This window comes from Hemicordylus capensis, chromosome 4 (genome assembly GCF_027244095.1).
Source record: "Hemicordylus capensis ecotype Gifberg chromosome 4, rHemCap1.1.pri, whole genome shotgun sequence".
NCBI classification, from domain to species: Eukaryota; Metazoa; Chordata; class Lepidosauria; order Squamata; family Cordylidae; genus Hemicordylus; species Hemicordylus capensis.
Window position 1 is genome coordinate 168,724,054 of NC_069660.1, and position 72,089 is coordinate 168,796,142.

Consider the following 72,089-nt stretch of genomic DNA (forward strand, 5'->3'; position numbering starts at 1 on the left):
CCCCCGTCGCCTTCCTTCTTTATTACATTTTGAATTAACTGTTGGATGAGGGCTGCGCTCCTTCCTAAGCCGTGTGTGTGTTGGTCCCCCCCCCCACCCCTTCCTCCACGCTGCTTCCCGTCGCCTTCCTCCTTTATTTCATTTTAAATTAGCTGAAGGATGAGGGCTGCGCTCCTTCCTAAGCCCTGTGTGTGTGTGTGTGTGTGTTTGTGTGTCCCCCACTTCCCCCACGTCGCTTTCCCCAGGCGCTTTCCTTAGGGTTGCGCTCCTTCCTTAGCCCTGTATGTGTTTTTGTTCGGCCCCCCCCCCCGCCCTGCCACTTCCCCCACATTGCTTCAAGTCTGATGTTTGAAAAAAATTGCTTAGTTGGTTTTAAGTGCTTATAGAGAATTCTAGGAGACTGGTATCAGTGTTCAAAGGCAGCAGGCAGCATGAGTGCAACACACATGCACAGTTCTTGGACCTTCCCAGCTTTTGGTGAGCTAAAGTCTCTTTCTCCCTTTTTAAAAGGATTGTATACTTCAGTAGTCCCTCTGATATGCAGCAACCGGAAGGGCATCCACAGTTCCTAACTTGTAAAACAAGGACTGTAGGGGTTCAAATGAGCTTAGAAGCTTATTTCTTTGCCCTTCATTTGGGAAGCCCTTCAACTAGAGCAGGGGTTCCCAACCTGTGGCACTCCAGATGTTGCTGAACTACAACTCCCATCATCCCCAGCTACAGTTTTTGTAGCTGGGATGATGGGAGTTGTCATTCAGCAACGTCTGGAGTGCCACAGGTTGGGAACCCCTGAACTTTGTTAAAGTTATCTGAAAGATGGGTGTCAGATTGGATGGGGGTGTGTGTGCAATTTCAGTACTTGCCCTAGGTGCCATTTTCCCTAGTTACGCCTCTGGTGATGCCCTAACATGGGTTTCTTTTTCTTTTTCAAAGCTACTATACCTTCAGTTTTACATTATCATTTATTTCTCCAGCTATCCACTACAGCCCCAGGACCTTGTTCCTGGTTAGTCATCATCTGTTTAGGAAGTAATGTATATGTAAAGTTTGTACGTTTTGCCTCAAAATGCATTCCTTTACACTGATTTATGTTGAACGTGATTTGTCCTCCTCCCCTTTCTTCCTTGTTTTTGCCCATTCACCCAGTTCGGAAAGATCCTTCTAGATGTATATGCAGTCTGCCTGGGATTTTTTCACCATCCAGCGCTCTCTCTCTCTCTCATTCAATCCTGCAAAAGTAATGGGAACCCGCAGCCTAATGGAATATGGAGGACTAAATGTGGGTGAACAAACAAACTTTCACCAGCTGAGATGGGACTACTGATGATTGGTGGATGTGCTGATTCTGGGGTAAGGATACAGTCTGTTTTAGATTGTGTTGCACTCCGCCTGAAGACTCAGGTTTACTGCTTCGGGACACTCCTTCATCTGGCACTGTTTCTAGATGCAGAGATAGTGGCAATGACTAGAAGTGCATTTTCGCAGCTTTGGCTTAAATGGCAGCTACACACTTTCTTGGAGAAGGCAGATCTGACCACAGTCATTCCTGCTTTAGATTATGAAGATCTAAACATTTACTGTTTTAGATGTCCACGCCATCCACAATAATGTATATGCTGTGTACATTAGCAGTGGTAATATTAGAATACTACTACTAATAAACAACAAGAAATAAGGACTCTGAGCCAGAGTGGTACAGTTGTTAGTGTGCTGGACTAGATTGGGAAAATCCAAGTTCAAATCCCCATTGGGATTTGAAACTCATTGGGTGTGTCTGTGACAGTCACTTATCTCTCTGCATAACCTTCCTCATAAGGCTGTTGGGAGGATAAATGTAACCATGTGCACCACACTGGGCTTCTTGGAGGAAGCACAAGCTATACATGCAAAAGTAAATAAATCTATATAAACCACAGGTAAAGCGGATACTACCTACAAAAATGGAGCACAAATGCATTTTGAAGTTACAAGAGCAGCTCTGCCTGCCTATTTAAAAAATGCATACATAAATAATAGAAAAACCACAGGGGTTTTCAATGATTTGCTGCTGCTATGAACCATTTCTTGGTTCTCTTGGACACCACGGAAAGCAAAGATGCATGGGCACACCCTCTCCCTACTCCATGCCTGCTGAACAGCTGGGTGCCACTCTCTGCCCTCCTTGGGTGCCCACCATGTAGCCTGAGTGATCCATCCTTGCAAGCAACATTTTTTAAAAATAGAGATCACTTCCTTAATCCTTGCCCAATGAACCATAACCACCAGTGGACATATTAATGTTACAGATACTGGCCACAATCCAGAGAAAAACCTGGCTAGCTCTCTACATAGCAAATGGATTTTAAACATTATTTTCCTTCCAACATCCATTCCTTCTCTAAATACACCACACCCATATGGAAAGCCATTTCTGCAATTATTTGAAAAGTACTTTCACATGGACTCAAATCCATGTGTATGCATTAAAATAACTTTTTGGTTTCTTATGCCAGTTTCTAATCTAATTAGTTCAGTCTTGCAACTTGCTGTTCCTTCCAATGTTTTATAGCATGTCTTGGCCATAATGCTTTGCATACAGATCAGATCAGAGAGCAAGGGAGGGAAAGCAGAGGTTGCATTCCTCCCCCGCAAACAAACACAAAGTAGCCAACAAAATATCAGACTTAATGGCAGGCAGGCAGACAGAAAGACAGACAGCCTACCTGCTCTCAAACCAAAATGGTGATTGGATTCTTCCAAGTAGTGTTTTATAGCTTCTTCCCTCATTCACACAAGGAAATCTTAAGTAGATTTAACTAAAGGTTTATCCAGCAACAACTCCCTTTTCTCTTTCCCTTTTCCTCTTGACACCTCCCCCACATGCTCTGCAAGATCCCCCTTTGGAAAAATGTCCAAAGAAACAAACTGCACAGGATTACTGAACAGAATACAAGTAGCTAAAGGAAAAATACTTCCCCATCCTCTGGACACTCTGGCTGCCTGAGGAGTCAATCAACATGATGCCTTCTGATTGGTCCTTTCTTATTGGTTTCATGATGCCTTTTGATTGGTGCTTGAGGCATGTTAAGCTCCACCCACCTTGTGATTGAATCCTGCTTCATTAATATCCAAGCCTTGCAATTGAATCCTGCCTCATTAATATTCAAATTTGAACAACTCTGTGTGTTTCTATTGGTTTTTAGGAAATTCTGATACTGTCACCCACCCTACGTAAACATAGTACCTGTTTGCCAGGCTGCAAGCAGGGAAGAGGAACAGGCAGGGAGTCAAACAGAGAAATGGCTAAAGAAGACAGACAGGAGGTAAAATAGCTGACAAATATTTTCAGGTAAGGGCCACCCACTCTGCCCTCAGGTAAGAGCCACCACTGCTAGATTTTGCCTGTCTCAGCTTAAGAGGACCTGCCCTCTTAGCCGATGACTAATTTTACTCAGGAGTTTTTGGTGAGAAAAGCTTTTTGCTTCTGTAACTGTTGTCAGCTTCATTTGTTTTTGTTGTTCATTTGCCAGTACCTTTGGAGAAATTTCTACAGGCACTTATTCCTAGGCAGATGTAATAAGTATAGCCAATGTGGAAGTGCTCTCAGAGCATTCAACCCAAACATTCCTTTCCAGAATTAAAGTTTGAAAACCTCATTTTTTTGCTGCTAAAGTTGGCTGTGCACAGTACTAGTTGTGGAGGCAGGCAACCAAGTTCTTTGTCAATCTGAGATTCAGCAAAACCAGGTACTGTAGTTATAGCAGCAATAGCACAGCAAATTAGAAGCTCAGAAGGGTGGCTGGAAGACAGCTGTGGAGGTAAGGAGTTCTTATCTGGTTTCTACGCTCCGCTCTCCTCTGGGTGGGGAAGGGTCTGGCCAAGGCTTTTTCTTTGCTCTTGTCCTCCTTGATGTAGCCTGTTTGCTATCAGGGGCTGAACTCACTCTAATTGTGTAGAATATACTCTGCACCTGGCCAAACTGCCTGATTGGTGTGGGTGTGAGACACACCCATTGGGCTTCTGAGATCTTGGCCTTTATTAGAGTGGGCTGCAGCCAGAGGTGCAGCTGCTGGTGCAGGCCACCTACAGGTGGCCAGCCTTTGGAGGTGGGACTGAGGGCTGGGGCCAACATACTAACTTGAACAGCTAGAGAAGATTCTTGCTCACTTCACTGTTGGTGAGATTGGATCAAAGTAGTTATGTGTTTGGGTTCATCTAGAGATTGGGAGAAAGGGGGCACCTTGGTTGAATGTGGGCAGCTATTCTGGTGGTGGTGGGGAATAGAAGAAGTAACATTAGCAGGTCAGCAGGCCATCCCAGAGGAAGGGTAGTCAGAAATTTAATAGCTGTCTCCCCTTCCGGCTGTCCTGCCAACTCCATGACCTCGGGAAGCACTACCAACAACCCACATAACCTTACCTTGCTCCTCTGCAATGCCAGGTCGGTGCAAAATAAACCCGAGCTCATCCATGATTGATTATGGATGAAGGGGCTGACCTGGTGTATATCACCGAGACGTGGTTGGTGGCCCAGTCTGGTCCCAGCTTCTTCCTCCAGGGTATTCTGTAGAGGAGCAGGTGAGGGGACGTGGGCAGGGAGGTGGGGTGGCTGTTGTCTATAAGGATAACATCTCCCTTACCAGGGTCCCTGTTGAGGTATCTGACCATATTGAATGTGTTTGGGGACCAGGGATAGATTGGGACTTCTATTGGCCCTGCTGCCCGACGGAATCCCTTACTGAGCTCATGGACTTGGTCGCAGAACTTGCGTTGGAGTCTCACAGACTTTTGGTGCTGGGGGACTTCAATGTTCACTTCAGGACCAATTTGTCCAGGGCAGCTCAGGAGTTCATAGTGGCCATGACAACTATGGGCCTATCCCAAGTGGTTTCCGGATCAACGCACATTGCAGGTCACACGCTTGATTTGGTCTTTTACTCTGATCAGGGTGGTGTTCCATGGGTGGGGACTCCTGTTATTCCCCCATTGTCATGGACGGACCACCATCTGGTTAAGGTTAGGCTTAAAACCACTTTCCATCTCTGCAGAGGTGAGGGGCCTATTAGAATGGTCCGCCCAAAGAGGTTATTGGATCCAATAGGATTCCAAGAAGCCTTGGAGGGATTTAATGTTGGCTCTGCCAGTGATCCTGCTGATGCCCTGGTGCAAAACTGGAATAACATGCTCACCAGGGCAGTAGACACGATTGCTCCTAAGCGTCCCCTCTGACCCACTTCAAAACAGGGCCCTTGGTATACGGAAGATCTACGGGGGCAGAAGCGGCACGGTAGGCTACTGGAGCGCAAATGGAGAAAGACTCGACTTGAATCTGACAAGATTACGACATAGAGCACATTTAAAGATCTATGCTCAGGCAATACATGCGGCAAAGAAGCGGTTCTTTTCTGCCCATATTGCATCTGCGAGTTCACATCCAGCAGAGTTGTTCAGGGTTGTGAGGGGGCTAGTAAGTGCCCCCCCTTCCTTGAATCAGAATTTGGAGCCATCGGTTACCCACTGTGATGTGTTTAAAGAGTTTTTTTGCAGATAAAAACGCTCTGATTCTGGCCGACTTAGACGAAGACTCCACAATTAATTCGATGTCTGAATTGGAGGTGTCCGACAACTCTTATGTAGTTCGACTGGATCGGTTTCAGTTTGTGACTCCTGAGAATGTGGACAACTGCTCGGAGTGGTGAGGCCTATCACTTTTTCTCTTGACCTTTGTCCAACATGGCTTGTTCTATCTAGCAGGGAGGCTGTTGTAGGAGGCCTGGTAGAAATCATAAATGCTTCTCTGAGGGAGGGCAGGATGCCTCCTTGTCTTAAGGAGGCAATTATTAGACCTCTTCTTAAGAAGCCTGCATTAGATTCCTCAGAGTTGAGCAACTATAGGCCTGTTTCCAACCTCCCATGGTTGGGCAAGGTAATTGAGAAGGTGGTGGCCTCTCAGCTCCAGGTGGTCTTGGAGGAAACTGATTATCTAGAACCATTTCAAACTGGTTTTCGGGTGGGCTATGGGGTGGAGACTGCCTTGGTCAGCCTGATGGATGATCTCCAATTGGGAATGGACAGAGGAAGTGTGACTCTGTTGGTCCTTTTGGATCTCTCGGCAGCTTTCGATACTATAGACCATAGTATCCTTCTGGAACGTCTGAGGGTGCTGGGGGTGGGGGACACTGTTTTACAGTGGTTCCGCTCCTACCTCTCGGACAGATTCCAGATGGTGTCGCTTGGAGACTGTTGCTCTTCAAAATCTGAGCTTTTATATGGGGTCCCTCAAAGCTCCATACTTTCTCCAATGGTTTTTAACATCTACATGAAACCACTGGGAGAGATCATCAAGGGATTTGGAGTGGGGTGTTATCAGTATACTGATGACACCCAAATCTACTTCTCCATGTCAACTTCTTCAGGAGATGGCATAACTTCCCTAAATGCTTGCTTGGAAGCAGTAATGGGCTGGATGAGGGAGAATAAACTGAAGCTGAATCCACATAAGACTCAGGTACTTATTGTGTGAGGTCAGAACTCTAGAGACGATTTTGATCTCCCTGTTCTGGATGGGGATCACACTTCCCCAAAAGGAACAGGTTCGCAGTCTGGGAGTACTTTTGGATCCACACCTCTCTCTGGTCTCTCAGGTTGAGGCAGTGGCCAGGGTTGCTTTCTATCAACTTCGGCTGATACGCCAGCTGTGTCCGTTTCTTGAGATGAATGACCTCAAAACAGTGGTACATATGTTGGTAACCTCCAGACTTGACTTCTGCAGTGCACTCTATGTGGGGCTGCCTTTGAACATAGTCTGGAAGTTTCAGTTGGTACAGAACGCGGTGGCCAGGTTGGTCTCTGGGTCATCTCGGAGAGACCACATCACTCATTTGTTGATAGAGTTACACTGGCTGCCAATAGGTTTCCGGGCAAAATACAAAGTGCTTGTCATAACTTATAAAGCCCTAAATGGCTTAGGCCCTGGGTATCTAAGAGAATGTCGTCTTCATTATGATCCCCACCGCCCATTGAGGTCGTCCAGAGAGGTCTGTCTCCAGTTGCTGGGTATCTAAGAGAACGTCTTCTTCATTATGAGCCCCACCGCCCATTGAGGTCGTCCAGAGAGGTCCGTCTCCAGTTACTGCCAGCTCGGTTGGTGGCCACACGGGGACGGACTTTCTCGGTTGCTGCCCCGAGACTATGGAATGCGCTCCCTGCTGAGATACGATCCTCCCCATCTCTGACTATTTTTAGAAAGCATTTGAAAACCCACCTCTTCACCCAAGCTTTTTCTGTTCTTTAAATTTTAAGCTTTTAATTCATGGTTGATTTTTAAATTGTTTTTTTTTAAAGTTTTTGTATATATTTTAACTTGTTTTATACTATTGTTAACTACCCAGAGACAAAAGTTTGGGGCGGCGTACAAATGTAATAAATAAATAAAAATAAATATTAGTGCCAAGTAAACCACAAAACCAAACCTTCCTTCCTTCTATCCTGCTTGCCACAGAGAGACAGGAGCACAAGAGCAGTCATGGCCTGGTCAGCTCAGGTCTGAGCTCAGCTGTCTGAAGAGGATGGAAGGAGCAGGAAGAAATGTGAGCACTAGCAGCACTTTGAGCCACCTGATGGCGCAGCGGGGAAGTAACCTGCCTCGGGAGAAAGAGGCTGCTGGTTCAAATCCTCACTGGTGTGTTTCCCAGACCATGGGAAACACCTATATCGGGCAGCAGCAATTTAAGAAGATGCTGAAAGGCATCATCTCATACTGCGTGGGAGATGGCAATGGTAACCCCCTCCTGTATTCTACCAAAGACAATCACATGGCTCTGTGGTCGCCAGGAGTCAACACCGACTCGATGGCACAACTTTACCTTTAGCAGCACTCTAAAATATCCCCCCTGGGGGATGGGGCTGCTCTGGGAAGAGCATCTGAATGCCTGCGTGCATGCAGAAGGTTCCAGGTTCCCTCATTTACATCTCCAGATATAGGGGTGAGGGAGAGACTCCTGCCTGTAACGTAAGAGAGTCTGACTCTTTGTAGTGAGCTAGATGGTCTGACAAGAAACAACGCTTATAGACCAGGCCTGTTCAACCTAGGCCCCCCAGCTGTATCTGAATTACAACTCTCATAATCCCCAGCCACAGTAGCCAACGGCCAGGGATCATGGGATTTGTAGGCCAACATCTGCAGAAGGGCCATAGTTGAGCAGTCCTGTTCTAAACTCTTTTCATGAGAAGAACTATAAGGGCTCTTTCTGCCTCCCAATCCCTTTAAATACATTTTGAAACTCCCTCCTTTTGGGTCCCCCTCCCTCCTCCCTGCCAGTGGGGGCACAGTTGTCCATGACAATACTTGATTTGTATGATAACAAGCCAGCCAAGAAGCAAGGAGATTGTAAGCTGATTGGGAGCCAGTGCTGGAAAACCAATCAGCAAGGGAGAAACAGGCCTTCAACATGGCGCTTGAAACATCAGAATGTTTCAACTTGAAAAATGGGTGTTTTGTTTAGAGCCCATTTTGATTAGAAACGTTTCAACATTTCAACAGGATGTTATGCACATCCTTAGTTCTGATTAAACTGATTGCAAACAATGTTTTGTTAATTGGTATGGTTGTTAAACCATGGTTTGTTAACCTCACACCAATGCATACTTAAGCTTTGTTATGATGTATTCATTTAACAGGAGTTTAAAGCGCTCCTATTTTTGTTTTATGGTATGGAAGTAATTTGTTCATCATCATCAATTTTATAAAGTAATTTGTTTTAATTAATCAATTTGATATTTCGTTAATTTGGTTAATCTGAGCATGGGATTGGCACAATGTCTCCTGGTTAGCTTAGTGGTTGAGAAGGAGGATTAGATACGGACTCTTTCCCCACTGTTCTGAAGATGGTGGTGTGGCCATGCTCAGATTTATACAAACAGTTTGGCAACTTACAACTCAATTCTATTATTTCCCTATGTGTCCCCAGCTGTGGCTGGACTCCACTGCCCATCACCCTATTGTCCATTGCAGCAGGGCATGATGGAACCACAGCTGGGAACCCAAGCTTTTGTGGACTCAATCCTTGTCTTCTGGAATTTAAATCCTGTCCTTTCTCTCTGCAGCTCCCTGGAGTATCTATCAGTATCACACTTCCCCTTGCCCCACCCCCGCACAGGATTTTAAAAGCAATGCCTTCAGCCTCACCTCAAGTCTCCAGCCTCCTACCTCACATCTCCCACCCCACTTAGCCTTTTGCCTCACCTCCAGCCTCTCTGTAGTGAATTGTGAGTAGTGGATAATCTTTCTTTTACTGACTCGGGCCAGGTTAAGGGATAATTTCTCTGACTGGTTTGAACCAGTTCTGCAGCACAAGGGAGACTTGACTGTTGAGTCATCCCTTTCATGTGTTCTGAGAAGCAGAATGGCTAGGTTTAAAAATCTTTAACTTTCCAAAACTGAGAAATGGGGGAGGGGGATATTCTGGTAGGGTAACCAAGCCACCTCTATAGAAAGTCTTTCCCAACAGGGTTTGAGGCAACTACAAATCCCCATTTTACTTTGCTTCTCCTTGCCAGTAGGCAAGAATAAAACCTCTTTCCTATGTGTCTGCCTGCACGTGGAGTTAATGCTCAATTGTTAATTTGGCCAAGCTATCTTTGAGACATGTTCTCCTCCAGACAAATCCCCCTTATTGTTCCCTCCAGCAGGGTTAATGACCAACCCACTGAGGATTGTAAAAAGAATAGAGAGAGAAAACTTTTATTCAGTTACTACAGACTGGTTCTGTCTGAGCTTTTAGCTTTTTTGATACACTTGAAAATACTTAGTTGGTTACAAGAATACCTCAAAAGCACACCGAATGATGCTGGGGTGGCATACAGTAAAATCGTAGTTACTTAGTTGCAAAGAATAGATATTTAGGAAAATGCAAAGCACACACACAAAAGTAGAATACATTCCTGACGCAGTCTGACTAAACAAACTGTTCCTTATGCTGGGTCCCCGAAGCCAACAAAGTCCTGGCTTAACCTTTCCTTGACTTGACAAGCTCCTGTTGAGAATCAAGCCTCCTGTAGGTCTGTCACCTGAGAGATTATCCTGCAGCTCTGCCATGAGGCATCTGACCTCCTGCTACTCCGCATTCTCTGCACAGATTTCCTTTCTTGTTCTCAGAATTCCTCCCTGCAGCTCTCATGTCCCACCCACCTGTTGGACTGATTGGTTGAACCCCGGTGGTCACACCAGCCTGAAGGTCAAAACAGGGGTTTACTTCCTGTTAACTCTTTAGAGGGAGGGGAGACTGGTCACTATGCTCCCACTGCACCTCCAGTTTCACACTCACCTCCAGCCTATCTTTGGAACTTATAACCTTCTACCAAATCAGACCATTGGTCCATCTAGCTCAATATTGTCCACATAGACTGGCAGGGGCTTCTCCAAAATTATAGGCAGGAGTATCTCTCAGCCCTATCTTGGAGATGCCAGGAAGGGAACTTGGAACTTTTTGCATGCAAGCATGCAGGTGCTCTTCCCAGAGCGGGCCCACCCCTTAGGGCAGGCTTCCCCAAACTGCAGCCCTCCAGATGTTGCTAAACTACAACTCCCAGCTTATGCTGGCCTTGGGCTGAAATAAACAAATAAACAATAATAATAAACTCCCAGCATCCCGAGCCACAATTTATTGTGGCTGGGTATGCTGGGGGTTGTAGTTCAGCAACAGCTGGAGGGCCGCAGTTTTGGGACGCCTGCCCTAGGGGGAATATCTTACAGGAATATTTTTTTTATTTATTTAACTTGTATACCACCCAAACTTTTGTCTCTAGGGTATCTTACTCCTGCCTCCCACTTAACCTCCAGTCTCCTGCCTTGCCTCTCCTCCCATCTCTCGCCTTGAGCCTCCCACCTCACCTTTCCTGCAACTTAGCCTCACCTCACCTCCTGCTTTCCCTCACCTTGAGCTTCCCACCTCAACTTGCCTCCAGTCTCCCATCTCAGCTCCAGCCCCCTGCCTCGCCTCCAGCCACCCACCTCTGCTTTCACCTTGCCTCACTTCTCCTTGAGCCTCCCACCTCACCTCCAGCCTTGCCCTGCACCTCCTTCTGCATCTTGGCTCCAGCCTTGCCTTGAATCCCCTACCTCACTGTGCTTCTCTTGCCTCATCTCCAGCCTTCCAGCTTGCCTAGCCTCACCTCCCGCCTCTTGCCTCGCCTCACCTCCTGCCTCCCACCTTGCCTTGTGCCTCTTGCCCCAACCCCACCCTTGCTTTGTGCCTCCTGCTTTCCCTCACCTCAAGCTTCCCACCTCAAGCCACTTGCCTTGCCTCAAGCCTCCTACCTTATCTCCAGCCTTGCCTCCAGCCTCCATGGTGGGAGGCTTGAGGTGAGGCTTTGCTATAGTTTCCTTTATAATTTAAAGTTTTAATTGTGTTTTTAATAGTTTTAACATTTTAAATTTTAATTGTTGCAATGTTTTAATCTTTTTATTTGTTGTTTTATTGTATTGTTGTAACCTGCCCAGAAACTTGCATTTTGGGCAGTATCTTCTTCTTCTTCTTCTTCTTCTTATTATTACATTTATATCCCGCTCTTCTGAAGCTGAGAGGGCAAAAAGTGAAAAGAGAAAAGTAATAGATGGTTCACTAATAAGATGAAATGAAGCAGCTGCTTTCAGTGGTGAATTGGCAGAAGGGGGTAAATTAGCCCCTCTACCAGCTTAGCTCCCTGCCTCATCAGTAGCAGGCAACAACCCCTAATTGCCACCAGCAGCAGTGATAGTACCCCAGCTGCTCCAGTGCTCATCTTTCTCTCTTCTTCGTCTACTTATCTGCCCCACTTCCTGCTCTCTGAAAAGGGAGGGGTTGGACATATTGCTGAAGAAAACCTAGGGTTTTCTACATGCTTCCTTCTGTTTCCTTCTGTGTCTGTGCCCTGCCTTGTCATTTGGCAGGGAGTGGGAGCATGAATGACAATGGTGGTGGGAGCCAACACTTCCATGTCTGGGGAGATCAGCATATTGTGTGCTGCAGGTGGAAAGATCAGGGGTGGGGGTAGAGAGATGGGTGAATTGGATTGGGGTGGTGGCTCACCCTGCCACCTTGGGTGCAAATGGGTCTGGTTCTGAGAGAAGTAGCTCTAAACCATGAGTTTATTTATTTATTTATTTATTTTTACATTTATATCCCGCTCTTCCTCCAAGGAGCCCAGAGTGGTGTACTACATACTTGAGTTTCTCTTCACAACAACCCTGTGAAGTACATTAGGCTGAGAGAGAAGTGACTGGCCCAAAGTCACCCAGCTAGTATCAAGGCTGAATGGGGATTTGAACTCGGGTCTCCCTGGTCCTAGTCCAGCACTCTAACCACTACACCACGCGTGCTCTCCCACCAAACGTTTTCAGTCCTCATGAAGTGCAACCTACTATGCAACCTGCTTGGTGTCCTTCATGTACGTATTGTGGTCCAAGAATCTGAACCTTTTTTGATGACACCACTTTCATAGCCAGCTGTTTATTTCTAGGATTATGCTTCCTGTGCTTTGACTTTCCACTGGAAGGATTGATTAAAATACCACTTCTGCCCCCAGCTCCTTCACGTCCCTACTACTGCCTCTTGGGCTCTTGAGATTCATTCCAGATTTCTTGTGGTGGTATCACTTCTTCCAACATGGATCAGCAGGAAAGGGTAGTCAGTGGGTTTGATAAGTCTTGGCAACTTCATGGCCTTCCCAGTGTGTGCATCATAGATGCACACCTCCCTCAACAGTATGAGTTTGTATATACAACCTGTGTGAGCAGTGGATGTCACATGCCCATGCACTGTCCCTAGAGAGTTGTAGGTTCTGCTCCTCTGCATGCAACTCTGGGCATCCCTCCACACTTATGTATGTCTGCCATCTGACTGTCTGCTGTTAGTCTGCCCTATCCATCTGGGGACACGTCCTGGCTAGGTTGGGAAAGGAGGATGCTCAGTGGGATGGGATCAGGTTATTCTGTGCTACGCTGATGCAGGCCATAGGCCCTGGAGGACCCCTGCAGCATTATGCCTGGGGGTTGTTGGGTTTTCTGCAGGGTCCATGGTGTGGTTCCTTTGTCTCTGGGGACAGTGAGAGGCAAGCACTAATAGTAATAACAACTTTGTTAGCTGCCCCATAACAAATTCTTCTCTGGGCAGCTCACAACAATAGAATAAAACATACAATTAAAACCCATAATAGCAATAGCAATAGCAATAGCGCTTACATTTATATACTGCTCTATAGCCGAAGCTCTCTAAGCGGTTTACAATGATTTAGCATATTGCCCCCAACATTCTGGGTGCTCATTTTACCGACCTCGGAAGGATGGAAGGCTGAGTCAACCTTGAGCCCCTGGTCAGGATTGAACTTGTAACCTTCTGGTTACAGGGCGGCAGTTTTACCACTGCACCACCAGGGGCTCATAAAACAAAAGATTACAATAAAAAAGTTTTTTAAAACCTATTTTAGAAGGCCTTGGTGGGAAAAAAAAGTCTTCACCTGGTGTCTAAAAGAACAAAACCACAATGCCAATGAGCCTCACTATTCCATAAATGGGGTGCCACCATTGAAAACGCCCTCTCCCTAGTAGTCACCCATCTTATCTCATTTGGTGAGGGCACTTGGCTTCTGAAGACAATCTTAAGGTCTGAGTAGGGACATATGGAGCAACATGCAGGTAGCCTGGTCCCAAACTGTTTAGGGCTTTAAAGTAGACTTAGAAAAGAATATTACCCAATTTGAATTTATTCAATTATTCTTCACCTAGAAGGGGTGAGAATATTTCAGAGAATTATTCTCCAGATCCCCAAATTCTCAGCTTCCTTTTTCCCCCCACATGGGAAGAATTCAAATCTATATATCAAATCTATATATATGGCTTCTTGGGAGCATTTTAACAAAGAATTCAGAGCTCCAGAGTATGTAGAAAATACATGGGGTGGGGAGCAATCACAGAGATTTTCATTTCTTTTTTTAAAGAGCTGCATAAGTGGCTGATAGAGTCTATTTCAAGAACAAAATATTTTGAGAAGAGCAGAGAAGAAAAATCTGGACTTTCTGAGTCTAGAGACCTAGACTCAGTACTTGGTTATTTAACTGACCAAGAGAGAACTATTAATATAACTCCTCACGCCAGAAGAGGATACTGTGGTGTTAAGAACAATGCCTTAGCATTCTCACTACTATCACATTTATCTCAAGTTTCCTCTAAAGATTAAAACCAGCACTTTGAGTTTGGCCCCGATATTATTTATTTATTGACTACATTTTTATACTGCCTTTCTGCCATGATGAAGGCACCCAAAGTAGTTTACAATATTAAAAGAAGCAAATTACAGAATGTTAATAGAATATTGTCTCAGGCTGCTGGTCTTTTCAGGAGCGGAGAACACGAGCTGCCTGGCCTGGGTGTATCCTTTCTTGCCTTCCTCTCAGGGCACACTGGTTTTTCAGTACTCCTGGGAAGGGGGGGAGGGGCTGCCCCAGCAGTCCTCACAGGCCAGAGCTGGTCTCTATGGGGGCCGATGTCTTGCTCTCACTTGGCCCAGATGCCTCCTTTCATGCCTTCCTCTTGGGGCACACTGGCCTTTCCATACTACTAGGAAGGTGGGGGAGAGGCTGCCCCACAGATACGGACTGGGAGCCAGTGCAGCTGACAAAACAGTGGTGTGATATGATCAAAATGCCCAGTTAATAAACTTACAGTCCTATTTTGGACCAACTGCAGTTTCTGGACCATTTTCAAAGGTAGCCCCTCGTACAATGCATTGCAGCAATCTAAACAAGAGCTAACCAGAGCATGGGTAACTTTGGCCATGTCATCTCCAAATTCATTGTTATTTAAAATGAACTGTTGCTCCAAATCATCCATAAAAAGATTCACCAATTCAGGGGCAAATCTATATCCCATGGCTACCCCTGAAATTTGCCAATAAAAATTTTCCATGAATAAGAAATAGTTCTTAGTCAATGTAATATCTGCCAAATCACATAAAAAGGCCACAGGGGGATCTAAAAGTATTCGCTTATCCAATGTAGAACAAATAATTTGTAGTGACTCCTGTTGTGGGATATTGATATAAAGAGCAACAACATCTACAGTTACTCAAAAAAATTGGAGGAAGAGGGTAATGATAATTTATCAATATAGTTTAAGAAGTCTGTGGTGTCTTTTAAATACATAAGGATATGGTATACAAATGGTTTTTAAAAATACTCCAAATAAATAGCAATAGGTTCCAAAATAGAGCCACACCCTGGAACAATGGGCCTTTTTATGGATGATTTGGAGCAAGGGTTAATTTTAAATAACAATGAATATGAGGCATACATAGGGTCATATAGAAGATTATTTATTTATATAATACTCTTTGACATTTTGTATTTTACATACATCTTTCCCCATTTCCCTTCACCCCAACTGCCCTGCCTCAACCCCGACCTTCACTCCCCTAGCCAGCCTTTGCATGCTGCTCTGGCTGGGGGAAGGTGGGAAAAGAAAGGGGGGGGATCAGGAGGGGAGGGAGAGAAGGAAATACAAACCCTTGCACCAATAGATGTGGGTAAATCAGAAAGGGTGTTCTGGGTTGTCTTTTGTTTGTGTTTTTTAATTATTCTAAGAATAGTTCAATAAAATTGTCCCAGATTTCTGACCATTTATGCAATTTATTTACTTTTATGGGGCCCATTTTTCATGTTCCGCGAACTCAAGCAGGTCATGCACCCATTCCTCACTCCTAGGAGGAGTGGGAGATTTCCATCGCCGCAGTATTAATCTCTTTGCTACCAGTAGGCTTATATAGAAGATTTTAAGATTACATCTTTGTTATATGGACTGGATCAGAGGGTGAGCTTGAGTTTTTGTAACTTTTTGGATACCATACATCCAGCGATTAAATTTCAAGTCTCATATGATATGGACAGGATGCATTTTTAGATGATGTAGTCATTAGAAAGGGGAATAAATTAACTACTGACTTATACAAAAAACCTATAGATGTTAATTCCTTATTAAAGTTTGATAGTTATCATTCCAGTTCTCTTAAGAGAAAAAAGAACTTCCCATATTCATTGATGTTGAGACTATACAGTAACTTTAGCGATTTAGATGCCTTTCATGGACAAGCAAATATCTTGAGGACACAACTATTGGAAAGGGGTTATCCCATGCAAATTATTAATAAGGCTTTTTATAGAGCAAAAGGGTTGGATCATGGAAAACTGCTTACTTCAAAAAACAAGAAAGAAGCATGCAATAGGATGATCATCCCTATCATGTATGATACACATTCTCGTGACATAACTTGATAATTAGAAAGTATTGGTATCTATTACAAGAGATACTAGGGTGTGAGGAGAAGCCCATATTTGTACATAAAAGTGCCAATTTAAAAGACATTTTAGTAGGGGTGTGCATTTTGGAATTCTATTGTTTCGATTTGTATCCGAATTGGAACACCCCCGTTTTGTTTTGTACCTGAATTTTCTGAATCCGTATCACACCTGTTTAGTTTTGTAGCCAAATTTTCAGAATCCGAATCGATTTTGATTTTTTAAAAAGGGTCCCAGGGCAAAAAGAGTGGGTGGTTGTGTTAGTGGGAGGAAGCTACCAAACAAATGTCAAAGGAATTGGGCAACATGCTGATTTTTGTGTGTGCATTTTTAAAGTTTACGCTTCTTTAAGAATTTTCCCATAGGGAATAATTGGGATTCCAGCAAATGTATCACTTCACATCGAGGGGAAAGGGGTGGCCCAGAGCAGAGTGTGGTGGGTGGTAGTGCCCAATGGGGGCAAAGAAGCTACCAGAATTATTTCAAAGGAATTGAGCAAAGGGCTGAATTTTTGTGATTTGTTGAAGTTTATGTGTCTTTAAGATTTCTCCCGTAGGGAATAGTGGAGGTCTCAGCAGCCCCATAATTCCATTTGGGGGGTCACTGGGGTTGCCCAGAGAGAGTTGTTGTGTAGTGCACATAGGGTGCCAACCACCCACATACGCACAAGCCCATGGGGTACTGGGTTTTGTTGTTTCTGAGGTGTTCAGTGTAGATTCTCTGGTAGCATATGAGATTTTCAGTGAAAAACAAGAATTCACTCTCATATGCTATCAGAGAATCTACACTCAGAACACCACAGAAACAACAGAACCCAGCACCCCATAGGTTAGCAACCCATGGGGGTGGTTGGCACCCTATGTGCACTACACCACTACTCGCTCTGGGCCACCCTAGTGCCTCCCAAGTTATGAGGCTGCTGAAACCTCAATTATTCCCTATGAGGAAAAATCTTAAAGACGCATAAATGTTAACAAATCTCAAATAATCAGCACTTTGCCCAATTCCTTTGGAATATGGGTGGTGGCAGACTGGCAGGCACCCATTGGGGCACTACCACCCAACCCACTCTTCTGCCCCTGAATCCATTCCCAGGCTGACATGCAGTAGCCATAGCAGGCTGGGCTCAGGCTGGCAACAAGGCAGGCATAGGCAATGGCATAGCATCATGGCAACTTGAAGAATGCAATGCTGCAAACTAGTGTTCTCTCTCTCTCTCTCTCTTCAATGAGGCAGAATGGCGACTACTAACTTGCTGAATGAATTGAAAACTCCTCCTTGAACTCCCCCCTCCCTTGCCCCTTCTTTGCCCCTTCCCCTGGCCAATGTGGGGTCAGTAAAGAGTGGCAAGAAGCAAAAGAGCCAATGGGGAACAAGGAGGGAATCGTCAGCAGGTCAGCCCATGCTTTAGGTCACCGATGGGAAGGCTGGAAGGGCGGGAAATTCAAAGAGAAAGATCCATTTCAAACTGGCTTTAGGGCTGGCTATGGGGTTGAGACAGCCTTGGTCGGCCTGATGGATGACCTTTACCGGGGAATCAACAGAGGGAGTATGACTCTGCTGGTTCTTCTGGATCTCTCGGCGGCGTTCAATTCCATCAACCATGGTATCCTTCTGGATCGCCTGGGGGAGTTGGGGATAGGGGGGACTGCTTTGCAGTGGTTCCGCTCCTATCTCTCAGGTAGATTCCAGATGGTGGAACTTGGTGACAGTTGCTCCTCAATACGAGAGCTGTTATATGGAGTCCCCCAGGGCTCCATTCTGTCACCAATGCTTTTTAATATCTACATGAAACCGCTGGGTGAGGTCATCAGGAGATTTGGTGCTGGGTGCTATTAGTATGCTGATGACACCCAAATCTACTTCTCCTTTTCATCTTCAGGAAATGGCACTCATTCTCCAAATGCCTGCCTACAGGCCATAATGGGCTGGATGAGGGAGAACAAATTGCTCATAGTGGGGGCTCAGAATCTGAGGGATGAGTTAGATCTCCCTGTGCTGGATGGGGCTACACTCCCCCAGAAAGAGCAGGTGCGCATCTTGGGAGTACTCCTGGACCCAGGCCTCCCCCTGGTATCTCAGGTGGAGGCCATGGCCAGGAGTGCTTTCTATCAGCTTCGGCTGATTTGACAGCTGTGTCCATTCCTCGGAGAGGATGACCTCAAAACAGTGGTGCATCAGCTGGTAACCTCCCGGCTTGACTACTGCAATGCACCCTACCTGGGGCTGCCTTTGTACGTATTCTGGAAACTTAAGTTAGTTCAGAATGCGGCAGCTAGATTGGTCTCTGGGGCAACCCGGAGAGACCATATTATGCCTGTTTTGAAACAGCTACACTGGCTGCCGATATGTTTCCAGGCAAAATACAAAGTGCTGGTTATTACCTTTAAAGTCCTGAACGGCTTAGGTCCGAGTTATCTAGGAGAGCGCCTTCTTTTACATGATCCCCACCGCATGTTAAGGTCATCTGAGGAGGTCCATCTCCAGTTGCCACCAGTTCGTCTGGTAGTGACGCAGAGGCGGGCCTTCTCTGTAGCTGCTCCTGAGCTATGGAATGCACGCTCGGCAGAAATTCGTAATTTGAGATCATTGCTGTCCTTCAAGAGAGCCCTTGAAATGTACTTATTTGGCCTGGCCTTCCAGAGTTTTAAATGATTAATTGTTTTAAACTGTTGCCCTGATTTTCAGGGCTTTTAGCTGTTTTATTGGTTTTATTGTGTTTTAATAGTTTGATTTTAATTGTTAATTTGTTTTAATTGTTTTTATCATGTTGTGAACCGCCCTGAGCCATTTTGGAAGGGCGGTATATAAATCTAATAAATAAATAAATAAATAATAAAGAGATGTCAAACACAAAATGGAGATCAGAGATCACCACAAAATGGAGGTCCGAAACAACAAAATGTTTTGTAGCAGAAACAGGGGCATTTTGTATACAAAACTTCTGGATCTGGAAAATGGGTGTTTTGTCTTGTCTACAAAACACCCAAAACGGGCTGTTTTGGGTACAAAATGTTTTGTATTCGAAATGTTTCGCACATCCCTACATTTTAGTACACAGTAACCTGTCCAACAGACCTTTGAAAAATACCATATTGACAAATTGAGATGCTGTTAATGGGCAGTTCAAGTGTGGCCATTGTGCAGTTTGTGATAACTGTGTAAGAGCTAAGACATTTCAGAATCCCCAAGATCAGATAATATCAGATTAGAGATTTTATGAATTGTAGCAGCGAAGGTTTTATTTATATTATACAATGTCCCTGTGAATTGCTATATATTGGTATGACTACAAGACAAATAAGAACAAGAATTACAGAACATAAGAGCTATATTAGAAATAAGAAACTACAAGCTCCTCTAGTCAAACAGTTCTTGGAATGCCAAAACCAGGCAAAGAGCTTAAAATTCTGGTGTGTAGGACAGGTCCAAAATAAGAAAATGGATATTTATTTATTTGATTTATATACCACCCTTCTAAAAATGGCTAAGGGCAGTTTACATCAAACTATATTGGCTTAATACATTAAAGACTTGGTCCCCTTTTGGTTTGAATGAGGAAATTAACTGGCTTGCGGATCAGGTTTTATGTTATGTTGGCCATTGTTCTCTAATCATTTTTATCATTGTTTGTTAATTGTCTGTATTTATGATTTCTGTGTGTGTGTGCGCACACACACACTGGATGCAGCTAATCTTTTTATTCTTTTAAAAGAGTATGTGGTGTAGGGTTTTGTGTTTATTACATGCATATGATTAGGTTTTAAATATACAGGATGTATTTGTAATGGGAGTGAGTTATTACAGGACCAGTGGCTTGGTATGGTTACCTTCTTCCACAGGTGCATCCAATTGCTATAAGGGAAAGGGTAGAGTGTATTTAAGCCATTTGGATGAAACATACAAATGAAGCTAAAAGCAGTAGTTAGTGAAAACTCCATCCTTAAATGGATGGAGTTTAATAGTGTATAGCAAGCATTATACACATCTTCATGAGATACTTATACCTTTGGAAGGACAACAGACTACTGTGGTAATCTATTGATTTATATGTTCTTGTTAGAATGGGTTTCTGATATGAAATGTTGGGCTATCTCAACCAGTTTTAAATGTTGGTTCTGTGTGGGATTTGGAGACAGATAGATAGATAGATGGTATTAGTCTCCATTGTGAATACTTTATATTCTGTTCTATGGTGGGAATACTTGCCACTGAAGATGACCTTGTTTTGGGGTCAAAATGTGTTTGGCAGTCAATATAATGATACAGTTGAATACTGACACTGGATATTATTCTCTAACACAGGAGTGTAGCAAGGTTGGATTGGGCCCAGAGATGAGATTTTAAAATCCCCCCCCCCCCAAGTCCAGGGCCTCTGCACACCCCAGGCCCCCAAGGATTTAAGTCTGATATTTCAAAATAGGTATGCTGCCTAGAAATACATTTCACTGAATACACACATGGACACTTCACAATATATAGTGATATATACTGAATACTATATGTTTGTGCTACTTTTAATGCCTAGAACACACTACAAACACTAATGTGCCCCTCGCTGTAGATTAGCAAAGGAGACTTTCAACCATGCAGTGTAAACCTGTGTATGTTTTCTCAAAATTCTGAACAAATTCAGTAAAGTTTGATTCCAGGAGGTTTTTCATGTGGGGCTTTTAAAGCCCTTTAACACACATCTCCTCTGGAATGGAAGTGCTGCATTCACATGTTGGCCAGATTTACCCTGAAGTCCCTGTGAGTTATTGGGGAACAGTTCACACGCAATTCAGGTTTTTCACTGCTTGTTAGAGTATAGCCTGAATTATATCCAGAGTAAAAAACAACAACACTATTTTGCGTTGGTTCTTTGGGACAACTTCAATTTTATAGTAAAGCCTCACAGTAAACTTGCAGTAAAGCCTGCTGTGTGTAAAAGTCCCAGGTAAGTGTGTGGAGAACTGCAGCCTCAGGTGGCAAATCTAACCACATTTAGCTGCAAGTACATTTCATTGAAACCTAAAGGACTTACTAGCAAGGAAAGCATGTCTACTTAAAAATAAACTCCATTGCATTCAACTATCTGAGATCCTTTGCTGGTAAGTGCATATAGGATTGCACATGCTCAGGGATGTAAACCAAACTAATTTGTGCTCCCAGCATAGTTTACTCCCTATAGGAGACCAGTAAGTCCCACTGAAGCAAGGAAGTTAGGTGAGGAGAAATAGAGAAAAGGGCAAGAATTAGCACCATTCCTCAGGATAAAAAGATGGGGGGGGGGAGAGAATGAGGAATCTGCCTCTTCGTGGTAAAATTTTAAGATAGATGAGACATGCCAGGGCTCAAGGAACTCCTGAAGTTACACCCTCTGCCCTAAAAGTCATTCTCCCTGCTCCCCAATGTGGAAGTAGGACTGGTTGTGGTCTCTCACTGTACTGAGATAAAAACCACTCTCTGCAGGTACTCAGAAGCAGGGTCATCCCTAGTGGGGCAAATCAGCATGTGCATGGGCCTCCTTAACATTTCATATCATTACAGAATCATACTGACTGATGACATAAATAGTGAGAGTGAGGGTTTTGGAAGTGTCCAACCAGCTCAGCATTTCTAAATAAAAATAAAATAAAAGCTACAATTATTGAAACCCATCCAAAACCAGACCAGTTGTACTTTGGAAAACTCCTTCAATGATACTATATTAATCATAGAGTCCAAATCATGATGAATGCCAGTAACTTTACCCACAAAATGTTGTGCAAAAGCACCACAGTGTGCTGAGGCTTCTACCACATCTTGCCCTGGGCCAGATTTCAAAGATGCCCTCACCATCTGGAAAAGCTCTGCTGGTTGGCATTGAGAGGATGCATTGGAGTGGTGAGGGGAGTGTTTCTTCTCTTCCTTTACTGTCACAGAGTAGATTTGATAATTAACTTGTTTTCTCTAGGACTCACCCTGAGTTTTCCTCCACTTGTTTTCCAGCTGTCTCCCAGCTTGCTCTATCACCCTTAACGGAGGTGCATACCAAGGCACTGCATGGGCTCTGCTTTGCAGGAGGTGGTGTTTGGGAGTGATTATGTCACTGTCAACCACCTGAGCTAACTCAATTCCAGAGAACAACTAGAACTTTGACAACAGGAGTACCTGCCATTCTAGCTAGGAAATCCCTCAGAGCCTCCAGGAGTCCATTAGAGTCCCTTAGTCTCTGCAGACAGATCATTCCCCCCCCCCCCCAATTCAATTTTTATTGATTTTAACAACAATATTATTATCATTCATAACAAACAGAATAAATGAAAATAGACTTCCCGCACACCTCTCTTCATGAATGACCAACTATAAAATTTACCCTTGCTATAATAATAATTCAAAATGTAAATTTAAACCCTTACAATCACAGTTAATCTTCCCAACCTGCATTTTCCCCCTAAATTTCAAATCCTGCTGTAAGATCCATAGTAGGAAAATTTTTTAAATACAACAAAAATGGTTTCCAATCTTCTTTAAAACATTCTAAATTTTGGTCTCTTATCAGTGTTGTAAGTTTTGCCATCTCCGCATATTCCAAATTTTTTATCAGCCAATCTTCTTTTGAAGGCAGTTCATTACTCTTCCATTTCTGTGCATATATTATTCTGTCCGCGGTGGAAGCATACATGAAGAGTGTTAAGTTATTTGTAGAGATTACTCCTTGTGTTATTCCCAGTAGGAAGGATTCTGGCTTCTTAGGAAATGTCATTTTAAATATTTTCTTTAACTCATTATATATCATATTCCAGTAGGCCTTAGCCTTCCCACAGGTCCACCACATATGAAAAAAGTACCTTCTGAATGTCCACACTTCCAACATTTGTTTGAAACATTTTTGTACACTAATGCCAATTTTTTTTGGTGTCAAGTACCATCTATACATCATTTCATAATAGTTTTCTTTTAAAGCATAACATGCAGTGAATTTTAAATCATTTTTCCATAACTTTTCCCAGGCTGCCATTTCTATATTATGCCCCACATCTTGAGCCCACTTTATCATGGTCGTTTTAACCACTTCCTCTCGTTTCCTCCAGAAGCAGCAATTTATACATTTTAGAAACTAATTTTTCATTGTTTTGGCATAATTCCTTCTCAAAATTTGAAATCTGATCCTCAAATCCATCTTTAAAGTCTTTCTTATAAATCTTACTTAACTGAAGATACTGAAACCAATCTCTGACCAAATTTTGTATTTCAGTTAAACTTTTTAACTTACAATCCTTTTCCTGAAAATGTAACAAATCCCTATAGGTACCCCAACACATTTGCATATTTACTTCTTTACATAATAAGGCTTCAATCGGTGATATCCATAACGGAGTTTTAGGTTCCAACCAATTTTTATATTTTAACCACACCCTCATTAAACTCCTTCTCACATAGTGATTCAAAAAGTCTTTATGTATTTTACTTTTTTCGTACCACAGATACGCATGCCATCCAAACCTTCTGTCAAATCCCTCCAAGTCAAGAACTCTAGGATTTCTCAATGTTATCCATTCTTTTAACCATGTCAAACAAACAGCATCAAAGTACAACCTTAAGTCTGGCAAGGCAAGACCACCTCTTTCCTTTGCATCTGTTAAATTCTTAAAATTAATTCTTGGTCTTTTTCCCTGCCAAACAAACTTAGTTATATCCTTCTGCCATTGCTTAAAACAAGTCAAAGAGTTGATTATGGGAATAGTCTGAAAGAGAAATAATATTTTAGGCAAGACATTCATTTTCACCACTGAAATTCTTCCCATTAAAGACAAATTCATTTTAGACCATCTTTGTAGATCAATTTTCACTGAATTCCATATTTTAACATAGTTATTTGTGAACAACAAGGAGTTGTTATTTGATAAACAGACCCCCAGGTATTTAACTTTCTTCTCCACTTTCAACTCACTTATTTCAGAGAATCTGTCCTTGGTTTTCTGATCCATATTTTTAGTCAAGACCTTGGTTTTGGTCTTATTTATATAAAATCCAGCCTGCTGGCCAAATTGTTGTATTTTATCTAAGAGTCTTTCAATCTTATCCATTGGATTTTCTAAAAACAGCACAACATCATCTGCAAAGGCTCTCAACTTGTAGTCTTGTTTCCCAATTTTGGGACCATGTAATTTATCATCTTCTCTGATACTTCTACAAAGCACTTCTAGAACCAGTATAAAAAGCAATGGGGAAAGTGGACATCCTTGTCTAGTCCCTTTTTGTATTACACAGTTGTCTGATAGTTCCCCATTTACAATAACCTTAGCATATTGCTCTGAATAAATTGTCTTAATTGCCCTAATAAAATTGTTGCCAGCAGTCATTACTTCTAGTAATCTCCACATAAATTGCCACGAAATATTGTCAAAAGCTTTCTCTGCATCCAAAAAATCATCGCCATCTGTTTATCATTATGTTTTTCATAATACTCCATTACATTCAAAACTGTTCTGACATTGTCTCTCAATTGTCTCTTTGGCAAAAATCCAGCTTGATCTTCATGAATAAAATGCCTTAATATAACCTTCATTCTTCTTGCCAAAATGGCAGCAAAAAGTTTGCAATCATTATTTAAAAGTGAAATTGGTCTATAATTTTTAACTAATGTTAGGTCTTGATCTGGTTTTGGGATTACTGCAATATTTGCATACTTCCACGAATCCGGCATAATCCCTTTTTATAAAATATCATTCATAGTCCATTGAAGAGGTTGTAAGATTTGATCTTTAAATGACTTATAATACAAAGCTGACAGTCCATCAGGCCCTGGGGCCTTGTTGGGCTTACTTTGATTTATTGCTTCTATTACTTCCATGAGTGTTATGGGAGCATTCATAATTTCTATTTGTTCCTCAGAAAGTTTTGGAATATTTTTGGTTCTAAGAAACTGCTCAATTTTTTTTATCTTCAACTATTTTACCTTTATATAATTCTGAATAGTATTTTTAAAATTCCACTCTTATTTCCTTTCCATCATAAGAGAGCCCATTTTTTGTAAGTATTTTGGATATATAGTTTTTCTTCTTCTCAAATCTAATTTTCCAAGCGAACAACTTGCCTGGTTTGTTTGTGAACTCGAATGTCCTTTGCTTAGCATATTTGAAATTCCGTTCAAGTTCATTTGCTATTAACATAGAAAGTTGTTGTTGTAGCATTTTGATAGCTTGAGTGACCGTCTTCTTATCTTTAGCCCATAATAGTTCCCTTTCCTTTTTGGAGATCTGCATCAGTAATGTCTCTTTTTTCAATCCTCTTTTTTTAAAAAATATGTATTTTGTTGTATAAAAAACCCCTCATGACCGCTTTACTTGCATCCCAGACAATTTATTGTCCATTCCTTGGTTTAAATTCAATTCAAAATAGTCCTTTAACTTCTTTTTGGCTTTCTCCACAACGTCTGTTTTTTTCAGGAGGTATTCATTCAATCTCCAACGAAATGAAGTCATTCCTTCCTTCTTCCATGTAAAACAATTTGGGTTATGATCTGAAAAAGTCCTAGGTAAAATATCCATTGTTTTCATACATGGTGTAATAGCTTTAGATGTCCAAACCATATCTATCCTTGAATGTGATTGATATCTTTCAGAAAAATAAGTATATTCTTTTGCATTAGAATTTTTAATTTTCCACAAATCATAGAGATCCATATGTTCTACTAAATCAAAGAATGCTTTAGGAAGTTTACCTTGTAAGTTCCTATCCGATATATCGGATTTTCTGTCCAAAGATGTCAAAACAACTCCATTAAAATCTCCCAGTATAATCAAATTGACATTCGATAAGTCCGCCATCTTTTGATCCAAGTAATTATAAAATTTGACTTTCTTTTCATTAGGGGCATAAATTCCAATTATCACTGTTTTAATTCTGGAGATTAGAATTTCCAGTGCTAATAACCTGCCTTCTTCATCTTTAAAAATCAATTTAGGTTCAAATTGTTGTTTAACATAAAATACTACCCCCTTTTTTTTCTTATCTGAAGAAACAAATTCTTGTCCTAAAGCCTTATTAACCAAAAATTTCCTATCTTGCTTTCTAATATGGGTCTCTTGTAGGCACACAATGTCCAAATTTTGTTTCTTAAGAAAGTGAAAAACTATTTCTTTTAACTTTTGTATTTAAGCCATTAACATTCCAAGAAAAAATTCTGTAATTTTGTTTGTAATCCATGTGATCTAATTCAAATTATGTGTTGAAGGAGCAGGATGCTCAGGAGATAAGTCTTTTTTATATTTCCGTCAAAATTCTTGCACTTTAAGGGGCTCAGTGAATCTATTCTTCTTGCCCTTGTAAAAAAAAAAGAAACTCCCTCTGGTAGTTCCCACCTAAAGCGTATTCCATTGGCATTTAATGCGTCAGTCAGAAATTTGTAATCCTTACGTTTTCTTAGGATTCTAGCTGGAATTTCTTTCAAAATTTTTATCTGGTGAGCTTCAATTGTGAGGACTGTAGTAAAATGAGCCTGAAAGATTCGCTCAGTAGTTGATTTAGAGCTAAATTGCACCAAGCAATCTTTAGTTAATTTATTTCTTGTAGCAAAATCCAAATTTAAACGAAAAGCTGTCTCAATCTGAGCCTCCATCTCTCCAGCTGTAATTCCCAGAAGTGATGCAAGTTCCCCTCCAAGTAATTTTTTTATGTTTTGGTCAGCTGGGATGTCCCATAACCTTAAAAATCTCTCTTTTTGTCTTAATTCCAGCAATGCCATTTGATCTAATAATTTTTCTTTGTCATCTTTCAGTGATCCCACATCCTTCTCTAAAGTGTCAACCCTTGATTTAAATTCTTTGTTATCTTGTGCTAATTTTTTGACTGTTTCTTCAATATTTGATGTTCTATCAATTATTTGTTGCATGTTTTGTTTCACTTGAGCCATATCCGAAGTAACTTGTTGGAGAGCAAGAGCATTTGATTGAAGTATTTGTGTCATCTCTGATAGCTTTTGATCCATATCTGGAGGCATTTTAGTTTCCCCCACACCTGGACTTGGAAGGGAAAGTTTCCTGGGTTGTAAATGTATCTGACTCTGATGAGATTTCTCTTTCCCTTTCATAGTATAATGGAAGGGTTAAAAAGGAAAAAACACTTGCACAGCAGGATTTAATGTCCTTGATCTCAAAAAAGAAAGTAAAAGCCTGTGTTTGTTTCCCAAGTGTAAATAGTTCTGCACCACAGCTTCTGTATCTTATCACTGGCAGTTAAAATTTTCTCACGGTAGTGTGAAACACCTATGATTCTAATTGGTTAACAAAATGATAGACAGTCTCCACAGCAAACAGCAAAACGTCTCTTCCATAAACTTCACCCGACAGCAATAAAAGAAAAATAAAGAGAAGGGGAAAAAAAAAGGTAATTCCCACTAATAAGATATTTTTCCAGGTATTAAAAATTTTTTAATCAACAGTTCAAGTCTTGAGTTCCAATATTTAGCAAGCAAGAAGATTGAATTCCCCTCCTTAATTGTAATCAGAAAAAGAAACTTACAGCTGTGTCTTAAGTTCTGTGGTGTCTTTCCGAGAAACGCAGGAAGAATTCCAGCAAGTTGTCATCATCAATCACTTGAGAGGTGAGCTTCTTGAACTTTAAATCATTAGTTAAATCCAAACCATAGAAATTGTCTGCCAATTAGCTTCGGTCATAAAGATTTTCGAGAAAGAGATAAGCTTGATGGAAGCCTGCCTCCGCCGCTCGACCTATAACAGAAATTGAGTTATTCAACCCAATTCTGAATTAAGGAGCTGGCTTAGGAGAAACGGTGGGTTATCTTGAGTCAACCCTTTAATCCAGGATGACGTGAGGGGGTTTTGAAGCCTCAAAACCCTCTTATTTTCTCCTTCTCGATCTCCCCCAGAGACAGATCATTTTAATAAGTTCTGCAATACTTGCAGAGGGCTATAGCCACTGAAAGTCTAAACCTCAAAGAAGTGACCCGACTATGACAAGGGCACAGATGACCCTTTCAGATCACCATCCTCCTGTCAAGTTCGTTTTTTAAAAACTTATTTATATACTGCCCCAAACTCACATCTCTGGGTGGTTAACAATAAAACCAGAACTACTGTGTGTCCCAATTCATGTGTTGGGGCAGCCCCATGAAGTCCAATTCATGAAGTCCTGGGGCAAGGCAGCCTGAGTATGGATGTTTAAGTCACCCAAAACAATCATCCTGGGAGTCTCAACATCAAGTCCGAGACAACTTTTGTGAGCTCAGGCTGGAAGACTGCTAGGCAGCAGGTGCCATGCACCAAACATGTGGATGCTTACCTGAAGGTCAGATGATGTGAGGGTTCAGATGTTGAGCAGGGAAGGCCCTTATATGAGTTGGCCAGGAGGCTGTCAGGTGTGGTGCAATAGCCCCTCAAAGTGCTGACCATGGGGGATTATCTGGAAATGTGGGGTAGCAAGGAAAAACCCAGAAGTGTGGAAGCCTTGCTTAAAGCTGGCATCGGATTCAGAACAATGGCAGTTCTGAGACTGGTGTTGCTGACCATAAAAATAGTGGCTGCTGTCCACATAAATGGCCTCCGTGCATGCACAGAGGCCAGGTGGATGCCGGAGTTGTGCTGCCACCATGCAGGGCACTGCTGCTTGGGGCAGCTTGCAGGTGCAGTAGTGAGCACCTCTAATGGTGCCTCTCACCACACCTTTAACCAGCCACCACTGGGTCAGAAAGAAGCAGTTGTTGGCAGCAAGGCACCTGGTGTAGAAAGTGACTTAAATAGACTTAGAACCCCATCCTTTCCTGTTTGTAGCAAACAAATCCTGTTCTCAGGTATTCCATCTGTTTTCCTCTTGAGGAGACCCGTTGGAGCCTAGATTCCTGGCAGTGAGGCAAGCACTCTTTTGTCTCTGCTGGTTTCTTGAGTCCTGTGAAGCCTTTGAGTCTGAGGCCCTGGAGAGAAGTCCTTGGGACGGCTGGGGGTTAAGGCCCATTCTCAGAGCCTCTCTACTTCTGCTGGTTTCTGGGGGGTTATCGTGTAGGCCTGGTCCTTCAGGGAAGTAGTAGTGCTGTGGACGTAGAGGGCCCTAGTGCTTCAGAGTCTTCCACTGGGGTGGGTAAGCTGTGGTCCTTGGGACCTTCCGCCCAGATGATAAAGGATGATTTCTGTGATGATTTTGGAAGGGGGCCTTGGACAGGGATTTCTAATCATGGGTGATTGGAGCTAATGTTTGGGGGTTTCTCAAGTAGAGCTTCATCTTCTGAGGACATATCAGGCTCATCTGATCAGGATTCCTCAGGCTCAGAGATTGTCCAGGGTGGATTCTGACAGCAGGGAAGGCAGTACACCAGCAAAATCACCACCCTATCCTGAGAGCCTAACACCAGGTACCAGCACCCTGAACTGGTACTCACTTGGACAGGAGGCCTAGAGAGGGAAATAGAGCCACTCATGTGCCTGAGTGGAGGCACATGAGCAGGAGCAAGGCATTGAGGGGTTGTATATGTTTTTCTGAGGCACAGCTGTTCTTTTTGAAACACTCATTTGAAAATGTTTCACTCATTCTGAAAGAGAAAACTATCACATTTTAAGAGTCTCTCTCCCCCCCCCCCCGCCCCGTTTTTCTCAGATTTTTCAACTGGGGTAGAAATGGGGGAAATTTCCTTGTGAGGAGAAAAATGCTTTCTCCGCTGAAGTATTATTATTATTAATATATATATTTGACAAGGACTTTAAGCTCACTTGCTTTAGCATTAGTTGTACATTATTCAAATTATATAATAAATAATAATAATTCAATTTCTATAGCGCCCTTCCAAAAATGGCTCAGGGTGGTTTACACAGAGAAATAACAAACAAATAAGATGGAACCCTGTCCCCTCCCCAAAGGGCTCACATTCTAAAAAGAAACATAGATAGACATCAGCAACAGTCACTGGAAGTACTGTGCTGGGGGTGGATAGGGCCAGTTACTCTCCCCCCTGCTAAATAAAGAGAATCACCACGGTAAAAGGTGCCTCTTTGCCCAGTTAGCAGGGGTTATTGCTTTGTATCACTACTGCAGCTTGTAAGTTTAATGGGTGGATATTGTTTCCTTGGGACTGTGGATTGAGGCATGTGGTGTCTGGTAATATCTCTGTTATCTCCTCAATTGCAGAGAAGCCATCTCTTAAGGTTACAAAAAGGGGAATCAGGGTAGGGCTGCCATCTGGAAAAAGAGGACAGATCTCTTGTACCTTTAAGAAGATACAGAGAAGTGAATTTCAGCAGGTGCAGCTTGTTATGTGGAGGAAATAAAAGCTGCATCTGCTGAAATTTCCTCTTCTGTGAATCTAATAAAGGTACAGAACACCTGCCCTCTCTTCCATGTGGCAGCCCTTAAGCTGGGTGATCAGCACCAGACCTTTCAAGCTCAAGCATCCCATAGAATGCTGGGATCAGGAAGGATCATTTTGATCCTTCACCTTCCAGATAGGTAAGGATGGGATGCTAGTCCTTTAAAATGTGGGATTATAAAACTGTAAAGGAGTGAAACAAAAATTAGTAGAGCAGATGATGTAGTAGATCAAATTATGTGGAATTAATTTTGTGAGTATTTGATGGGCTTCTAGGCCGCTATACTTCTCAGTGGTATAACTGGATCCCTCTGCAGCCAGCATTCCTGAAGGGACTGGCGAGGGAGAAGTCTCTACTGGCTATCATTTGGGTGGGCATATGTTCTGCACAGAACTGTAGCTGGCTGGTTTAGTGGTAACTGCATTCCCCATTAGCTGTCTTACACAGCTGTCTTGTGTGTGTGTGTCTGTCTGTCTGTCTGTCTGTCTGTGTGTACCAGAGAGGGCAGGAGGCAGCAATTTCTGGCCGCTGCTGTGCACTCTGCCACACTCAGGTAAGTCTTAAGGTAAGTCTTAAGGGGTGGGGGGCTTAATATGCTTTTATTGGTCAGTAAAAACTTTTTCTCCCCATCAGCTTGGATCAATGTTTGTAGCTGACTGGAGTTCCAGAAGCAGATTAAATCCATTGCTGTTATCACAGATGTATTTCACACACTGAAATTAACACAGTTTATGAAGAAAAGGAAGGGTTGGGCTGGATGTGGGGCAGCCTGTTGAACCAATTTTAAACCATGTTTTCTCTCTCTTCAACTAGTCTTGAAATTCACAGGCCTTACCAAAGCCTGCCCTTATCCAGGGCAGGCCTGTTATCTCCCCAGTCTGTGCCCTAGCCTTGATGTTCTGTGCTGGGCCTCCCCATGTCTCTTCCTTTCCATCATCATAATAATTAGACAAAGCAGCATCTAATACAATTGTTTCAGCTCGAGCAAGCAATTAGGCCAGGCAGCAAGGCTAATGAGCACCACTCTTCCTCCTCATCAGCCTTCTCCTCCCCGCTCCCCACTCACTCCACCTTGTCCACTAAGCAAAGCTTATTGCTTCATGAGCTGCACTTTCTAACATTCTCTGGAGCTGGCAACCAGAGCAACCCCAAGGTCGTCCTGGGCTGTAGTATGCACACATGCATGTGTGTGCGCACACACACACCCCTAGACAGGAGGGAGTTATGCAGCTGGCAGAGAGCTGAAGAATGCAGACCTGAAAGCTGCACTATATATGTGTGCATCTGTGTGGCTGAAAGCCTTTCAGAGTTCTAGCTTTGGGCAAGGACTAGGTAATAGTAGGCTGCACATTGTCTATGAACATGGGCTGCTGTCAGGAGATTCCTCTCAGGAAATACTGACACATGCCAGGAGCAGGTGGCTGGGCTGGCTCAACTTGTATTGGAGATTCCCTCAATAATTGCTTATGCATGCTGCCAACTGTGGGTCAGGATCCTGTGGCAGAGCCATTAGCTAGCCAAGGAGCAGCTGGAAAATGTGCAAGTCAGCTTCTCTGTGAAATAAACCTGGGTTCTTGGATCCAAAGTGCTTCTCCAACCCCTCCTGGCAGACTTGGTGCCAGTTGTTGCACAGGAAAAATGTGCTAAACGGCTGTAGGGAGAAGGGGAGAGGTGTCATGGACCATGCCTGCAAAGAGAATAGGTCATTCACCTGTTCAAGTACTCTGAGGATCAGAGATCATTAAAGAACAAGCATAAATCTACACTAAAATTGTATAGCACTTTAATACTAATTTAACTATAATTGAGCAGATGGGTTCAAAGAACCTGGGCCCCGCCACTCGTGAGGGCCCTCCAGCTCCACCCCTCCCTATTTTCTTCATTATCTCCCTCACTTACTCCAAGGGGTCACCGGGGAGGGGTGAACACAGGCCCCCTCTCCCTTTGCTGCGCCCCTGTTTAATGGTCAAGGTTTCCCACAACAAATCTGTACATGAACATATCACTCCCCCCCCACTCCCGCCAGTAGGTCTGACATCATCTTTGAAGAAAAGGCATAGGGGGACAGGTTAAACATCCTGTTACACTCTTGATTCTCACTTCTGAGTGAGGAGATGTTTCAGATGAAACATGTGTACAAAATACTTTCTGAAATGAAGTGAAAATTAATTTCAGAAATGCTTTGGAATTTGCAAAATGGAATAGGATTTCCCCCCACAGAAGTGAATGGGGTCCCCCCCTAAAAAATCACCACTTGGTCCTAGAGCCTTGAAACTTGCCACACATGTGGATAAGGATTTCAGGGGGCCCTGTAACAAATCTACAACAGTCAGTCCCCAGATTTTTGATGAATTTTCAACAGAATGTCCTTTTCCCTCCACATGGGGTGTGTGTGTGGAATGATGGTCCAAGGAGTGTCTTCAGATTCAGATGGTTTTGTAAAGTTCTAGCTTTAAACAAGCCAGATCTCCTCATTTTTTTAGCCCTTAAAAACAAATTCACCCAAAACCAGAGGACTGTCCAATTCTCTTCAAATTTACTACTGGCAGCCCCGATCTTCTTGCACACGTGTGGCAAGTTTCAAGGCTCTAGGACTAACCAGTGATTTTGCCCCCTGCACCCCCGATTCCCCCATTGTCTGCTATGGGGGAAAATCCAAATTTAAGTTGGAATTAAGCTGCCATTTCTATATCAGTTGGGTTCTGCTCTGCTTGTAAAGGTTACACATTTTGAAAAGTGTATATGGGATTACATTGACACTTCTATCACGGCATGACAGCAATGAGCAAGGAAAGCTGGGGTTGTGCACAGCTGTTGGGAAAGACAAGATACATATGGGCACTGCTCTGCCTGAGTGCATGTGATTCATGTGCCCAATAGGCAAGCCCCACCCTGTCCTCAGCAGCCTCTCCAGTAGTTTGGCACAAGCGGTCTGCAGCTCCTTTGCTCAGTATTCATAATGTCGAGCACTAACATGGGGGTTTGGTGAGTGGGGGGCAGAAGAGATCTTAAGGGGTGCTGGCCTGGGCAGTCTGGAGTCAGTTGGGGGGCATATTCTTTTTGGATGTGCATGGGAGGTTTTCATTGGGCACCTGTTTGCAGCAGAGGTGCATTTTACCTTCCGAGCATGACTTCTAGTGGGCCCTCTTGCCCTTCCTTGCTGCGTTTAGTGGTTGGGGGGGGGCGTTCTTTGGCTTGGGCACTGCTTAGGGCATCTTCTTTTGGATTGCCTCCCCCTTTTCCCTCTGATTCTTCATTCCCCCCTTCCCACTGGAGACAGAACTAGTCCAAGCTTTTGAGTAGCAGAAGGGGAAGTAGGGCCAGGGTACAGGTGGGCCCCAGCCTGCTCTGAAACCTGCTTCTGGTAAGCATGGCACTTCTACTAATGGGCATTCACAATTATTACAGGAGATGAGTGCCAGGCTTCTGGCCTTGAAGAGAGCAGCTGACACCACTTCATCACTACACTTACCAGCGGACTCAGACCTAGTACCTGTGCCAAATGCTTCCTACAGTGATGTGGGTCCCCTGGTGAAGATGACTGGAATGTATTATACCAGCAGTGGACTAGCTCTGTAGCTAATGTTTTGCAGCTTACCCTTATAACATGTCTGCTTGGTCAGCTGCAACATTGGTCGCACAGGAACCAACCAAGACATCTGCCACGCCTTCCACTCTTCAACTTTCAACTTTCAGCGTGGGAAAAGAAATGGGCTTCATATAAAAAAGTAGTTGCTGGGGTGTGTGGGCCTCAGTCTGAGTTGCCTGAACTCCCAGCAGTGTCTGAGGTGCCTTCACTGCCCATTTTGCTTGGAAATTATCCTCACAGGAATGTTTCCATGCCATCTTCCAGGTGACCATCTTCTCCTGTCTCCAAAGAAGAAAAGATGGGAAAATGTGTTGATATTTTCTCTGCTTTTTTTTGCGAACCTGGCCCCAAGGACTTTGACAAATCTGACAACACAGAACAGGAGATGGTCAACTGTAAGCCAGTGGACTGTAACTGGACCAATTGGCTGGCAGAATATCTTGTTTATATGGGAGTGGTGCTCCAGAAGCGACTAGGGCATGGTCCCTCTTTGGTTAAATATCTTGCCATATTATATCACAAATTTTCTGAGTTTAGCAGGCCAGCTTGGGCTAGGTATGATGAGTTATTATTTATTTATTTATTTATTTATTACACTTATATCCCGCTCTTCCTCCAAGGAGCCCAGAGCGGTGTACTACATACTTGAGTTTCACAACAACCCTGTCACACAACCCAGTGAAGTAGGTTAGGCTGAGAGAGAAGTGACTGGCCCAGAGTCACCCAGCTAGTATCATGGCTGAATGGGGATTTGAACTCCGGTCTCCCCGGTCTTAGTCCAGCACTCTAACCACTACACTCTCCCATGGGATGGGCATCAGCCCCTGTTGTGGCTGCAGATTAGATCATCCAACTGCCCCATAAAGAGAGATTATTTTGATAGTGGCAGTCTACTGGTAATCTTTACCTCTCCCATTGACACTGCTTTCTTTTTCAGATGGTAACATGGCAAGCCTGCCAGTCTGCATTCTCATTTGTGGCCATAGCTTCATGTTTTGGGCCAGTTGCTTGGCACTCCAGCATTGGCACCCAGCTGGCTGTGGTAGCGGTGGAGCAGCTAGGCCAGAGGGTGATATCTTGGAGCAGCATTTTGCTTCTACCTGATGAGTATACTACGACAAATTGATCCCCTGACATTCTGATTGTGCACCTTGGTAGCAATGACTTGGATAGCAATGACTTAAAGGCAAGACCCTGATTTCACAGGCCTTAGCAGATGTTACTGTTCTGAGAGCCTGTTGGCCTGCAGTTCATTTGTTATAGTCTAACCTCATCCCCAGAAGCTCGTGGTGATGTGAGAGTGACCCTAGGATGATCAACAGAGCCCTCAGGAAAGTCAATGGGGAGATTGGCAGGGCACTTCTCTCACTAGGTGCTGGCGTAATTGCACATCCTTCAATCAAGTTTCACTTGTCCTGCCTTTGTTGGAGATGGAGTTCCAGTGCATCGACCTTTTGCACCAACTATCCTAATGATCACTAGGGGAATTGGGAGTAGAAATAGTGAGTAAGGGTCTCCCTAACTGTTCTACCTGTCTACTCTATGACCCCTGATCTGACTCTTCCACACTTCCTGTGCTGAGTCACAATCCTTCGTTTCCTACTAGAGAGAAGATGGAAACATCTCTCTCCCTTCTTACCTATTCATTATGTAGTCCTTTCGATTAGGATTAGGTTTTTCCTATCCAAGTGTACTTACCCAATAAATACTTAGTATTTAGTTCTACAAGAATCTCCAGGTGTTTTCTCTAAATAAGTGCAACAACTAAACCATCCCCTGCCAACTACTCTGTAACTGGAGTGTGTGCTCTCTTCCTTAGTGCTCTGCTTTTTACCTTCTGGGGGTAAAATTAACCGCCCCCAACAACCTTTACAGAGTGGATGGGGTTCATTGTTTGGATGTGGGTAATGATTTGTTTCTTAAGGATTTGCAATGGGCCTTGTTTAAACTGCTTAGATTTTCTGGAGAAGAAGGCTAAACTGAGGTTTGCCTCCTTTTGTGGCAGGGGAGTGCAGGCTGGGGTGGGCAGATTTGGTTAATTGTGTACAACCAGGGGCACCATTAGGTGAAGGGGAACTCTATGGAACAGCCCCCCAGAGTTCTGTAGCTCAGGGTGGCTGGGAATGGAACCACTTGGGGAGTTGCTTGGCTCACCCACACAGTTTTGTGACTTGTGGGGTGGTGATTCGTGCAACCCTTTAGAGGAAGCCAGGAGTTTTAGGACTGCTGGCAACTTGCTGACCTGGTAGTTTCACCCTGCAGTGTTAAGTGACTCTCCATAGGAGGTGCCTTTCACAAGTAGATGCCCGCACTCCAATTGAATTTGTGTTTGTGCCATTGCATTCCTGGAAATAGTTAATAAAGTGCAGTCTTAGTTAACCCATTTATATTTGTGTTGTGTCTTCCTTGGGGCCTAGGTGCAATGCACAATGCAAAAAATAAATTTTAAAAATCCCCAACCTGTTTCTCCAAAGGGGACAATTAAAATGAATAAATAACCAGCACAGAGTTTAAAAAAAGATATCCACTAGTCCAATGCCCTGCTCAGAGCAGGAATCTGCTACAATACCATCCCTGACAGATGGTCATCCATCCTCTGTTTGAAAATCTCCAGTGAAAGAGAGCCCACCACTGCACCAGGGAGATTGTTCCACAGTGAAACATTTGCTGGATTAGGAGCATTATTTGATTAGTCTTTAAAACAGCACTGCTTGTACTTCCTTATCCTAGATATCTTATTCCTTCAAATTCTGTTTTTTCTGTTATTGCTTTTTTTTTTTTTAAGAAGGAAAGCATGACTACAAAAAGTATTGTATGGTTGTGTTGCAAGGGTTACTGTAAAGTGTGGAGAGAAAGCTGAGTACATGTAGTTTCTGCACTGACATTTTTTAAAACCCTGAAGCAGACACCCAGGCTGCCATTTCCAGTGGGAGACATGTTGTGGGGGTGGAGGGTGGGGTGGAATCTTAATCCAATAATCTCTGACAAGTTTCTGCCTCCAAACTGCATCACTAATCTCATAAATAAGAAAATGTTGACCAGAACTGAGGCTCAGTATTTCAGGTTCCGTTTACAGACTCCTGGAGGAAATACATCCTTTCCAGGAGCCTTTCAATCCTAAGGGAATCAATTAGTTAATTAACCTCCAATTATGGTACAGAATATTATCAGTTGCTGACAAATGCTGACTTCTAGGTAGGAATGAGAAAACAAAGTGTTACAATGCCCCCCCGCCCCGCCCCGCCCCCCGCCTTCTGTTTGATACTGCAGCCTGGGCAATTACTTTAAACAAAAAAGAAAAACACTAGGGGAAGAAAGCACTACAAGTGAGTAATGTAATGCTTAGTTTGCAACTTGGAGCGTATGCATCATTAACATACATTTATTCTGCTTCCATTGTTTTTCATATTTGTGTTAGGGTGTTCCCCCATTTCTTTTTCTTATATACATACAAATTGCTAGTGTATAATCTTCTATAAAGGAAAAGTGAGTGTATAATATTTTTAACAGCAGTAATTTACCAATTCTAGCCATAAATCTATTTTCAGATTGTCACAAAATAACATGACCATCTCTATATGATCTAATATTCTTTTACAAGAAGTCATTTAATCTGGGGATATCTCAATTCCTCCAGTTTATTGCAACAAAGTAGACCTGACAATGGGAGATCTGTGACTCAATTCCCCCACCACTTTTAAGACAAGATTTTAATAGCAGCTATTGGCAGGGAGTAAATTCATTTTGGACCCTGGCACTGGGGGATTTCCTAATGAAAATTGGCCCCCAGAGTTATTTATTCTTCAGGGGGACATCATGCAAGTACTCAGCCGGAGTATCCCATTAGCTGGTGCCCAGTATTTGATTTTTACTATAACAGCATTCAGAAGGGGTACACTAGATAAAACAAATGGCGTTTAGAATTATTTGAGAAAATGCTATCATATCCTCATGGGCCCACTGCTTTGTTGTCTTTTTTGCACACCCCCATTGGGCCATAGTCTGCTGGGTCAGGAAAGTTAAATGTCTGTGTGGTGGTGGGGAAACATTTGAATATGTGACTGAGAGGCACAACTCCATCCAGAAGAGAGCAGACGCATTTCCTCACAGGAGAAGGGAGCAAAGAGAAGAAATGACAGCAGATGGAGCTGCTGTGACTGTTACTTCTTGTTTCTAGTCCCTGATGATGGTGAATGAGGTGAGCTGGTTATTGTGGATACTTTTTGGAGGGTAGTTCCAGGAGTTACCCTGCTAGAAGTAGGGTCTGATTAATTTGGGCTTGGACCTAAACCCTCAAATAGCTAATGGAGTAAAACTGTCCAACCTAGAAATGAAATGAAATGTGGGCAAACTTTCAAAATCAGAATTTTGATGAAATCAGAATTTGAAATTCAACTGTTTTATATTTCTTTCATTCATAGAACCAAACTGCATGAATTCAATTGCAAGTCAGATGCTAGAGAGCATTTATATGCTTTGAGAATTCAAAGTACTTCACTGGTCGTATTCTCTTCTTGGAAACCTGAGAACATCCCCATAAAATAGGGCAGTATCCCAATATGATGGAGATGGGGACTGCAGCTGAGAGAGTGGATTGCCAAAACCTAACTTGTAAGTTCAAGGGAGAAATGAAAATTGAACTGGGAACTTCTCAGTTCATTGTGAACTGCTCAGGGACTTTTTAAAAAAAGTATGGGGTGGTATATAAATGTACTCAAATTAACTTATAAAAATGAATAAACTAGCTATCAGCTCACATTTGGAAAACATTTGCCATCAAAATATGAATAGGGGAATTTTAGGACAAATTAGCCCAAAGCCAGTTACATGTGAGAAAAGGGCACTGATTTTTCTTGATTTTTCAAATATTTCTCTGTGCATTTAAAATAAAATTCCCTCTTTATCAGATGTTAACAAACAGAATGATCACCTGATTGATTAAGATCATAATGAATAAACAATTATTACTAAGATCACAGTGCATGAATTGGGAAGGGCTAAGGAATCAATGAGCCTTTCCAAATGAAGGTGTAAAATGTGGGAGATTCAGTGAACTCTTGCAATTAATCCTATGCACTGTGTGTGTCTGTCTCTGTCTCCCTCTGTGTGTGTGTGTGTGTGTGTGTGAGAGAGAGAGAGAGAGAGAGAGAGACTGATTCTCTCTCTCTCTCTCTCTCTCTCTCTCTCTCTCTTTCCTCCTGCCATTCCGCGTCCATCATGACCTATCATGGTTATTGGAACTCAAGGCTTCACTTCCTTCCCAGTATCCCACCCACTATCTCTGCCAGCTCTGCATACTTTAAAAGCCTTCGGCTGCACAAGTAGTTGCTGCACATTCCACCATCATTGCACTTCCCCATTTTTCACGGCCTGCCCATCCACCTACCCCAACTCCTGGAGTGGCAGAGAAGGGGTGTTTTTACCAGCATCCCCTGCTCCACAGTTCAGCTGAGCCAACCCCTATTGAGGGAGGCTGAATGCTGGCCTTCTGGTGTGAAGTCATTAGGAAAAGAATTTTTATTTTGCATGAAAAATATCCCCTGAATAAGAGATTATTTCTTGAAATGCATGGGGACTTGTTCTTCTACAATAAATAATTCTGCACCACCTGCTCTTTGGTTCATAGTTTGTGCTGGTTCCTTTGTGTCTACATATAGCAATATTGTCCACTAGCTGATCCCGCACAGAGCATCTGTGTGGCAGTACACTCCCCCACCACCGTCAGACCCAGTTTGTTCTCCCCACAAACTTCTGTTGCAGTTCCCCCCACACACACACCCTTCAGGCCCAGTTAGTTCTCTACTTTCTGCCCAGTCTCCTCTGCCCTCCCCCACCTTCTGCCCCAGCGCTAGTGGGCCAGGGCCAGGCTGTCCCACCGCCTCCTGCTCCCGGCAGCCAGACCAGGCTGGGCCACCACCGCTACCTCCGGGCGGGCAGGCCAGGGCCCGCTGCCGCTGCCTCCTTACCCGGGTGGGCCAGGCCCAGGCCCTCCCACCACCACTGCCTCCTCCCGCTTTCTCCTCCCAGTGGCCAAGCAAGGCCGCCGGCTCAGGCCGTTTTGCGACCCACCGCCACCACCCGCTGCCACTTTCTTTTTCCTCTGCTGCCTGTCCCATCACGAAGCAGCTGCTCCACCCTGACCTTTTCATTGGTTGTGGGGGCAGGGCTTGCCACGCATCCCCACAACCCCATGCGTGCTAAAAGAATTAAGTATATAGATAAGAAACAGAAATCGAGGTGGTATAAATTGCCATCTGGAGAAGCTCAGTGAGACAAACAGCTAGGTTGGTCTCTAATCTGGACAACATTACATTTATCTTCAATGAATCTCATTTGCTATTTCCTTTTCAGATTTGATCTCTCTATGCTCCTTTTATATCATTATCTCTTATATCTTTATTCTTACTTCTGTTTGCAGTATCCTCCTATTTAGCATCCTTAGCAAATTTAGTTCTCTTTATTATCCTCTTTCAGATCAAATGAAGATATTAAAGAATAACTGAGTCTGGCATGAATGGATAATATTCATTGGGGCTCCAGGACATGCGAAAGATGCAAAAGGAGTCAGGACTTTGGAAAAGTAATTTGATTCTACAGAGCAGCCCTCACCACCCAATCATCAGCAAGCATTACAGATGACATTGTAATTATGTTGCCAATATGGCTTTTTGTATTATATACCATTCCTGGGTTGGCACCAGTGCCGGCTAGTGCTTCAAGTCCCACACTGGTTTTGACCTTCAATAGGAGACATTTTTCAGTGCTGCTTATCTTTGCTCCAACTGTTGGATCTCTGTTGGGTTGCAGTAGATCAGAGACATGCCTCCCTATTAGCAGAAATGGCTATGATAAGATAGAGAAATGTATATATGAATATCTGGGTCACATATCTATGTGATCACTGAAGCATGGAGTGGGTGCATGGATGAACTCTGGTGTGTGCACCTTGGACAGATGCTGAAGAGCCCTGTCTCTTTAAGTACTACTTGCATTGCTCTTGCCAATAATATGCATTATAGTTAGGGATGTACTTGGAAGTGTTTTGGCACCTTTATTTTGAGGCTTTGAAACGCTTCGAGCTGCCCTCGCTGAATCATGTTGACAAGGGACACATGGACACTTCAAAAGGAGGAAGGCAGGTTTTACCTGCCCTTCCCTTGCTCCTCCGCCCCACCCCGCCCCCTGCACCACCACCAAGTGGCGCTATTTGTATTCAGCAGCCAGGCTCTCTGTTTGCCCTGCTGCATCTTGCTGGGAACAAGAAGTTTCTTGTTCCTGGCAACATCGGGAAGGAAATGGCACCTGAGCATGTGTGGATGCCATATGGAGTGTTCAGTGCTGCTGAATGTTGCAACCGCAAACAGAGAGCCCGACTGCTGAATGCAAACAGTGCCACTCAGAAGTGGTGGAGGAGCAAGGCAGGGGCAGGTAAGATCTGCCTTCCTCCTTTTAATGTGCCTGCTCTCCCCTCCCCGGATGTGCACAAAACGCTTCGTGCACATCCCTAATTGTAGTAGATTTCTCTTCCATTTCCATGCTTATAGAAAACTGTAATGTTCTCTGCTCATCATGTGGCATGTCCAGACTGTTGTTTGTTGATTTTCCAGATGCTCTTGTATATCCCAACAATATATAAATGATACCTTCTGATACCACTCTGCACCAGTTTACAATATCTTGCACTGATGCCCCAGTATGTACTATACACACAATGCTGCATTGCTTCTGATTCTTACCATAATGTGTCATGACACCTTAGTGAGTATTAGTTGAAGAATTTGTTGGAACAGGCCTCCAATCCAATCCATTTTGCCCCTACGAGTCTCCCAGGCTGAACCAGGACCCTAGGCAGATTGTCCAAAGCCAGATACTGCCAAAATACAATTGCATTTCCATTTTGCCTATTCCCTCCCATCTGATCAAACATTTCAGTTTGATTCACCATTTTTTCCATCAATCTGTTCCCCTCTCTTCATTGCCTCACCACCAGTGCTACCCTTCTGACTAATTTTCCCCTCCCTTCAGAACTGCCTGTTCTAGGATCCATCTCTCATAGCCTCTATGATTGTCAGCCATTTCAGCTGGTACCAAAATCTACTATACACTATCTAGGAACTCCATTTGTCAGAACTCAGTGGTTTTCTTGCTCATATTATTCTATCTATTTCTTGCTAGATTCTACCTATTTAGATTCTATCTATTTCTTGCTCATAACGATTCTATCTGAATGTACTTTTTTATTAATTGCCCCATGCAAAGGCTGTGTATCACTAATTTCTTCAAGTAGATGATTTATTTAGAATACCTTAATCAAAGTGTATTCTCTCAATAAAATTGAATGTTGGTTTATTAGATACTTGTCATTGCTCTCTGTAGGGATCCATATACAGCATAAGCAGATTCATTAAAAGACCCTCAGACATGAGTGTGCCATAACATGTGTGTGTCATAACAAATTCTTTGGAGTCAGTCACCCCAAAACCCAAGCACATGTCATCTTTCCTTATGCTGCCATGAGAGAACATTGCCTTCAGAATGCAGAATTGCCTGAACATTGCCTTCAGAATGCAAAGCTTCCGTGTGTTGCTGTGGTGCTACTCTCTCCAATGGATTCTGGAGCAGCACTCCACCAATCCACAAGCTACTGCAGCTTGTCTCAAAGTGCCGTAGCACTATCTGGTAGGGATGTACACTATCCTGTTCTAAGGCCCTTTTACAGGCCTCTGAACACTGGGTGGTTTGGAGGCTCGGGGGGGCAACTTTAAGGGGGGGAGGAGGGTGCACTTACCCCTCCCTCCGCTCCCCCCCCCAACAGCACTGGGTTTGTAAAGACTCCGTCAGGGCAGCAGCATACCACCCTGCCGCCCCATTCCCTCTTTGGCTGGAAGTGCTGGGTGTGCATACGCACGCTGCACTCATTCATGTGCACGCACCCGGCACTTATGGCTAAGGAGGGAATGGGGCAGCAGGGAGGTATGCTGCCGCTCCGGTGGAGTCTTTACAAATCCAGCACCAGTGGGGTGAAAGCGGAGGGAGGGGTAAGTGCACCCTTCCCCACCCTTAAAGTCCCCCCCCCACACCTTTGAACCAGCCCCTGCCAGTTCCGTGCACATCAATACAATCTGGTTCTTATTCATGTAATAAATATATGCACTCAGAGAAAGCTTCATTTTTGCAACCTTTTCTTCATAACTCAGAATGAATCAACTTTTCCCCCAGAGTGTTAAATGAAAGCTATGAATGGAATCCCTGGAAGCAGTACCTAAGGCAGGCTCAGAGGAAGCTTTTAAACATTGTTTTATACTCAGACAGCAAACTTCCCCCATAGTTAGCACAATATCAAAGCCATGACTAAAGATTTTGTGTGGGTGTGGGTGGTGTATCTAATCCTGACTGGGGTGGGGGGATCCATATATATTTTTAAGACATCCCAAAATAGGCTTGTTTATTTTCTGCACACAGGATGAACTATTAACAAGAACAGGGTATATTGTATGCAGATGCTCCCCTTAGGTTCCCTATCTATCTAAAATAAGTATTTTTATTATTTATTGTTCAATTTTTATACCGCTTTCATAAGACATCCCAAAACGGTTACAAAGGTTAAAATACAATAGAACTCCATGAAAAGCACATTTAAAACTTTAAAATCATTTAAACAGTAAAAACCATAAAACATCGCAAAGCAGGAAAGCTGAGACCCAGCGACCCCTAAAGGGTAAAAGCCTGAACAGAGACCACATATGCTATCACCTTGCTTAAAAAGGGAAGATTTGAAACAAACTGATAATTATCCAGGTTGGAGGGATCAAGCGAGGGCCTTGTAAATAGTGGTCTTACCACTGGCTGCTTGAGGCTCAATGGCATCTTACCCTCCCTTAATGAAGCATTCATAATTGGCTCCAGCCACCTACCTGTTCCTTCCTTGGCAGATTTTACTAGCCATGAAGGGCAAGGGTCCAGAGCGCATGCTGTTGCCCGCACACTGCCCAGGAGCTTGTCCACTTCCTCAGGCTGTACTAACTGAAGAGAATCCATCACATTCGGACCAGATGGTTGCCGAGGCACATCTCCTGGAACTGCCGAAATCCTGGAGTCCAAATTGGCACAAATGCAAGTGACTTTATCTGCAAAGTGACAAGCAAACTGGTCACATCAAAAGCCCAGGCTGTCTCCACATTCCAGAGATTCACTTCGACATAGTCACCGGTTTTAGACACTGGAAACTCCCCAAGGGCTGTCTGGAAACTGAATTGATCTATAAGCATTTGGGGGGCAGACCATTCTAATTGGTTCAACATTCCTGCAGAGGTTGGTCAAAGCTGTCAAACTAAACCCCACCAGATAATGATCTGTCCATGACAAAGGAGCTATATCAAACTCCCCCACCTGAAGATCATTCAGTTACTGCTTGGCAAAAGCCAGATCCAGCATATTATTTACTTACTTACTTTATTTATTTATTTATTTTATCACATTTTTATACTGCCCTAACCCAAGGTCTCAGGGCGGTTCACAACAAACAAATACTAAAAACAATTTAAAACAAATAATAAACATTCAAAAGTTTAAAAAGCTAAAAAGCTTGCGTAAAAAGTCTTTAGACTCCTTTTAAAAGCCACTAGAGATGGGGAGACTCTTATTCCCATGGGAAGTGCGTTCCAAAGTCTCGGGGTGACAACAGAGAAGGCCCGTCCCTGAGTGGCCACCAAATGACATGAAGGTCACAGACGAGCCTCCTGTGATGAACGTAGTGGACAATGGGGATCATGCAGAAGAAGACGCTCTCTTAGTACCGTGGGCCTAAGCTGTTTAGGGCTTTATAGGTTATAACCAGCACTTTGTATTTTGCCTGGAAACTTATCGGCAGCCAGTGCAACTCCTGTAATATAGGAGTAATATGGTCTCTTCGAGATGACCAGGAGACCAACCTGGCTGCTGCATTTTGTACTAATTGTAGTTTCCGGACTACGTACAAAGGCAGCCCCACATAGAGCGCATTGCAGTAATCAAGTCTGGAGGTTACCAGCAAGAGTACTACTGTTTTGAGATCATTAACTTCAAGGAACGGACGCAGCTGGTATATCAACCAAAGCTGATAGAAAGCGCTTCTGGCCACTGCCTCAACCTGGGGAACCAGGGAGAGGTGTGGATCCAGAAGCACTCCCAGACTGCGAACCTGTTCCTTCTGAGGAAGTGTGACCCCATCTAGAACAGGTAGATCAATATCGCTTCCCGAGTGACGACCACGCACAATAAGTACCTCCGTCTTGTCTGGATTCAGTCTCAGTTTGTTATCCCTCATCCATCCCATTACTGCTTCCAAGCAGGCATTCAGGGAGGATATGCCTTCTCCTGATGATGTTGACATGGAGAAATAGATTTGGGTGTCATCAGCATACTGATAACACCCAGCACCAAATCTCCGGATGATCTCTCCCAATGGTTTCATGTAGATATTAAAAAGCATTGGAGACAGTATGGAGCCCTGAGGGACCCCATATAAAAGCTCAGATTTTGAAGAGCAGCAGTCTCCAAGCGACACCATCTGAAATCTGCCAGAAAGGTAGGAGCAGAACCACTGCAAAGCAGTGCCGCCCACCCCCAACACACTCAGACGTTCCAGAAGGATACTGTAGTCGATAGTATCAAAAGCCACCAAGAGATCCAAAAGGACCAACAGAGTCACACTTCCTCTGTCCATTCCCAATTGGAGATCATCCATCAGGCTGACCAAGGCAGTCTCCACCCCATAGCCCGCCTGAAAACCAGTTTGAAATGGGTCTAGATAATCAGTTTCCTCCAAGACCACCTGGAGCTGGGAGGCCACCACCCTCTCAATCACCTTGCCCAACCATGGGAGGTTGGAGACAGGCCTGTAGCTATCAAACTTCGAGGGGTCCAAGGCAGGCTTCTTAAGAAGAGGTCTAATAATTGCCTCCTTTAAACAAGGAGGCATCCTGTCCTCCCTCAGAGAGGTATTTATAATTGCCACCAGGCTCTCCACAACAACCCCTTGCCAGATAGTGTAAGCCACGATGGGCAAGGATCAAGCAGACAAGTGGTAGGACGCACCGTTCCGAGCAGCTTGTCCACATCCTCAGGAGTCACAAACTGACAATTGACCCAGTCTAACCACACAAGAGGAGTTGCTGGACACCTCTGCATCTGACACTGAGATAACTGTGGAGTCTAAATCTAGATCGACCCGAATATGAGAGACTTTGTCCACAAAAAACTCATTAAAAGCATCACAGTGGGCAACTGATGGTTCCAAATTCGGATTCAGGGGAGTAGGGGGACCTACTAGCCCCCTCACAGCCCTGAATAGCTCCGCTGGACGAGAGCCTGAGGAAGCAATACGGGCAGAAAAGAAACACTTATTTGCTGAACGTATAACCAGAGCATAGATCTTTAAATTTGCTGTATGTCGTAATCTGTTGGATTCAAGACAAGTCTTCCTCCACTTGCGCTCCAGTTGTCTACCTTGCCGCTTCAGCTCCCGTAGATCTTCTGTATACCAAGGAGCCATTTTGAAGCGGGTTGGAGAGGAAGCTTAGGAGCGATCATGTCTACTGCCCTGGTGAGCTGATTATTCCAATTCTCCACCAGAGCATCAACCAGATCGCCGGCAGGGCCAACATTAAATCCTTCCAAGGCTTCTTGGAATCCTATTGGATCCAATAACCTTTTGGACGGACCATTCTAATAGGCCCCTCGCCCCTCTAGAGGTGGGATGCAACTGTGAGTCCGACCTTAACCAGATGGTGGTCTGTCCCCACCCACGGAACACCACCCTGATCAGAATGAAAAATCAAATCAAGAGTATGTCTAGCAACATGTGTCGGTCCAGAGACCACTTGGGATGGGCCCATAGTTGTCCGCTATGAACTCCTGAGCTGCACCAGACAACCCAGTCCCAAAGTGGATATTGAAGTTCCCCAGCACCATAAGCCTGGGGGACTCCAACACCAAACCTGAGACCAAGTCCACGAACTCAGTTAGGGACTCTGTTGGGCAGCAGGGTGATCAGTACACCAACAGAAGTCCCAATCTATCCCTGGTCCCCAGATGTACGTACACACATTCAATATGATCAGACACTCTGATAGGGATCCTGGTAAGGGAGATATTATCCTTAAAGACCACAGCTACTCCACCTCCCCACCCACACTCCCTTACCTGCTCCTCTACAGAGTACCCTGGAGGGAGAAGCTGGGCCCAAACTGGGCCCCCAGCCTCCCCTAACCAAGTCTCTGTGATACACACCAGGTCAGCCCCTTCGTCCCTGATCAAGTCATGGATTACTTCAGATTTGTTTTGGACTGACCTGGCATTACAAAGGAGCAAGGCAAGGTTCTGTGGGTTGTTGGCACTGCTCCCCAAGGTCAAAGAGCTGGCAGGGCAGCCAGAAGAGGAAACAGCTATTAGGTTTCTGATTTCCCTTCCCCTGCAACGGCCTGCTGACCTTCCAACATAACTTCTTCTATTCCCCACCACCACTGGAATAACCGCACTGAGACCAATGGACACGCCCTCCGATTTCCCCATCTCCAAACAGGCTCCAAAACATTCAAAACAAATCTTACCCAAGCCTTATGTCAGCCGCCCCCCAACCCAAACAATACTGAAGCAGGGGGGAAGGCCCTTGCTCTTGTTGCTCCCCAAAGGGGCGACCCCCTTTGGTGGCGGCCCCTTTGGTGGCAGCCCCTTCGGTGGTGGTCCCACCGCCACTGGCAATCTCCTAAGTAGCCCAGGGGCAGGGAGATGGAAGCCCAGGACCCCAGTCCTGCCAACACTCAGCTGTAACAGAGCTGGCAGGCAGAAGTCCCACAGGCAGGCAGGCAGCAGCAGCAGCAGTAGATGACAAACAGCAGAGGAGCCACACCCAGCACAGGCTCTCACCCTGTGCCTCTTGCTGGTGGATGGTCTTCCTCCTCTGCTGGGCACGGGGAACAGGCAGCAGGCCATATGTCCCACTACATGAGTAGGACCAGCTACTTAGTCACAACCCAAATTGCATATTTAGTGCCCCAGCACTAAAGATCAGGATGTGCCTTACTTTTCTTCCTGCCCCCAAGGGTTGGAAGGGGCTAGCACTGACCCCAACCAATCAGAAATCACAATAGTTTGCAGGCACCTATTCTGACCAATAGCCAGCAAACAAGGCCAGCCCAGTCATCTGATTTCCCAGGGTCCTTCTAGGCAGGATAAGCAGACTCCCTGGAGCTCTGTGTGGACAATGGAAGCACTCAGTCTGCAGACAAATGGAGTTCAGAAGGTAGGAGCCTAAGCTACCTTTCTGCACCCTTCTGACCCCTCCTCCAGAGGGAAGCCAGCCCTTTCCTCCTCACTCAGCACCCTGATGAAGCCCTTGAGAGGCATTGGGTTTCTCCAGCATTTCCTTGGAAGGGAGAAATAAGGAAAGGGAGAAATAAGGCTTTGTGTTGTCTTTTAAAAATTAAATATGTATTGTGTGTGCATATTTGTGAAAGAAAGGGAACTAGTGGGCTCTGTGTGTGGCCATTGTGGTATACATTGTGGTATCTTTAAGCACTGAGAAACATGTGTATGCAGGAGATGTGCATAAATAGGTTTGGAGGCTCTTTTATGGACCTCCAAACTGGTTTGAAAATCTGGTGGTTTGTCTGGTTCAAAGGTGGTTGGGGGGATAGATTAAGGACCAGGGAGGGTGATCCATGTTTCCCCTCCAGTGCTGTGTTTTAAAATGGCCCTGCGGGACAGCAGCATACCTCCTTGCTGCTCCAGAGTGCTTTGGACCAGAAATACCCGGAAGTGCATGTTGTGATGTGCGTGAGCATGATTTGCGCATGCGCACTGAGTACTTCCAGTCCGATGTGCAGCAAGGAGGTACGTTGCTGCCCCACAGGACCATTTTAAACCACAGTGCCAGTGTGGGGGACACGGCGGTGTGTGTGTGTGTGTGTGTGTAAGAGCACCCTCCTTAGAGCTATTCCTCCCACCTTCGAACCAGCAGTCACCAGTTCCATGCACATCTCTATATATAGGTGCTCAAGACTCCAAACGCCTCCCGCCACTGCTTCAGTTGATCTTCTTGACCTAGTCCTGCATGGGGTGAGACCGAGAGGCCTGAGACTGAATGGAGGGGGAGAAATGGAGGCAATGATGATAGAAGAAGGGATGGAGCTACTGAAGAGTAGAGGAGGCATAGGTAATTTAGAAAAAGAGAGGGCATTGCTACTTTCTACACTGACACCTACAATTAACCACTCTAATGGCAGGATTCCTTTACTAACTGCCAACCAAAGGGTGAATTTAGCACTAAATAAGCAGCTGCCAAGTATTGGTGTGAATTATGGAGATTTTGGTTGATACAAGTAAACAGCTTTACAGATGGAGAAAACCATGGTCTGGTTCTTTCTAATTTAGGGTTGGACTTGCCTACTATTAGCCCCACTTATGGTTATCCCTAGCTCCTTTATCTCCACTCCACCCCAGCCCCAAGAGGCAGCTGTCGCCACATGATGCTGACATCCTGATCAGGTGATCCAGAAGGATACCATGGTCAATGCTATCAAAGGCAGAACCAATGAGGGCATGCTCACAGCAACAATAATCTATGAGGGTGATGAAGGCTGGCCCAATTCCAAAACCAGGACAAAAGCCAGACTTTAATCAAAATTAGTACCAGAGATTTGAAGCTCAGCTACCATCACCCACGTTACCACATTGCCCAAGAGTGGAGTATTGTAGACCAGCTAGTAATTATCTGGTTCTGTCATTCAAAAACATTTGGTTTAAAATGAAAGTTAAGATGCTTTATATTTTCACTCAAAATGTCACCTATCCAGCTGTATAGTCCTCAAATAACCTGTACTGGATTCGACAGACAATTTCAGTCCCAGAAAGTTATCCAGACTGACACCAGTTCCTCACATCTGAGCCAAAACTGTTAACAACAGCTGGAGGAACTGAAGACAGCTGGATCAAGTTTTTTAAAATTCCTCCAAGCATTTAAGAGGAACTTGATTCAAACCTAAAAATGATATATTAATAGCTTGTCCGCAAATGGAAAAATTAGCCTAGTCATTGCAATTTTTTTAAAAAAACTGATCTGTGCACCTCAGTGAACTTTATACAACAAAATAATATTTTGATTATATTCAAGAGCAAATCAAATTGAGGTAGCATCTCTGACTACAAATGGAAGGATATGAGAAAACATTGCACAACAGGAGCAACTCTAGCTCATTTAGATTTAAGACAAATAAATGACATTGACAAACATGTTCATCTTCATCTCAAATATTTGTGTTTGCTTTTAGGGGAGGAAATGTGTCAATAAGTTTTAAAACAATTAGGCAATTCTCCCCATCTTTTTGTTTTGAATTAGCATGTAATGAAATGTAGTTAAACACAGCACACAAAGTAAGGAAGAGTTCCACCCTAGCAATCTTTCCTCCCTTCTCCATTCAGATTGAGGGCCAAGAAAACCTTTGCATTGCCAGCAGTCTGGAGGCAAGAGGGAGAAAGACTTCCTGAAGGGATTATAAGTGAAACTACTATATGTCTTTAATTTCTTCCAGGACTTTTACTATAGTACATAGCATTTGGGAGAAGAACTGTGCCTTGCAAAGATACATCTGGCAGAAACCTATCAAGCATATCTGTAAGAAGATATTGTGGCTGGATTGGAGGTGTTGAATTTCTGGCTGGACAGTTACCACATTTTTGGGGAAGCACTGTGTTTTTTAGATGCAGAAATCTATCAGGGGCATCTCTAGGAAGTGTCTGGAAAAGCTGTACCTCTTGATTTTCTGCCTGCATGTTACTACTTATGTTTAAATTTTGATATTGTTTCCAGGTCTTTATGGATTCAAACCCCCAAATATCCTATTGGTGAACAGTTTGATTATATATTTTTCACTATAAGTGTCCACCATTTTCTCCTCTAAAGTGAAACTTCTCCAAACCCTGCATGCCTCCCTTTCTAGTCTATATAACTAAGATGAGGAATTATCCAATCTGATTTAGAGTAATATATATCCTATACTCAGAAATATCGCTGAACAAAGATAATATATTAAGTACTGCCAAGAACATGTTTTTAAATTCGTTAACACAAATGCCACATTGTCTGCATGCAAACTAATCTTGAACTCTGATTTACTTATTAGCATGCTATGGATCTCATCATTATCTTGAATGGCAATAGTCAAAGGTTCAGTCATTAGAGCAAAAAATAAAGGACATAAGGGACAGCCTTGTCTAGTGCCTCTGTAATTCAAAAACTTCTGAAGGGTATCCACTAACTACAACTCAGGCTTTACAGAACTGATACTTTAACTGAACCCAGTCAATAACACTTCCAGCTATATTGAAGGCAATTATTTAATACTAAAATAAGTTCTTCCACCAGCTTTTCATGGCAATTGCTTGAAAGCTCAACTGCTCAAGAATCCACAACTGCTCTGTGTACTTCCTAGAGGTATATTTGGAACAGAAATTGGACAGGACTATGATACACTTCTAACTGTGGAGTCATTTACTGGTTCTGCTGCACCTGTCTCTCCAATGGTGTCCAAAGCTCCAGCCCTACTGAATGCTCCCCCTTGGCTTAGCCATTGCCACTGAACTGGGCCCTCCATGTCTGTCCCCTGGAGCCAAATTTCTTATTTGGTTTTGCTCTTATACTTTGCTTTCATGTAAAACCCCACTTCCTGAAAACCTTTCAGATTTTTAATAGAACACACTAATGTTCCCATCCACACAAAAATAATGTCACCCCAGGCAAGGCAGGCTGGAATAAATGTGTGAAGTGGCACTAGCCTGACAAGCAGGCAGACTGACTTCTAAAACGGACAGAGGAAATGAGGAAACTGTCTAATTTAGCAGTTGCCTCTCTTAGGGACATGAGTAATGGGAATGGGATACTAAAGAAGAGCAATAGTTTTCATAGCAGAGCAAACAGATCCCGATTGTAATAAAAGCTTTTCATCAGTGGCCGCTTGGAGAGGCCCCTTTCTCTGATTTACAGGCCTCTTAATGTAGAATCTGATGGCACTTTGCAGGTAAAGTGGTCTCATCATAGGCATTAGAAGCAAGGGGAATGGGCAACACCACCATATGGGTGCAAGACAGGAAGGAAGAAGGATTTGCTTCATGTGTTGTACTTCTTGGTTCTATAGATAGATTAATTAGAGTTGCCAAAGGGGAAGGCATCTCTGGCCAGTGCATCAAGGATTATGTAGTCAGGAGGTGGAGCCTAGATGTTTTGAATGTGTCGGAGAGGTCTGATGGGTTTTGGCATGCCAAGGTATGAAGCTCAGCAAATGAGAGCCATTATGTTAAGCATTGTAACACTTTAAGGTTGTTCTCATGACCAGCCAAAGGAGGGTAGGAATGAGACAATCTAGATAGCGAGGCTCGTGTGGAGCCATGGGACCTGCTCCTATCCTGCTGCTTCAGAGCAGGGCTATGCAAACTTTTAACCTAGTTTGAGTAACACAGCCTCCATGTCACCTCCCAGGCCTGATCGTGTGTCTGACTGGAGCTTTTTGCAGCAGCTCCTGGCAGCCCAGCTTCCTTGTAACCATACAGTACTGCCTATAAAGCAGCCAGGAAGCCGAAAGCTGCTGCATTGACACAGGCAGCCTGCACAATGCATTGTGGGATACTGGAGGACCTTCATATCCCCTTCAGACTAGGGATGTGTGTTTTGTTTTGGAATCAAAACGTTTTGTGCACAAAACAGGCCATTTTGGCTGTTTTGCAGCCAAAACAAAACACCCAAAGCTCAAAACAGAAAATTTTGTAGCCAAAACAAAACGACCCTGTTTTGGATACAAAACATTTTGTTGTTTCAGCTGTTTTGGAACTCCATTTTGCAATTGGAACTCCATTTCGCAATAAGTCTTTCTCCTTCAGTCTCCATTTTGAGTTTTGACATCTGTTTGAATTTCCAGCCTTTCCAGCCCGCAGACTGGCCAGCGAAAGCATGGGCTGATCTGCTGGCAATTGCCTCCTTATTCCTTTTAAGCAAATTTAAGGGTAAATTTTATCCTCATTGGCTAGTGGGGCAGTGTGCATTTACCCTCATTAGCCAGTGGGGCAGTGTGCATTTCATTGTTGTTGCTTCACACTGTTGTATGTAGATCAATTGCATTTTGGGCGGGGGGGATATGGATATGCATGACCTTTGGAAATCTGCCTGATTTTTTCCAAAGCTCTGCTGCTGTTGATGTGTGATGTTGATGTTATTTGGGGTGGATTCGGGGCAGAAAGGGGACTTTGGGAACAGAAGAGTGGGTTAGGTGGTAGTGCCCCAATGGGTGCCTGCTGCCACCCAGATTCCAAAGGAATTAGGAAAAGGGCTGATTTTTAAAGAATTTCTGAAGTTGACGTGTCTTTGGGGCAGATTCGGGGCAGAAAGGCGGCCTGAGGGGCAAAACAGTAGGTTGGGTGGCAGTGCCCCAAGGGGTGCCTGCCACAACCCAGATTCCAAAGGAATAGGGCAAAGGGCTGATTTCTTAGGAATTGTTGAAGTTTATGCTTCTTTAAGGTTTCCCCCCCTAGGGAATAATGGAGGTTTTGGCAGACCCATAACTCCACCTGGGGGGCACTGGGGTGGCTGGGAGCAAGTGGTGGTGTAGTGTACATAGGGTGCCAACCACCCTCATGGGTTGCTAACCCATGGGGTTCTGGGTTCTGTTGTTTCTGAGGTATTCTGAGTGTAGATTCTCTGGTAGCATATGAGATTTTCAGTGACAAACCATGGATCCACTCTCATATGCTATCAGAGAATCTGAATCTACACTCAAAAATCTCAGAAACAACAGAACCCAGTACCCCATGGGTTAGCAACCCATGGGGGTGGTTGGCACTCTATGTGCTCTACACCACCACTTGCTCTGGGCCACCCTGATGCCCCCCAAGTGCAGTTATGGGGCAGGAATTATGGAGGTCCATCATTCCCTATGGGGAAGAACTTTACAGACGCGCAAACTCCATTACATCTTTAAAAATCAGCCTTCTGCCCAATTCCTTTGAAATAATTCTGGCAGTTTCCTTGCCCCCACTGGGCACTACCACACATCCTACTCTGCTCTGGGCCACCCCTTTTCCCCAAAATGAAGCTATGCTTTTGCTGAAACTTCCATTCTTCCCTATGGGAAAAATCTTATACTTCAAAAATTCACCAATAATCAGCCCTTTGCCCAATTCCTCTGAAATTTGGGTGGTAGTTTCCACCCATTGGGCACTACCACCACCCCCACACTAGTTTTTCCCCGAGGCCATTTTTTAAAATCCAAAACGTTTCAGATTCGGATTTTGCAATTTCAAACAAAGAACAAAATTGGGGTGTTTCGGATTGGCTGATTTCGAACAAATGGGGGTGTTACGGATTCAGGCCAAAAACAAAACAGAAAAACAAAACGCACAACCCTTCTTCAGACCACCTCCACTGCACCAGTTATGTGGGCATGAGGCATGATGGAGTGCGGACAAGCTGTTACTCGTGTGGGGGAAGGTACTCCTGCCTCTACCCCAACCCCCCCTAGCCACTAGAGATCTTGATCATGTGAACAACCTTATTATGTTACAATGTCAAAACTGTTTGCTTTTGTTTCCTAAATAGCAATTGTGGGAGGGGGGCAAACGGTATCTGGCTCATGGTGTGTGTGTGTGTGGGTGTGTGTGTGGGTGTGTGTGTGTGGGTGGGTGGGGGAGGGAATTTGACCCTTTGCCACCACTACTGTTACAATCTGAATCCCTGCCCCCACGCCCCAGTCCCCAGGGCAAAAAGCAGCCACAGGTAGTCCAATTTGGATCAGGGATGCAGTGTCATTAAATCCCCTTTCTCCTCGTGCCATGGTTCTGATAGGGATTGGGCCACACACAGTTGTTTAAGAAACAAGTACCAGTCATGCAAAAAACAGTCAATCATGTTTCACATATATAATTTAGCAATCAATAGATTTTTTAAAAAAAACTTGCTCAAAACACCTGATTTATTCAACAAAATATCTTTACAGTTTTGACAGTGGGAGAGTTAAGAAAGGAAAGAAATGCAAAAGGAAATAAGTGTCTTGAGGAAGCTGCCCCCATGAATTCGCTAAGTTGCCCGGTGTCCTTAGGCTCAAACTGTATAACCCAGAGGTGTGGGGTAGGCTGAATGGTAAGGGTGGCAAAGCTGAGGTTGCAAGTATTCTGGGATGTCAAGATTTCTTCTTAAGAGTACAAGCATATCCTCACTAAACTTCAGTGCAGGATTTCTGCCATATTGCTCATGTTTATATACTGCATATAAATGATCATATATCATATATTCAAATGATCTTATATCATATAATCCCCATTCAGCCATGAGACTTGCTGGGTGACTCTGGGCCAGTCACTTCTCTCTCAGCCTAACCTACTTCACAGGATTGTTGTGAGGAGAAACTCAAGTATGTAGTACTCCGCTCTGGGCTCCTTGGAGGAAGAGTGGGATATAAATGCAATAAATAAATAATAATAATAAATATATTTATGATAGCACCTCATTCACTCATTCCCACATAAAAAAGAGATAAAGCGTAGACAGCCATGTGTGTGGACATTGGTTTACATACCCCTCAGTGCCTTTCCTGCCAGTCCAAGAGCAGTGTGCCTGCACAGGTTTCTTCCATTCCTAAGTGGTTTCAGTGCTGTTACCAAACCCATGGATCCTCCATGGTGACTAAGAATTGTGTCAGTGCTGAAATAACCCCCCTGCCATTATGGTAGAGAAACATTGCCTCAGCGCTGATGCCATTTTTAGTCACCATGGGGGCTCTGAGAGTTTTGTAACAGTGTCGATGCTGCTTAGAAATTGATAGAACTCTTTAGGGTGCTCTGTAGGGGTGTGCATGGAACCAGTTTGGCCAGTTCAGTTCTGGGTCCAGCTGAACCAGGTCCAGTCAGGTTTGGCCATCGAACTGCGCCGAACCGCTTCACAGACCTGTTTGGGGATATACTTGTAAAGGGGAATCCAGCAAATCATGTGGTGACATGCACGGAGATGAAGAAAATGGCCTCTGTGCATGCAGGGAGGCCCAAGCCAGGTCGCAGCTGGGCCAGGCTGTCCTTCAGGAGGCAGCAGAGGGCTTGGTGGTATCTCTATCACTGCCTTGGATAAGGTACAAAGTACCCCTTCTCTGCCCCTGCCCCACCCCCGCCCTTAGGATAGGGAATACTTGTAAAGGGCCTCACAGGATTCCCCTTTACAAGTATATCCTTGAACCAGTTTGAACCAGTTTTTTTAGAACTGGGGCTGGTCCTGTTTGTATGTGGACTGGCTGAACCAGGCCAGTTCAATTCAAACCTCAGTGCGAATCAAGCCAGCTTGCACATCCCTAGTGCTCTGCTTTTAAAATGGCAGTGTGCTCCACAGTATCAGCAGCTTCAACAGAGGAAAGAGGAGAGAGGAAGGGAGTTCCACCTGCCCTGTGTCATCTTGCCCTGGAAGCTGACCCCCTGCTTTCCCGAGGTGCTCTCTCTTTGAGAGCAACCTTGCTGTAGTCCTCTATTGGTAGTAGCTCCCAGGAAGAGGGCCCAGAGCACTGACTCAGCAGTTCCTGCTGGGTCCTGCATCATTCCTGGGCTGGCAGTATAAAAACAGCATGTTGCCCTGGGCGGTGATCTCGCCAGCAGCAGCATCACCACTGAAGGGCTGACACCAAAGGGGCACCTTTGGGAGCCCCTTCGGGAACCACAAGGGCAAAGGATCCACTCTGCTGGCTGGGAGCAGAGTGGAGCTGTTTTAATTATGTGCCTGAGTGAGGATGTGAAGCTAGGGAGAGCTGGGGGTGCTTCAATTAGAGTGATTACAGGTAGGGGGAAGTATGGCATGGGGCCTCCCTTACATAAGAAGAGGGGAAGAGTGGTTCAGCATCTTATTCCTATCCCTTCTCCTAGTTGTTCCCATAATGGGAGGGTTCCTGGCTGCTTTACCAGCCTGACCTTTGGGCTGCTGTGCTACTGTTTAATGCCAGGTCAGTCCAGAATAAGATCCCTGTTATCTATGATTTAATTGTGGAGGAAGGTGCTGACCTGGTGGGGAGCTGGGGGAGATTAGTCTCTCCCAGCTGTGTCCACCTGGATATTTAGTCAGCATAGCATAGGCTGGAGGGCTGGGGAGGGGCAGTCACTGTAATTTATAAAAGCTCTATTTCCTGTCTATTTCCTCTCCAGGCCCCCTGTCCAAGTGAGTGCCAGTTCAGAGTGTTTGTATCTGGTGTTGGGATTCATTGGTGTACTGCCTACCCTGCTGTCTGGCTGTCTCCCTGGCTGAGCTCACAGAGGTGGTCTCAGATTTGGTGTTGAGGACTCCCAGAATGATTGTTCTGGATGACCAACACCCATGTTGAGGCTGCCTTGTCTGGAGCGGCTCAGGATTTCATGGCTGCCGTGACAACCATGGGTCTGTCCCAACATGTTGTTGTCCCAACGCATGAATTGGAGCATACTCTGTATCTGGTTTTTTGGACTTGACAGGAGGATGGTGATTTGAAAGTGGGGGATATGTCATCTATGCCATTGTCGTGGTCAGATCACTTCCTTCTGCGGTTTATAGTCTTAGCAGCTACTCATCTCTGCAAGGGCGAGGGACTTATAAAAATGGTGTACCCCTGGAGACTGATGGACTCAGATCAATTCTTGATGGCTCTGGGGAGTTTTCCAGCTGGTATGGCAGGCGCTTCTGTTGAAGCTCTAGTTGCTCTCTAGAATGGAGAGGTGGCTTGGGCAGTCGACACTATCACTCCCAGGTGCCCTCTCCCACAAAGCAGAGCCTTGGTATCACTGTTCCCTCTAAGGCGTGCATACATGCACACACTCACAAGTTTTTGGATGACCACTCAGTTCATTTTAGATCCCACTCGGGTTAATCCGGAAGGCCCCACTCTGAATGCAAGTGTGCATACACTGCCTTGATAGTGCCGCCCAGAACAAATCTCATTCCGCACAGAGATTAAAAAAATTAGAGGGACCACTGCTTGGTACACACCTGAGCTGAGGGCAATGAAGCAAGCTGGGAGACTGCACGGCTTATGGCTGGAACATAAGTGGAGGAAAACCCGGGGTGAATCTGAGTGAACACAGGTTGGAACTCATTATCGAGCCTACTCTGTGGTAGTGATGGAACAGAAGAAACTTTTTTTTTCATCCACCATTGCATCCTCTCATTGTTGTCCAGTGGGGCTCTTCTGGGTAGTGCGGGGACTTTGGAAATCTGGCCCTGGGCAAGATACATTATAATCCTCAGTAGCACACTGTGATGCATTTGCACAGCACTTTGAAGGTAAAGTTACTCGCATTTTCCATGCGTTGGACACTCTGGCTGATGCAGTATCATTGGGAGAGGTGCCTAGAGTAAAACCCGGCCTAGTTTTGCTGGAGGAGTTACAACAATTATTGGTCCCTGAGGACGTGGGAAAGGTGTTTAGTTGAGTTTGGCCGACCACGTGCATGCTCGACCCTTGCCCTTCATGGCTTATTAAATCTAGTAAAGAGGGAATTTTTAGCTGGGTCCAAAAGGTTCTAACTGCCTCATTGAGAGAGGGAGTGGTCCCAGCTTCATTGAAGCAAGCTATTATTCGACCATTCCTAAAGAAACCCAGTCTGGATCCAGAGGATGTAAACAGCTATAGGCCTATGGCCAGTATTCCCTTCCTGGGCAAGGTGCTTGAAGCAAGTCATGGCTGGCCAATTCCAGACACTCTTGGAGGAAATGGACTATTTAGATCCATTTCAATCAGGCTTCAGGCCCAGCTTTGGAACAGAAACTGCTTTCGTCACCCTGTGGGATGACCTATGGAGAGAAAGAGACAGTGGAATTGCAACCCAGTTAACTCTTTTGAATCTCTCAGTGGCTTTCAATACCATTGACCATGGTATCCTTTTGGATAGACTGGCTGAGTTGGGTATGGGAGGCACTGCTTGGAGGCGGTTCCATTCCTACCTCGAGGCCTGTTCCCAAAAGGTGTTGCTGACAGACTATTGCTCAACCACATGGCAGTTATGCTATGGGATTCCACAAGGTTCTATTTGTTGGAAGTGAAGGACTTAGCGCTGTCTCTTGTCTCAGTGACATAGGAGGACAGACTAGTGAGTCAGAGGGCTAGAGGGTCAAGACATTGGTCATCCCTTCTCTACTGCTCTGACACTATCCCTTTGGAATGTAGATTGCTAATCTTAGGGAGTTCCTTCCTTCCAGCCACTTCCTGTTCCTCTTTCTCCCTTCTCTTCCTGTTCCTTCTACCTTGCAACATGCAAGCTCCTCTCCCTGCACCATGTGTGCAGAGATGCAGAATCCATCTGCATCCAGCTAGCTAGCTAGATTAGAGATCCTAACTCCTCACTTTCCTGTCTAGAATGGAGTTCTTTAATAAATGCCATATATATTGATTTGAAACTATGAACTGGCTCCAAGTTACTTTACTCGCAGCATACACGCATGCCAAACTAAATTCCGCTGTGTTGTGCCTCTGTGCACTCTGCAATAATGAAAAGGGTTTCTCCTACCAGAGAGAATTCCCAACATTATTCTTTTCCCTATGCTGTTTAATATCTACATGAAGTCACTGGGAGAGGTCATCAGGGGATTTGGCTTGAGGTGTCATCAATATGCAGATGACACTCAGTTGTATCTCTTTTTTTGATCAGATGCAGGTGAAGCGGTAACTGTCCTGAATAGGTGCTTGGATGCAGTAATGGACTAGATGAGGGTGAATAAGCTAACACTCAAACCAGACAAGACAGAAGTACTATTGATTGGTGGTTCCTCTGCCTGGGTGAATTATGTTCAGCCTGTTCTAGAGGGGATTGCACTCCACCGAAGGACCAGGTTTGCAGTTTGGGGATGCTCATCGATCCAGCGCTGTCACTAGAGGCTCAAGTGACCTCTGTGGCTCGGAACACCTTTTATCAGCTTTGGCTGATATGCCAACTGCAATCTTACTTGGACAGAGATAGCTTGGCCACACTTTGATAACCTCTCACTTAGATTACTGCTGTGTTGTGCCTCTGGCTGCAGACATGGGGCTGCAGTACATGGGGATGCAGTACATGGGGCTCAGGGGCTGCCTTTGAAAACTGTCTGGAAATTGCAGCTGGTACAAAATAGGGCTGCAAGATTATTAACTGGGACTGGACGTTTTGATCGTATTACACCAGCGCTTCATCATCTGCACTGGCTCCCAGTCCATTTCTGGGCCCAATTCACAGTGCTGGTTTTAACTTTTAAAGCCCTGAATGTCTTGGGACTGGGTTACCTGAGCAAGCGCCTTGCCCCATATGGCCCTTCCCAAACTTTAAGCTCTTCTTCAGAGGCCCTTCTCCGGGTGCCCCTGCTAAGCGAGGTGAGGCAGGTGGCTACCAGGGAGAGGGCCTTTTTGGTGATTGCATCCCATTTATGGAAAAGCATCTCAGTGAGGCTCACCTGACTTTGTCCCTTGGTTCTTTTAAGCACCAGGTAAAGAGCTTTTTGTTCACCCAGGCTGTTTAAATTTGCGTTTTCAGATTTGATCTGATTTTTAATTAATTTTAAAATGTGTTTTTAAGCTGCTTTGTCTTGTATTTTGTATTTTCTTTTCACCTTTTTTGTATGTTATGGTGGGATGGCTAACAAATAAAAGTTTATTTATTATTGTTGTTGTTGTTTGTTGTTGTTGTTGTTTACACAGTCAGACAGATGTTATTGACTGATTTGTTTTATCCAGACATCGAGTCCTTCCCAAGGACCTGGGATGGCTAAATTTTATTATCAATGTTGTTGCTGTTATTATTATAGATATCATCGCAGAATATAGGCTGTTCCCAGTAAAGTTGCTTTTTGTAATTGGCTGATGGTGATTTCTGTGGCCCCTATGGTGTTGAGGTGCTCTTCAAGTTGTTTTGGAATTACACCTAGGGCGCCAATTAGCACTGGGATTATTTTGGTCTTCTTCTGCCACAGCCTTTCAATTTCAATTTGTAGATCTTTGTATTTTGTGATTTTTTCTATTTCTTTTTCTTCTATTCTGCTATTCCCTGGTATTGCTATGTTGATTATTTTAACTTGTTTTTCTTTCTTCTCGACTACAGTTATATCTGGTGTATTGTGTGGCAGATGTTAGACTGTTCGTAGCTGGAAGTCCCATAATATTTTTGCATCTTCGTTTTCTACAACTTTTCAATTTTATGGTCCCACCAATCTTTGGCTACAGGTAGCTTGTATTTTTTGCAGATGTTCCAGTGTATCATCCCTGCTACCTTTTCATGCCTTTGTTTGTAGTCAGTCTGTGCAATCTTTTTACAACAGCTGATTAGGTGGTCCACGATTTCATCTGCTTCTTTATGGGAAGAGAGCTGTTCTTGTGGTAGCAAGCATGACTTGTCCCCTTAAGCTAAGCAGGATCCGTCCTGGTTGCATACTAAAGGGAGACTAGAAGTGTGAGCTCTGTAAGATATTCCCCTTAGGGGATGGAGTTGTTCTTGGAAGAGCATCTAGGCTCCTTCCTTGGCATCTCCAAGATAGGGCTGAGAGAGATTCCTGCCTGCAACCTTGGAGAAGCCGCTGCCAGTCAGTGTAGACAATACTGAGTGAGATGGACCTATTGTCTGACTCAGTATATGGCAGCTTCCTATGTTTACAAAGGCGGCATTTGCTGTTTGTTGTGGATTTTTCTACTTTGCTCTTATTGCATTTGTTCTTAGTGCCTGTTCGTGTGCAGCCAATATTAAACCCTCTGTTCCTTTCTTCAAGTTGCTATTGTTAAGCTACTGCCAGTCTTGATGATGTCTGATTTTCCAGTTATATTGTGCAAATATTGACCATGCAGTGGCTTATTTTTCTGCTCGGTTCTTGACTTGTTCTTTCTTGTTGGCCTGCTTTGTTTGATTGTTGTTGAATAGTTTCTCGTTATTGCCCATTTTAAGTGCATCTTCTTCACTGTCCTTTATATATTCTTCCAGGCCTCTTTTCTCCTCCTCTGCTGTTTGATGGACTTGCAGCATTCCTCTTCCACCTGAGCTGCGAGGGATGTATAGCCTATCTACATCACTGCGGGGGTGCAGAGCATGATTGATGGTCATTATTTTTCTGGTCTTACAATCTAGCGTCTCTAGCTGTGCTGGGGTCCAGTCTGTTATTCCTGCAGTGTATCTGTTAATAGGTACAGCCCAGGTGTTCATGGTTTGTATGGTGTTCCCACCATTGAGTTTGGACTTTAGGATTTTTCTAACTCTCCGGACATATTCACTTCCAATTTTTCTTTTAACTTCAGCATGTGAGATGTTATCAGCCTGGAGAATGCCCAAGTATTTGTAATGTTCTTTCTCTTCCAGGTTCTTGATGTTGCTTCCATTGGGCAGTTCTTTTCCTTATGTTTTTGTTATTTTCCCCCCATTCATTATTAATGCAGCACACTTGTCTAGTCCAAACTCCATTGCTATATTGCTACTGAATATACGGACAGTGTTTAGCATTATTATTATTATTATTATTATTATTCTGAAGAAATATTTATTTATTTATTTATTTAAGCAAGCCAGTGTGTGTCTGTGGCTGGGGGGATATCTTGGAGCTTCTCCAGAAAGTTTTAAATATGACATCGGGTTCAATTTAATGACTGCCCTATGCTGCTAAGTAGCATAAGGCAAGATGCTCTGCTTGGTACCACTAGAAGCTTTCTCAGCCTGTCTGGCTCTCTTCCCAGATTTAATGAACTGTAGTAATACAGCCTGGAGGTCACAAATGTGCTTCTTGCTGTTTTCAGGGTTGTGCCTGGCAGGAGGGTACACAACCTTACAACAAGTGGCTTGGGTATGATTTAGTCTTCAAAAGATGCTGCTAGAAAGCATCTGGAGCATATTATTTAGCTGTGGTGGTGATTTGCTAGGTTATTCTATCAGTCATTGCAACATTATCACTGTTGTATCAAATCCTAAACACTGAAGATAGATTGTTGCCTTTTCTTAACAAAATTTCAGATACTCAGAACACAATAACTCTGTGAACGTACAGAGTTAAGTTTTCCTGAAGGCAGCCACCTTTGATTTCTGATAATGTATGTAAGGAAATACTGCTTCTGAGCACATGCAAAATGTCTTTCCCCTCTGAACCAAAATTTATCTTTAAGGCCAGTGCCTCAGAGCATATGCAGAGTGTCCCCTCAAGTATGCTACTCTGTTACTTACAATGTAAGTAACATTTATCAGAATCAGATGATGAATCAGAATCAGAACGTCCTCTAGCGAAAGATGGTCCTCCTTATGTACATTGTCAGAACCACCAGCCCCTTCATTCAGCAAGGGGGCTGTCTGAACGCCTGGAAGGTTCTTCTGCTGTCCATTCCGGATAACACATCTTCAGTGCTGTGGTGGCTCTTACCTGAAGGCTGAGTGGGCGGGGCTCCCCTGAAAATATTTGTCCTCCTCTGTGTGTCTTCTGTAATCATTTCTCTGACTGCCTCCCTGTCTGTGCCTCTTCCCTGCCTGCAGTCTGGCCCCAGTGTTTACGTAGGGTGCATTACAGTACCAGAATGTTGCAAACACCAATAAGAACAGAGTTGTTCTAATTTGAATATTAATGAGGAAGGAGCCAATTACAAGTCATGCCTTGGTTTTCAGAAGGTGGGTGGACTTGAGCACCAATCAAAAGGCATCATGCTGATTGACTTCTCAGGCAGCCAATCAGAGTGTCCAGATGGCAGGGAAGTCTTTTTCTTTTAGCTACTTCTCCTATTCTATTCAGTAATATTTTGCAGTTTGTTTGTACACTTGTCCAAGGGGGGATCCTGTACCATGTGGGGGAGGAGTCAAGAGGGAAAGGGAAGGAGAAAATGGAGTTGTTGATGAATAAACCCTTAGTTAAATCTACTTAAGACTTCCTTGTGTGTATGAAGGAAGCAGCTATAAAATACTACTCAGAATAATCCAATCATTATTATAGTTAGAGAGCAGGTAGGCTGGCTGGCTGTTGGTAAGTCTGATCTTTTGATGGCTTATTTGTTTGTTTTTGTTTGGAGGAGAGAAATGCAACCTCTGCTTTCTCTCCCTTGTTCTCTGACCTGTATGCAAAGCATTATGGTCCATTCCTAAAATGGCATGCCATAAAACACTGGAAGGAACAGCAAACTGAAAGACTTGACTAATTAGATTAGAAACTAGCGTAAGACTCCAGAACATTCTTTTAGGGCATATGCATGGATTGCTGAGTGCAAACTGCTTTTCAAATAATTGCAGAAATGGCTTTCCATATGGGTGTGGTATATGTAGAGAAGGAATGGGTTCTTTTGGAAGGAAAATGATTTTTAAAATCAATTTGCTATTCAAAGAACTAACCAGGTTTTTCTCTGGACTGTGGCTAGTGTCTGTAATATGTCCACTGGTAATTATGGCTCATTAGGCAAGGTTCAAGGAAGTGATCTCTCTCTCTCTATATATATATGTGTGTGTGTGTGTGTGTGTGTGTGTGTGTGTGTGATTTATTTATATATGTATATAGCTTGCTAGGATGGACACACGGGCTAAGTGATGGGCACCCAAGGAGGGCAGAGAGGGGCACCCAGCTGTTCAGCAGGCATTGAGTAGGGAGAGGCATGAATATGCATATTTTCTTCCCATATGTCCTCTAAGTTACAGCAAACATGATTGAAAAACCTGTAATTTTTTGATTTATTTATGTATTTTTGAAATAGACAGGCAGAGCTGCTCTTAAAAGTTCAGATTATATTTGTTTCCCATTTTTGCAGCTGGTCTGTGCTTTTCCTGTGGCTTATACAGATTTGAACTGGAGAGGATTGCTGGTTTAGGAGAGAAGAGCTGGTTTTGTGGTAGCAAGCATGACTTGTCCTCTTAGCTAAGCAGGGTCTACCCTGGTTGCATATGAATGGGTGACTTGATGTGTGAGCACTATAAGATATTCTCCTCAGGGGATGGAGCCACTCTGGGAAGATCAGAAGGTTCCATGTTCCCTCCCTGGCATCTCCAAGATAGGGTCCAGAGAGATTTCTGACTGCAACTTTGGAGAAGCCGCTGCCAGTCTGTGTAGACAATACAGAGTGAGATGGACCTATGGTCTGACTTAGTATATGACAGCATCCTATGTACATGTATAGCTTCCAAGAAGCCCAGAGTGGTGCACATGATTACATATATCCTCCCAAAAGCCCTATAAGGAAGGTTATGCTGAGTGAAATGACTGTCTCAGAGTCAACCACTAAGTTTCATGGCTGAATGGGGATTTCCACAATCTAGTCCCGCACACTAACAACTGTACCACTCTGGTTCAGAGTTCTTTCTTCTTGTTTATTATTATTATTACTATTCTAATACTACTACTAATGTACCTAGGAAATATATTATTGTGGATGGTGTGGACAATACTAAAACAGGACTGACTGTGGTCAGAGCTGCCTTTTCCAAGAAAGGGTGCAGCTCGCATTTAAGCCAAAGCTGAAAAAATGTCATTGCCACTAGTCATTGCCACTACGTCTGCATCTCTGCAAGGGTGCAGCTCACATTTAAGCCAAATGCAGCTCGCATTTAAGCCAAAGCTGAAAAAATGTCATTGCCACTACCTCTGCAGATGCATAACTGGCTTCGCACCCACCCACCCCAGTCCCAGGAACCACCAGCCAGCAGCACAGGGGCATAGTCACTATTGGGTGACCGGGTTTAAAAAAACCGGGCCTCTGCCGCTCAGGGGCTCCCCCTGCATCTGATGCCAGACTCGGGGGGTGCTGGTTTAGCTCCCGGGTGGGGCTGCGCAGCCTCGTTCGGGAGTTAAATGGCTGGCGCTGCACTTGCAGCACAGCCAGGAGTGGCTCTTCCCTGCCTTAAATGCAGGGAGAGTCTCTTCTGGCCACACTGCGAAAGCAGCATTTGCCCCAATCTAGCTCCTGAACAGGGCTGCACGGTCCCGTTCGGGAGTTGGATGGCCAGCACTACGTTTGCTGCATGGCCAAAAGCAGCTCTCCCTGCCTTTAAGGCTCCTGGCTACACTGAGAACGCAGTGCTGGCCTCGATCTAACTCCTGAACAAGGCCGCGTAGCCCTGTTTGGGAGCCAGACCTTGCCCCCCCATGTCTGATAGCAGATGTGGGGGCGTGGCTAACCCCCACATCTGATGTCAGACTGGGGGTGGGGCAAGCAAGGCCACAGCGGCTGGACATGGGCCGCCCCGGTCTGGCTCCACTAGTGCACCAGTGCTTCAAGGGTGTGTGAGGACAGTTCCTTTTTCATGTCCAGTGTCTTGTCCCAGGGGGCTTGCAGGGAGCACCAAATGTGGTACTCTGCCCATGCTCCTGCTCTAGCAGGGAACCCTGGCTATCCTCCTCGAAATAGTGGAAAGGCATAAAGTGTTGTAGGGACTTGATTTGTGTCTCATCATCTTCCTCCCCAGAGTCTGTGGAATAGAGCCCAGATGGGAGGGGCTGGCCCATGACCTCCACAAACTGCATGACTACAGGTGTGCCATGCTTTCTGCCTTCCTGGAAGCTTCAGTAGCAGCAGCCACATCTGCTTGCTGAAGAGTGGGCTGAGGCCTGCATGATGGGCCTGCCATCCCAGAGCAGTTTGGAACTTCTGTAGCCCTAGGCAGGAATGTAGGCATGGTTGTAGCCCTAGGCAGGAATGTAGGCATGGTTGCACCATTGCCATGGCTGCCATTGAACCACCTGGATGGGCCGCGGAGGTGGTGGTCACCAGGCCATTGGCCAGAACAGCTCCCAGTGCAAGAGGCTTGCTGCTCCCCTGAATTCTTGTCATTGCCACCATGTGACTTGCCCTTTGCTTCTTTGCTGGGATGGGGTGCCCACCACCAGCTGTGGCTTTGGGCATAACATCCATCCTAGCCAGGAGGACCGAAGCCAGCAGTGTGACATGGTCCTTGGCTCCACTTCCGACATCTTGTTTGTGTGGTCATCTCCTTTCAGGTGCTGGAATCTCTTCTTGCACTATGCTCCATCTGTTGGGATATACAGTTGAATGTGGACTTGTTCCTGAACTGGTTCTGCAGTTGTGTCTGGACACTATCAGAGGTCCTGGACACAATTGTCTCTGCATCTGTCAACAACTTGGCACAGACCTTCTTGCCTCCATCTCCAACCTGGCTGCTCTTGGTGCTGGTGGCAGTGCCACTAGAGGATGGCAAGGTGGTGGTTGGACACTGGGAATACATGGCTGCTGCTAACGTCCAAAGCAAGGGGTCTGAGGAGCAGGGCATGGGTCATAGGCACCAACCTGTTCTCTTCACGTGAGGGAGAAGGGGGAGAGAAAGGGGCCAGCACAGTGTGGGAGGGGTGTGGTCAGCAACCTCATGCACACATGGCAAGCATAGTGCAGAGACCAGCCCTAAAAAAGCCATTTAAAAAGTTATAAATATGCTTTGTCCTTGGAAGACTGAGCACAGGCATTGTTTGCACAAGTAGCTGCTGGACAGGAAATCTCACCAAGGACACTCAATATGGACAGTGCTGGAAGATTCATGGATGGGCTTGTCAGGGACAAGTCTGGCCATGCAAAAGGAGTCCTGTGGGCTGGCAACATTTGCCCTTTGCGGGGAGTAATACCTGGTTCTGGCCTGCCCCTTCCCCATCACCCCATACTTTATTTATTTATATTTATATACTGCCCTTTGTCCTTTGACCCCAAGGCGGTTAACAACAGGATAAAACAATAAAACTCAATAAAAGCCACAAAAACACAACAAAACATAGCTAATTTTTTTTTAAAGTAGGGCCAGCTCATTGTCCAAGGTCCTAATAAAAAGAGCAATCTTAGACATCTTAGCTCCTGTCTAGATCTGCTGGCTCCTGGTCATCTACCGGGCTTGACCCTCAGTGTATTTTTGGCCAACCTTGGCTGTGAACTTGTACTCTCTAGTGACTGCTGCCCACAGCTCAACTACTTGACAGCAAGCTCTCTTGATTGGCTGTTTCACTGTAGCATTTGCATTGCAGATATGCATGAGTATCATTCAAAATCCTCTAGAATATTTTAACTGAATGCTTAAATAAATACATAAATACATAAATAAGGTTAATGAATAACCTTAAGGCCAGTGGGAGGGTAATGTAAAACAATGGTTCTTTGAAGGCCAGAGCCAAACAGATCCCCTCCCCTCCACTGCTGCTTGACCATCCCCTCCTCCCAACTCTCCCCCAATGGATGGATTCTTCCCTCTCCACATCTGAAGGAGTGGTACCTGCATAGAGGGAGAAGGCAGTGCTTTACATTTCTTCAGAACTGCTCCCTAAACAAGAGCAACAGAATACATCCATACCCTGGCCTGCTTCTGCACTCTCTAAAATAGCCACCATCTAGGTGCCAACGATGTGTGTTGCCCCAGGGTGCATTGACATGTCATACTGATCCACTGTATAATGGTGACTTGCACATTGTCAGCTTGGGATAGTGGCACATTGGCCAAGTGGCATATTTATTAAGTCTAGTAGAACAGAGTCACATATCACATAGCACAAGTTGCCATGAGAAATGGGAGGGACCAGGGGCGTAACGATGGGGGGGGGCAGGCAGGGCATGAGCCCTGGGCGCCACTCTGGTGGGTCACGTGGGGGGGCGCCAAAAAGTGGCATGCCCCCCCGCCCCCCGGATCGCGCATCGTGGTGGCGGGCGGCGGCGGGAGTGAGCGTGGCGGCGGCGGGCGGCGGCGGATCGCCCAGTGCAGCAGAGCGACGCCGAGGCCTGCTGTCTGGCCCGGCGTCGCTTCCCAACTGCACGGGCGCGCCTGCACAGTTCATAGAATGAACTATGCAGGCGCGCCTCGCAGCTGGGAAGTGATGCCGGGCCAGGCGGCAGGCCTCGGTATCGCTCTGCTGCACTGGGCGATCCGCCACCGCCCACCACCGCCGCACTCGCGATCTGCCGCCACCCGCCACTGCTGCACTCGGCGATCCGCCGCCGCCTGCCACCGCCGCGCTCACTCCCGCCGCCTGCCACTGCCGCCGCTGCGTGATCTGCCGCCGCCCGCCATCGCCGCGCTCACTCCGGCCAGCCCAGGGGGGCGCAGGTATGTGGGGGGGGGGGCGGGGGGCGCAATTTCAGGGGCAGAGCTTGCCCTGGGCACCGTTTCCCCCCGTTACGCCTCTGGGAGGGACATGGGTGTGGGAGGAAGCAGCCCACATTGAAATACACCAGCACAAGTGCCCCTGTCCCAGTGATGGAAGGAAGGGGGGCTGGAGACAATAGAGACATGAGTGCTGTGGGAACGCACTCCATGACTTGTGATACAAGGGCTCCATGTCTCTTTTCACATGGCATCACAGGGATGGATCGTTGGAGAACCTCTCCCACTATCACTTTCTCAGTGTAACATTACTTTCCTGCCCTGGCATGCCAGAGTGCCAGAACACGCAGTGAACAGCTGGCATCTGCCATGTGTTTCTTTCCTTTTCATTGCAAGAGCTGGACGGATGCCCTGTTACTAAACGGTGGTGTGAGGAGAAAGGAAATGGCAGGGGGTGGGGTGACTCTGAGAGGTGGGCAGCGAGAACTGTGGCTGCCCTAGAACTGACACATTTTTGGGCTGCTCTGAGCCAACCTCTAGATAGTAGCGGGAGGAGCTTTGTCATAAAACCCAGGTTACAGCAGCAGCAGAATTCAGAGAACACACCACCACCTTCAAACCTGAGGTTTCAGCAGTGTACTCACTACATACTGAAGGTTCAAATTACCGTTTGGTGTCAAAAACTGACTCGAGGTTGGGTGATGAAGCTGCAGTTCCATGCATTCGGACAACCACAAAGTTGAATCTCTGGCATGTTTGCCTCTGGTTTGGTGTTGCATCCAAAGGCAGCCTCTGGTTTGAATCATAAAATTGTGAAAATAATTACAGCATGGAGCAGACTATGTGCTCTCCAGACCAACCTTAAGTTTTATTTACACAAATGTTTTATAGAACTTCCTAAGACCACAACTGAGTAAAGACTTTGCTTAAATAAAACAATGCTTGTTTGGAAAGCACCGGGTCTGATGCTGTAATCAATTTCATAATTTTAATGATTCATGACAGTCTAACTTCAAGATGAAGTTAGATTTGAAACTATATGCAGAAAGAAAACACAATGACAAGTAGTCTGTTTCTCTCATCAGTCCAGTGGAAGTGACTATTGTTCTTTACTAATTCCTGCTTCCTTCCAGGAGGCACAACCCTAACAGATTGGATCTAGTGGTTCATTTTCATGTATTGTTTTTAAACAAGAAAGGAAATGTACATTACACATAGTCGTCAGGAATTGGATCTTTTCTGGTCCCTTATCTAAGCCCACGGCATTGCCTGATGCTTTTGGAATTCCCTTGCACACTCTCTCTAGCCCTAATGGTGAGTAGGGTTGCTGGTGTGAAAAGTTGATGCCATCAGGAGTTCCAGCAACTATGAGGTCTGTTTTCCCGCTACTGGGCAAAACAAGAAGGCTTTGAGGCTGCTAGCAGTCAACCAACTCTTTGCTGTATTGTTTTTATAAAGGAGGAAATAAAACTTCTAACAACTTAAACTTTAATTAGTGACTCCCGTACAGTTCTAGCTAGTTCATCCTATTGCAGCTTCAGTGAATGGACTCACCAGCTTGAACTGGATAGAACAGAGATTACTTCTCAACTGTGTTTCTTAAAGGGATATATGGTACACATAACTAATTCAACACACACAAAAACATTCAACAACATAAATACAGTTAGAATTTTATATAGTCCTTCCAGAATGTGAGCTTGTATCACCCTAAGTGGCGCAGCAGGGAAATGTTTGACTAACAAGCAGAAGGTTGCCAGTTCGAATCCCTGCTGCTACTATATCAGGCAGCAGAAATATAGGGAGATACTGAAAGGCTTCATCTCATACTGTGCGGGAGGCGGCAATGGTAAACCCCTCCTGTACTCTTCCAAAGAAGACCACAGGGCTCTGGGGGCACCAGGAGTCAAAATTGACTCAACAGCACACTTTACCTTTACCTATGGTCTTCCATATCTTGAATGTGTCGCACTTCCCTTCATAGGAAGGGCTAGGTGCTGACATGGCTTGTGATGGTGTCTCCAATGTTGATTCCTCCTCTCAGATATTGGAGGGGTCTACTGCAGTGTTCCCTCTAACAGGGTTTCCCAGATGTTGTTGACTACAACTCCCATAATCCCCAGCCAAAGACCACTGCAGCTAGGGAACAACAAGAGGGAATCCCTGTTAGAGGGAACAGTGGTTTACTGGGGAGGCACAGTGTTATTCCAACCTGTCTGTCTGTCTTGTAGTTGTGTCTTTCCCTCCTGTAATGCAAGTGGCTTTTAAGTGGCGAAGGATTCACCATAGTATTTGTCCTGTGTACTGTACATTTCACTCTAGCATTTGCCTCAGAATTGATAATGAAGACAGCCTCAGAACTGATAATAAAGACATTGAAGTGGTGGATAGCTTCTGCCTTTTAGGATCGACCATCAACAGTCATGGATCCAGCAGTCAAGAAGTATGCCACAGACTAGCACTTGGTAGGATTGCAATGAAGGCCTTGGAAAGGATATTTAAATGCCGTGACACGTCTATGGATGCAAAAGCTGGACTTTGAAGAAGCAAGATAGAAAAACTATTGATGCTTTTGAACTTTGGTGCTGGAGAAGACTTTTGAGGATACCATGGATAGCCAGGAAAACAAACAAATGGGTCATAGAACAAATCAATCCAGAATTTTCACTCAAGGCACAAATGACCAGCTCAAACTGTCATACTTTGGACACATTATGCAAAAACCCAGCTCCCTTGAGAAGTCCATAATGTTGGGAGAGGCTGAAGGAAAGAGAAGGAGAGGACGACCAGTAGCAAGGTGGATGGACTCGATTATGACAGCAGTGAATGTACCACTGAGAGACCTTAAGGGCCAAGTTGAAGACAGATCATCCTGGAGAGAATCTATCTATGTGGTTGCTA

General features: G+C 44.6%; 3 long non-coding RNA genes across 3 annotated transcripts in view; all 3 read left to right on the top strand.

Moving 5' to 3' along the window:
• Nucleotides 1-3,286, top strand: part of LOC128324350 (uncharacterized) — a 17,640-nt gene extending 14,354 nt beyond the window's left edge. The window contains exons 3-4 of the long non-coding RNA XR_008306800.1: nt 1,147-1,350; nt 3,183-3,286. This is a non-coding gene — a long non-coding RNA (uncharacterized LOC128324350). The remainder of the gene's footprint in view (nt 1-1,146; nt 1,351-3,182) is intronic.
• A 26,556-nt stretch (nt 3,287-29,842) lies between these two features.
• LOC128324348 (uncharacterized) lies at nt 29,843-42,527 on the top strand. The gene is made up of 2 exons (XR_008306799.1): nt 29,843-38,786; nt 40,650-42,527. It is a non-coding gene; the product is annotated as an uncharacterized LOC128324348 (long non-coding RNA).
• A 5,853-nt stretch (nt 42,528-48,380) lies between these two features.
• LOC128324351 (uncharacterized) lies at nt 48,381-51,083 on the top strand. Its single transcript, XR_008306801.1, has 2 exons — nt 48,381-48,456; nt 50,744-51,083. It is a non-coding gene; the product is annotated as an uncharacterized LOC128324351 (long non-coding RNA).
• The last annotated feature ends 21,006 nt before the right edge of the window (nt 51,084-72,089 follow it).